Source organism: Scatophagus argus, chromosome 22 (genome assembly GCF_020382885.2).
Source record: "Scatophagus argus isolate fScaArg1 chromosome 22, fScaArg1.pri, whole genome shotgun sequence".
NCBI classification, from domain to species: domain Eukaryota; kingdom Metazoa; phylum Chordata; class Actinopteri; family Scatophagidae; genus Scatophagus; species Scatophagus argus.
The window spans coordinates 1,267,311-1,325,567 of record NC_058514.1 but is presented as its reverse complement, the minus strand read 5'-3'; the positions used below and the strand labels follow the sequence as shown (position 1 = coordinate 1,325,567).

The window sequence follows — 58,257 nt, the reverse complement described above, 5'->3', positions numbered from 1 at the left end:
GCCACAGGTGTGCCACAGGTGTGTCAGGCAAGTCCGGCCACGAGATGAGCCCGAGTGGCTCCGACGCGTCTCCTCGGCTCTGAGCTCGGCAGCAGATTTCCTCAGTCACATGCATCGTTTTGTTTGTCGTGCTGCGGTATTTCAACACCAACTTGAAACAAAGTGTGGAAAGTGCACCGTCAGCTGTTCAAACAAGCGGCTCCACCCTGCTGAAACGCCTGAATCCATCCCACACTCGCCGAGATGTCGGCCCGAGGGCCGTCCAGACGCCCTGCGAGGTGCTGCCTCAGAGCGTGTGGAGAGCTGAGGTCTGTTTTCACCATGTTTGGGGGTGGATGGTGGGTGGTGGCAGGCTGTAACTGTGTTAAATCCTCTCTCAGCCTGACCTGCAGATGGCTGATAGCTCCAGTCACATTAGCAGAGTTGTTTACTGCTGCTGGTCCTCTGCTTTACATCAGCATAATGAGCGTCCATGTTTCCACGCAGGGTTTCTGCCTGATGCGGTGAGGTGTTGTGCTCTCCATCATCATCATCTGTGGAAGACTTTCTGTTTCCCTTGTTAACCCGTCTACGGGAAGGTTGGAGTAGACATCATCAGTTTGACCCTGTATTCAGTGCCACCACAATTTCCTTTGACAAATGACAAAAAACTGATTTTATTTTATTATTTTAGTGGATGAAGCAAAGTCTGATAAGCTCCTGCCCTGCTGAGTTTGTAAATTTCCACTGGAGCTGCACTGACAAAGTCATCTTGTTAATCACTGAGGATTTAAAGTCTAGCAGCTGCAGAGGAGGCCAACAGACGCATGGCAGAACTGATGACCAACAGACGACGCTGAGCTCCTGAAGCTGGTGGACGTCTTTACCTCTACAGCTTTTAATATGAAGTGTGAGACCACAGTGTGAGACCAAAGTGACTGAGTGGTTCGCACACAATATTCTGTGTTTTAAATGTACAGTTTGACATCTGAACATTCAAATACTGTAAGTCAGCAGTTTGTTTCTACAGATCCTGTTGCTCACTGAAATATTCTGAATATTCTATATATTTTAGTGTCAGCTGTAGTCGACTCAGAGCTGGAACACGTGACTACACGGTGTACACGGTGTACACAGTGGGGACTGGTCATGAATATTTTTCCTCATAGTTCTGATTGATGAAATGAACACTGAGGTAAACAGTTTGTCCACCTTGTAATATCTTGTTTTGAGGTAAAAGCTGTCTGTGTGTGTGGCGGGTTGTTGACACAAGCAGCATCACTTTCTCTTATCCATTCTGAGTGGTGCAGCTGAGTCACGCTGCGCTCAACCGTCACAGTGGAGGGTGGAGGAACCACAGCTTCTCTGAATGTCAACAACGCCATCTTTGGAGTATGTTTATCGATTAGTCAGCTGATCCCAAGGGACACGGCGTCGTCCAATCGGCAAGCTCCAGGAGACTGGTTAAATAAACCGGAGAGACATCAGTGGGCACATCACTTCTTCCATAAAGCAGACGTTATGGTGTGGCAGAATAATCTGCTCATGAAAGAAGAGATGAAATGTGACTACAAGTCTGAGTTCAGTTACAGTCACAGCAAAGCGTGTGATGAGCAGCACTGAGGTCAGTTGGGTGCAGGTGCATCTCAGGCTCCACATCACATCCTCTAACAGTGTGGAAAGTGAGGGAGAGATCAGCTCTGAGCTGTCACTGAAACAGGGAAACCAAAGCAAACATCACAGAATACCTAAAACTGGATGCAGCATTCGGTCCAGCAGGAAGGGCCTTTGCGATGCCCGAGCAGCCACTGACTCAGCATTACAGTATATAGACAAAAGTATTAGGGCAGAGTTGAGAGGAGAGTCGCTCCTCTCTTTGCAGCTCTAACAGCTTCCACTCTTCTGTGAAGGCTTTCCACAACATGTTGGAGTGTTTCTGTGGGAATTTGTGCCCATTCATGCAGTAGAGCATTTGTGAGGTCACACACTGATGTTGGACCAAAAGGCCTGGCTCACAATCTCCGTTCCAGTTCATCCCAAAGGTGTTGGATGGGGTTGAGGTCAGGGCTCTGTGTGGGCCAGTCAAGTTCTTCCACACCAAACTCATCCAACCATGTCTTTATGGAGCTTTGCTTTGTGCACTGGGGCACAGTCATGCTGGAATAGAAAAGGGCCTTCAACAAACTGTTGCCACAAAGTTGGAAGCATAGCATTGTCCAAAATGTCTTGGTGTGCTGAAGCATTAAGATGTCCCTTCACTGGAAGTCAGGGGCCGAGCCCGAACCCTGAGAACCAGGTGCACACTGCTCCTGAATGCAATAATAAAGCCTTCAAATGCCTTCAAACAGCTGTGGGACCAGATGTTTATCTGGGCTACCTTTCTCCCACTGGCCTTCATCAGCTAACTTCAACAAACTCTTCATCTAAGTCACTGAGACCCTAACCCACCTGAGCTGCTCTAAGTTAAGCTCACTTCCTGTGTACTTCAGTCCTCTTTCCAGACTGGTCTGATCTTGTTTTTCACACTGTTGTACCTGTGATACGTGTGGTTAACCAAATAGTAAAAGCTGTTGTGACAACTGACTGTGGAGGCAGCAGGTTGTGGAGGAGGAAAACCCCTTTTGGTCTTCATGTCTGAAGTGGCAGGAGGCCAAAACACCAAACTGCTTTCAGCCTTCATGTAGATGCAGTTTTTACTTTCATTTCACTTTTCATTTGTGAAAGCTAATGTTTGCCCCAGGAAGAGACGGTTTGACTTGACACAAGCCTGCTGGTCACACACATTCATTTAAACAGAAGGAATGTGGGAAGTGAGATTTTGTGAAGACCAATCAGGATAAATCAGTGAAAAGAAAAGCTAAAGACAAGTCAGAACAGTCGGACAGAAATCCCAAAACCTCCTCGAGGGACACATGAGAATCTTTAGGTTGTGGGTGGTCTGACTTTATTCTGTCTTATCCCAGATTTACATTCAGCCTTCCCTCGTGAGATCTGCGTTTCAAGCGATTAAACGAGACACTTTTTATGTGTGCCACACCTCATAAAGGTGCGTTTGGATTTGACTGACGTTTCGGAGTAAACGTGGCAAACGGCTGAGCTTCAGGTTCCTCAGGTTCAGTGACATCACCAAAGCACACGTATGTGACAGAAGCACTCGCACGCGTGTGTGTGTGTGTGTGTGTGTGTGTGTGTGTGTGTGTGTGTGTGTGTGTGTGTGTGTGAGAGAGAGAGAGAGAGACAAACGGACACATGAACTCGAGTTTATCTTTCAGACGGCAATTCATCTTTACTCTGCTGTTACTGTGGTTTCAGTTCAGTTAGTTTGTCTTTCAAGTTTCAGAAGTCTGAACACACACACACACACACACACACACACACACATGCGATTATGTAATTATGTTGTTAGGAATTATGAGGAGCAACTTGATGTTGAAACGACTGAACCGAACTGTTTTGTCTGCTCGTGTGAACTGATGTTTAACGGATTCGTGTTTCCAAACTGCTTCGTGCACATGCAGAGTGCAGTCGAGAGTGCAGGGATCACCTGTTCACCAGCAGAACTTCCTGATTGAGATTTTCGCTTTGAAATCTACCAGTCTCTATATTCCGTTCTTTCCCAGCCCTGTTGGCTTACGGGAAACATCACCTCAGGAGCTGCTCCGGCTCCGTCCTGCGTGACCGTAATCCGCTCAGTGGATGGGAATGACTCATCCAAACTCTCTGATTACTTTCTCATTCTTAAACATTTGATCTGTCTGAGCCTGCCCAGCTGCTGTGTGTGTGTGTGTGTGTGTGTGTGTGTGTGTGTGTGTGTGTGTGTGTTCAGTATTACAAGGGGAATTTGGGGATTTTTTTACACACTAATACATTGCCTGATTCAAACTGTGTTGCATTACGGTCTTGATGACAAGACAAGACAACTTTATTTGTACAGCCCATTTCTACAAGCAGTTTGTCTCAAAGGGCCTCACATAACATCACAGCAACATCCTCTGCCCTTCGACCCTCACATCCACTGAGGAAAAACTCCCAGGAAAACCTTTAACAGGTAAAAATGGGAGACACCTCACGGTGAGCAGCAGAGGAGGAATCCCTCACCCAGGACGGGCAGACATGCTGTGGGTGGTGTGCAGGAAAGCAGTTAACATGAGGACAGATGGGGACGGATGAGTGATGATGAGACTCTTTGTCACATACAAAAAACAGGACGGGTTCTTAAGTTACTTCACATGTTATTAAAATGTGTTTTTATTTTTTTATTCAGTAAACTTTTTTACTTAAACTACTTGTTGGAGCTGGAGGGCTGTGTGCTGGTGGCTGCAGATCTCTTTGTTTACAGCAAACTGTGGCTGTTTGTTTACACTGTGCATCAAGCAGCACATCCGATGAATCTCCTGAGACGCCGAGCTGGTCCACAGCTGAAGGGACAAAAAGGAGGAAGAGCGATCGAGATAAAAGTGTAAATCAGTAACACTATTAAAGGAACATCTCGGCTGAGCGGTCGTTTGAAACGGGACGCTGACACACGTGAGGATGGGCGGAGTGTGTGTGCTTTGTGTCTGCGTTCCCAGCTGCTCGTGCAGGTGAGGCTCCATTTTAATGGTGGGTGTGTGCAGAGAAAGTCCAGTTTGATCTGCTCACACTCTCAGTTCCTCTCACAGTCGCCTTACCAGCCCTTTCAGAGACACAGTGAAGCCTGGCCTGCGAACGCACCTGTTTTATTTGTTTCACAGGAAGGAAACGTGGTTTTGAAAAAGGGATGTAAAGAAACTGATTTTCTTTGGGAGGACACATTCAGCTACGAAGCTGCTGGGATGTGATCTAAAAGGTTTCAGGGGGGCCATTTCATCTTAACTTTATATACAACCGTGTGGTGAAAGTGCCATAAATACATCAGAAACGTGGCTTTCACACGCTGAGCTCGGTGCGTGGACGGGCCTGAGGTCAGGGGTCTGTGCAGACCAGTCCTCTTCATGGGGCTGAAACAGGAAGGAGCTTTCTATGACTCATCCATCCGCCTCAGTTTATCCCACGAAGCAGCCATGATGATCTCTGCCCTCCTCAAATGTAAACAACCAGAGTGAAAAGTACAGCACTACTTACTTTCCAGCACTGGTGTGATTTCAGTCTGTACAGCACATTTTGGTTTCAGCTGAAATTGCATAGAGCCATTAATATTTAAAAAATAATCTGCACTCTCACGTCCATCAGAGCATAAACACTTTCACCTTTAAAGAGCGAGACTGTTTTGTTTTCCATTGCTGGAAATGAACAGTGTGTGTGCCAGGACAAGAGTGTGTTTTCATTTACATTCTTTTTTCATTGTTCAGACCCATAACTATCATTAAAAACAATCCTGTCCTTTTGTCTTGTGTTGCTGTGTGTTTCACAGCACATGAAGTTTAAAGTATTGAATGTAGCTCGACTTGCATATTTAAGGATCATCAGGCTTAAGCTCAGACAAAGACAGCAGGATACACGAGCTGCAATGTAAACTGGAGTGAAAGAGAAAGAAGCAGCTGAAGACAAACAATAAGCAAGCAAATTTAAAAGGGTGGGGAAGGGTGGGCAGATGAGCCGGATCTGAGCTGGATCTGAGCTGGACCTGAGCTGGATCTGAGCAGGATCTGAGCTGGATCTGAGCCTGAGCTGAGCCTGCAGCTCATTCATCACCTCAGACCTCGTGTGATCTTTCTTGAATGTTTTGTGTGGGCGGATTCTGTCAGTTTGACCTTTTTAAGAGCAACCGAAATCTCGGCTGCTTGTCTCCACACGTCGGACAGATTAAGTGTCGTTTTCAATACACTGAACAACCTGCTGAGGGACTGTCAGGTTCTGTGCTGACACCTTGGCCCTTAAAGCCAGGTACTGAGAACAAAACCCACACATAAAATAAGCTTCTGAGTTAGCGTTCTAACATGCTTGTCCAAATAAAAAGTACTTTGAGACACTCTCTCTCGTCGCTCGGCGTCCAGAGGACATCCTGTCAAAAAGCTGAGCGCGTGCGAAACGAAGGAGTCAAGGAAGGACACGAACATGCCGATCTGCGCTGCTTTTCCCGCCGAGAGACGAGAGGCGGCAGGCGGCGAGCAGCTCTCGCAGTTTCTGCCGTCTGAGAGACAAACTGCAGCCTCGTGTTCGATGTCCTGTTTGAGGGCAGGTTGGAGAAGCAGCTTGTGATTGGAGGGTCGTCGGTTCCCCACCAGACGGGCAGGAAAAATTTAGGTGTGGTGGAGTGATTAAAGAGAAAAATAATACTGCCCCCCACCCCCCCACTAGCCGACTGATGTGCCCTTGAGCAAGGCACTTAACCCCAAGTTTGCTCCCCTTAGTGGAACCAGGATAACTTTGCAGAACCAGAAGAACTTTGTGGAACCAGATCCTGGTGTTTCGAAACGGGCTGGCAGAGGAGGCCTCCCTGATCCTCCTGGGTCTCCTGCCAGCCTCGCCTGAACACGTGAAGAAAGTCTCAAGAGCTTGTTTATGTGCTAGTAAGCTGGGTCCACTAGCAGTACCAGACCACAGTACTCTGTGGGCACACACGGAATAAACAGCTTTAAGTGCGTGTGGGTGAGTGTTTACTTGTGGGCTTCCTTGACTCTTTTTAACATAACATCCATTTATTGATGTACTGCGTCTGATGTTCGGGTGACGTCTTATGTAAAGAATTCTCCTAACTTTATTACTGAAGTTTTAAGTAACCTGAAGCTGCGAGGAAACAGACAGAAACTGTGGAATTTGGCCTCATTTTAAACAAAAACAACACACTGACCTGTGGCAGGTTGGATCATTCATATCATTACTGCCACCCTGTGGCTGTGGTGGGAACTACAACTGAAGACCACATCAGCGCCACCAATAAAATAAACTTTATTTATGATGCATTCTTTAAAAACGAGAGCAAAACCTTCTATCACAAGCAGCAGCCATTCATCCTGATTCACACGAAAGCTCTGCACACAGCAGACCTGAGCTCAGTGAGGACATTCAGAGCTCTGAGTCTTCTGCTTGCTGCTCGAGTCACTGGAGCAGCTTTTCCAAAAGAGATATCAAAAAAGCATCATGACTGCTCAAAAGCAGAGATAAAAACTGTCTAACAGTGGATTTCTGGCTGTTTTTAGACCCTTCATCAGGCTGAGGGCCTCAAAGTGCGCATGAAGCAAGTGTTTAAAGTCAAGTGTTCTCATTGGAAAAATGAACCAAACAGTGAAGGCGACACAACAAATCAGTTATAAACACACAACATTTGAAACTACTATACATACAGTGTTCGACTCAAAAGCCCTATAATAATCACTATTAAAACACATGAAATGATAAGGTTTACATTCAACATTTATCTAATCTATCATTAATTGCCCTTAAATATGTATTTTCCCTATGGGAATTTTGCATTGAGGCTACAACAAAGCTAGCAAGATGAGCACTAGTACAAACCAAACGTTAGCTCACCGCTGAGTGTGAAGGTCTATAAGAAACAACTTGTGTTTAAAAACGCTCTGCAGAGTGCAGAGAGGAAGAGGAAGTGACTTCGCCCACTCTGGATATTCGCATGTTGTGTGTGGCACCTACACCTGTTCAGTCACACATGTAGGTCAGTGTTTCTATGGAGTATGAATGTGCCCTTTTGAAAGAATTTTGAGATCCTGGAAAGAGTGGATGATCTGGTTTTACTGGCCTTTTGCAATCACCACCAGTAGTCTGAACTGACTCTTGGGGTCTGGGGTCTGGGGTCCGGGGTCCGGGGTCCGGGGTCCAGGGTCCGGGGTCAGGTGAGGGAGGGTTTGGGCTCGTATTTCACCCTGTTGAAGTCATCGACTGTGGTTTCTACTGGAGGTGTCTTCCAGTAGTTCTCCAGACCCAAAGTCAGACACAGAGCAATGGCCACCATCTGCAGCGCACACACACACACACACACAAATGACTACATACAAACTGAAAAGTGTGGAAGATGAAGTTTAAATGCAGAACAGCAGGCCAGAGACATGACAGTTTGTCGGCTTCATCACTTCCCACAGACGTGAGTGTGTCACTGCTCCGTCCCTCCGTCACCGTGTCCTTCAACAGCAGTGAGTCATCTGCAGTCCTCCCGCTATTGTGGGTGTGTTTACTTCTGCTGTGCTCTGTGCACCATCCACCTTTCATGATCACAATAGCTCAGCTCAAAACTGAAAACACCAGCCGGTTTGCTAGATGGCAACAAGAATCCACAATGAGGCTGGTTGAAGAGCCAGAACCAGAACTCAGTGCAAAGGGAGCTTTTGTAAACTCGACAAGAAGTATTCAACTTCTGCTTCTGTTAACTGTCTTCCACTGATCAATGTCAATCAGATCAGAATTCCTTTATTAATCCCTGGAGGGAAATTCTTGAATTTGATGCAGATTTGTCTGTCTGTTTGTCTGTCTGTCTGTCACAATTTTTCAGACTTTCCCCCCTCGTTTTTCCTTTCTCTCCTGCAGTTTCTCTTGAGCCAAGAGTCTGCAGTTTGGCCTTTTTGCAGTTCTGTTGCTGTTAAGATGAGATCAGCTGCAACAGTCTGTCATTATCTTTGTTCATATAAAATAAGCTGTAAAGATGTAAAGCAAAGAGGAGGTCACAGAGCAGTTAAACTGAGTAGAACGAGATGCGTACCGTGATGGTGGCGAAGGCTGAAATGATTCCTATCCTCAGTTTGATGGGGAAGCTCAGGTAGCTCTTCAGGATGGGACCGCAGGGCTGCCACAAACAGGCCAAAGGTCAACAGGAATAACACTTTCTTACCTCCGATGTGCATTAGACAAACTTCAGTCTCTATGTTAACCTCCCACCAGTGAGGTCGGAGGTCACGGGCGTCCCCATAGGATGAGAGTTGGGTGAAAGCTGGTACAGCCTGAGGAACAGCCTGAAGGCTCAAAGCTACATCAGTTTTCCCAAACAGAAATGAAAGGAAACGAAGGCAAGAATCCTTGAAGACAAGCAACAGGGACGAAACAAATGAAAAGGGAAGTCAAGAGGAAGTGGCAGGAGGAAAAGAGATAAAAGAGGGGAAAAATAACCACACAAAGAATGGAGTTAGTGAGGAAAGGAGGAGACGACCATGCAGTCACCTTGGAGTGAACCCATAATATTCCGGTGATTTGCGGGCTCGGAGGGTGAAGGTCACTGCCCGCCATCACGCAGGAGCCATCTGAGCTCGAGTTACCCCACTGAGAGCTGCGAGACAAACAGGAGGACAAAACTGAGGCAGCATTTCTGGAACACAACGAGGCCAGAGACACAAACAACAACAACAACAACAGCCAAATCAACATTTTTGCTGCAGTCTGAGCATGTAAAGTTCAGAAGGGCTTTTTCTAGAATGTTCCAAACCTATCGAGACTCTCAAAGCTCTTTGTGTAAACAAAAACATTTCTAAAAATCCTTCTACAAGACTCAACAACTTTCAGAAATGCAGAACTCCAGAAGCCCAAAAGCTCCTGAAACGACTCAAGATTTCACAAATCTGAGAATCTTAAAAGAAAAACGTGTCCCACACTACAATTAGAGTTTGTAAATGGGTCAGGAAAATGGCAAAAATCACCCAGATGTGGAGATTCTACAATGATAAAAACTATCTATGAACAAGAACTCTTCTGCAACAAACTCGCACTTGTGTCTAGAAACTCAAAGGCTGTTTGAGTGACCTAAAACTTTGTCTTGAAGGTGAAACGTTTTTGGAGGCGTACTTGTGGTAGGAGGCTGGAGGGGAAGTGGGAGGCGTGCAGAAACAGGAGGCAGGAAGCTGATCGTCCCAGTCCTCAAAACTCCTCAGACCACAACAGGAGTCCTGAGAGACAGACATTGAAGACTTGTGGAGTCGTGTACTGAGCAGTCAAATCTTTTCATGGAACTTTCTTATAAGCTTGTGTGACTGAAAATGCAGAGGAAAGCTGAAGCGCTAACAGGCTATGCTAACAGCACCAGCACAAACTTAAATCTGCTTTTCTCTGCGTTGTGTGTGTGATGTGATGCAAGTCCTGCTGGGTCACATCACATTTCATCTCCTCGTCTCTCACCGAGGCCTGGAGTTTATTCAGCTCGTTCTGGATGTAGCGCTCTGCTCTGTGGAGGGGAGTTACGTTCAGAAACACCTCATCCACCGCACTGTCCATCTGCACGGCACAACAGTGATGGAGAAGAGATCACGTGCTTATAGTGACACAGAAACACCCACACAGACCGAGCTTCACCACAGCCACAGGAGGAGTTACCTGAGCTTGAACCTGAACCAGCGGTGAGGCAACAACCATCAGAGCCACAAACTCCACAAATATGAGAGCAGAAAACTGAAGAAGAGAATCACAGATTAGCTGTGCCCCGTGTGTGTGTGTGTGTGTGTGTGTGTGTGTGTGTGTGTGTGTGTGTGTGTGTGTGTGTGTGTGTGTGTGGACCATTAACTGTATATAAGGATGGACGACAGAGAAAGAGAGCTCCCCAGAAGAGAAGCCCAAACGTCTGTATTGCCCCCTGGTGGCTGGCTGCAGTACAGCTCGTAAGCTCCTCCCCCTCCATTTTAGCAGCTAAACTAAAAACTCAAAGTACACGTCAGATAAATTTTCCCCAATTGGTTTCAGTCATTTTAGGTTGTTCTTTTCATGCTGATGTGTGTGTCATGCTGTGTGTGTGTGTGTGTGTGTGTGTGTGTATGTGTCTCACCACCACCAGCAGAGGTTTGAGGTCCAGTGTCGCAGCACAGACACCCAGAACAGACAAAATCACAGTGACCGGACCGAACACCTGCAGCACCAGCAGACCATCGCTGCTGGACAGCTGGAGCAGAGACAACAGGGACAGACGTCCACTACATTCAGACTGCAGGCGTACTTTATAATTTAAGTTACTTTATTGATCCCCATCACTGCATTTAACTGCATTTAACTGCATTTAACCCATCACTGATTGAAACACACACACATGCAACATGCAGTGAAACACACAGGAGCAGTGGGCTGCATATTGGGGGTTAAGTGCCTTGCTCAAGGGCACATCAGCCGGCTAATGGAGGATGGGGAGATTATCAACTCCGCCAGCGACCTTCCAATCACAAGCCGCTTCTCCAACCTCGAGGCCACGGCTGCCCCCAGATCATCCAGCTTGTACGTTTCCTGCTGACATGAACCTTGGGAGTCGTGGTTAACGTCTCACTGAGATTTGATGCTGATGTTTCAGCCAGGAGGGTTTCAGATCCATGTCAGACTACAAATCACTGAACTGACTCAAAAAAGACAATTTAAAGAGAGGATAAACATTGACGCAGCAGAATCAGAGAGCCTGCGTTACCCACAATGCAACTGGAACACAGACAGACAAACTCAGCAAAACAGAATTAGTGTAAAGAAATAAAATAAATGATCAGATTCCAGTGAAAACACCTGCAAACAAAACATGAAATGACCTAAACTGTATAAATAATGAGTTTATTAAACATTTTAATCATTTGTCAGATATTTATAGGACAGATTGAGATTTTTCTTTAGATATATTTCCTATGTTTAGCTTTTTTAATTATTGTTTAATTTAGGTAGAGAAACTGAAATGCTCATTTGATAATTAGGCCAGTTATTGTTTCACTTTTGTTTAATTTCCTCTCCATGAACATAATCATGTCGCATCTGGAAGCAATCGGGTGCTGAAAACCTAAAGTTCAGCAGCTGCAGACAAACTTAAACGTGATGACTCGGTTACCTCAGCAACTAGCATGTTGCTGTCGATGGAGGAAAACCCGACGCCGATCATCACCACACCAGAAACCTGCAGAGAGACAAAGAAAACTTTGGTGACTGAGGGCTCGTTGGCTTTAAGGGAGGAGGAAGAGGAGGAAGATGAGGAGGAGGAGGAGGAGGAAGTTTTTAACAGCAGCAACATTCCTCTGAAACTGCTCTGTTTCCCCAGAGAGGCGATCATCAGCCTCCCGTCAGCTGGGAACTCGCAGACGTCATCACAGCTTCCAGACTCTGTTAGCAGGTTTAGTAAATACTCTGACACTGAAGTATTCCTTCTGAGTGATGTCACCCTGTGTGCTGTTACGGCGCTGCGCTAAAACGCAACAGCGAATAAATAAATCTGATGTGGTTCAGATTTTGGGGTTTTTTTGTGCTGTAGCACAAATAAAAGAAGAACAAAATGCTTCAAAAGGTTCAGGTTTGTTACACAAACAAGAAGTCATGCAAACGTGTTTGAGTTCTTATTGCTGTGATCAGCAGGATACTGCGAGTGTTTGTGCTAACGTCTCAGCGTTTAGACAAAGAGAAAGTAAGAAGCCTACATGATGATGAAGACGTGACACAAACAAGCAAGAAATAATATAAATGATCAGTTCATCAGACTGCGCTGCACCTCTCACACACAGTAGTGCTTTATTTAAACATTACAATTCAGACAATACAAAAGTCAAAACCATTTAAAACACAGCAGCAGTAAACATTTCAGGTGAAAACAGGCTGACTGACTGTAACTGAAGATAAAACAAAACACACTGTGACCTTTCTGAGCTGTTAGCTGAGGGACAAGCAGGTTCCGTCGTGTGCAAACCAGTTGAGGTCCAACTGAACAGTTTAACCACACAAACCACAGGAGACTGAAAGGTGAAAACATCCTGAGGATATCAGACAGAGTGAATACGACGCCTGTCGGGAAGCTTTCTAATCGTTCTCAAGCCTCACACGTGAATATAAAATAAAACAGTGAGCCATTGTCCATGAACAGTTACACGACTGCTGATGAAGATCATGTGATTCAAATGTGACTCAAATCTAAAGGTGTCACATCACGTTTCCCTCCAACATGTGAAGTTTCATGTTTCTGTATTACAAGTTTTATTTTTATAAATGTTATATTTTATTAACTACAAACTGTGTAAAACTGTGTTTTAAAGCACTGAAGCGAAACAAAAGCTAAAATTAAAATAAAACACACAAATTATTCACCATAACCAAACACAAACATCCTGTTAGCCGTTAGCAGTTTGCAATTAGCGGTTAGCTTACCAGAAGCAGCACGGTGACACAGATGGCGAGTCCTCGTAAGTAACTCCTGCAGCGAGCCATGACTGCTGTCTGAGGGAGTCGAGTTAAAATAGAAACAGAGTAAAGACCACAGCTGACCCAGAGTGTGTGTGTGTGTGTGACTGTGTGTGTGTGTGTGTGTGTGTGTGATAGATGTTGTTTAAATCTCACAAGTGTTTGGCTGCAGAACGAAGAACATGACCAAGTTTGGAAGATCAGCTGGAGAGTCGGGAAAGAAGGAGAGAAGAGGAGGAAACAAGGAAGCAGAAGAGAGAAGGAGAGGAGCAAGCAAGGGAGGAGAGGAGAGAAGGACGAAACAAGGGAGGAGAGGAGGGAATAAGGGAGGAGAGGAGAGAAGGAGGAAACAAGGAAGGAGTGGGGAGAAGGAGAGGAGGGAATAAGGGAGGAGAGGAGAGAAGGAGGAAACAAGGAAGGAGTGGGGAGAAGGAGAGGAGGGAATAAGGGAGGAGAGGAGAGAAGGTGGAAAACAAGGAAGGAGTGGGGAGAAGGAGAGGAGTGGACAAGAGAGGAGAGTAGAAAGCAAGGAAGGAGAGAAGGAGAAAGTGAGAGATGTTGTTATGAAGGGAAGGAAAAACAAAAGAGTGATGGAAACGAAAGCAAATGTATGATGAAGGATGGAAAACAAGGAGCAAGTGTGAGGGAGGAAGAGGATCATCCAGTGCAGTGAAGTGTTTGTTTATTTCTGCTTCAGCTGTGCAGAGCAAATCAAGCCGGTTTACACGGCAGCAGCAGACTCAACAAACCAGACGCCTTTCACTTTAAATACTTCCTGCTGCTTTTCCTGTTGTGCTCACAAACTGTCCGATCACGTGCCCGAAACAACCGGACCGACTCCTCCCAGCGAGGGGGAGCAGTGACTCCTCCAGGTCCACTCGGGTCAGTGTTTTGGTCTCCAGACCGTGGACGCAGACGTCACTCCGGTCAGGACCGTCCTCCCAAAGACAGCTGCAGCATCAACAGGTTTAGAAGACACAAAGTCCTCTGAGGCAGGACGTCCAGGCGGACCGTCGGGTCCACAAGCACAGCCACTCAGTTCCTCAACACAGTCTGCGCTGTTTCCTTTAAACCAAACTAGACCTGCAGAAACTCTGACTTGAGCCTGCTGCTAAGGCTGTCAGATCAAACAAACGCTGTCACATGTGAACAGCGGCTTCGCGGGGGGGCAGAAACACTTTGCCCGAAGGTCCGACTCACAGCGACGAGATGCTAACCAGCACAGCCCACCAGCTGTTGGTCTCAAGATGGCCACTTCTTAATGTGATTTAAATAGAAACTACGTACGGTCTGAGTGTATGAAACTACGTGTAACAAACTCAACGTGTCTGTGTGGTTTGCAGAAGCTTTTTATTCTGAAAACTGGGCTGAACCGAGAAGATCTGAAGGGAGTCCCTGGTTTCCTGCAGGAACGGCCTAAAACATGAAGAGACAGAGACTGTTGTCAGACTGTTGTCAGACTGTTGTCAGGCTGTTGTCAGGCTGTTGTCAGACTGTTGTCAGGCTGTTGTCAGACTGTTGTCAGACTGTTGTCAGGCTGTTGTCAGACTGTTGTCAGGCTGTTGTCAGGCTGTTGTCAGACTGTTGTCAGGCTGTTGTCAGGCTGTTCATCTACAAACAGTCCCAGTGCTGACTGGTACCTGCTGACTGGATGATATTAAAGTGGAACAGAAAGGAATTCAGTACAGTCATTAAGCAAAGTGTTCTGTGTTGACTTAGGACTAAAAATAACTGAAGGGGACTGACTGACTGTGTGTGTGTGTGGTGTGTGTGTGTGTGTGTGTGTGTGTGTGTGTGTGCGCGCGTGACAGTCACAAATTGTTTCTCAGCACAGACTTGGTATGATTCCATAAAGTATAAGTCCTTATCGGCAGCACAGTGATGATGGTGATGATGATGATGATGGTGATGATGATGATGAACAATGACAGGACACTTCAGCTCCTCACCACAGTAACATGTGATGAAGCCAAATGGGACATTTTCATCCATCAGCGTCTGTTGGATGCAGCATAAACCTTCTTTAGCTCCACCAGACATCTGGTGTGTCGAGTGTAGTTAACATTTCAGCCTCCAGGGGGCGTCATGTTGTTAGTGAGCATTCAGACAGCAGCTGACCATTTACAGTAAATGGTAATAGACAGACTAAGTGCTGGAGAAGCTAACATTAGCCTGTTAGACGACAGGCTAATGTTCACTGACGTGATTAAAACGTCGGACTTCAGGAGATCTGAGACCTCCAGCAGCCCTTCACACTGAAGCAAATGCACTGTGCTGATCTTATCTTCATGCAGTCCCTGCAGTCAGGTGACACAGTTGGCGGGAGTTGGTTCGGTCGAAAGCGTTGCTGATCATTTTGTCTGTCAGTTCCCTTCTGTCAGTCGGGTGAGGATATTTGGTCATGTTTCAGGATGAAGCCGTGTTGTGATCCACTCCTGTTTGCCCTGTTAGTTATTACACTGTTACACGTCCTGTCTCCTTTTCAAACTGAAAGCCCTCTGCTGTTTCCGTGGACAGAAACCCTTTGTGTCTTAACAAGGCTTTTATTGTGAAACAGGAAGCTAGTTTGCTGCGTCTCTCCGTCGCCCCACACAACAGCAGACTGAGTTGGAATAGTGTTTCACAAGTCGCCCTCTGAGCTGTCACAAAAATGAAAAGCTTTTGGCCTCTTCATTAACAACAACATTACAACTGCACCCCCTAGTGGTGCTACAGAGAACAGCAGCCACCTGTGTGTTAAATGAACAGGTGGGCCTACAGTTTGATAGGTGCTCTGAAACAGTTTAATCCATCCAACCTGTTTGTATTTCTTGAACGGATCCAAGTGGTTTGAGGTGGTTTTCAAAATACAAGTCGCTTCCGACTTTACAAGTTTGCTCCCGTCATTTAAAAGATAAGCAGGAGCTCACGCCTGTGACGCTAACACTTCTAGTTCAAAATGTGGAACAAACTTCATCCGAGCAGCAGGTTAGTCGTGTTTGTGATTTTGTTTATTTTATTAATTCTGTTGATTCAGTCCAGCTGGTCCGTCCTGTTCCTCCACGTTAAGAGAATCTTTGATGACATCACAGTCCAATTCACAGTCCAATCCACAGTCCACAGTCAACACTGTGGTGAATGAGGAAGTTCATTCTCAACTTTTGGGAGCAAACTGACAAATTGATCTGATCTAAAAGATTTCCCGCCTTCAGTGTTGGCTCAGCTTTCTGTTCGTGTGATGGCTGACTGGCGGCCGTTCAGTGTCCTCTCTGGTGTCGTCGGTGGACGCCGCGAGCTCAGATCCTGCTGCTAACTGACGGGATCCTGTGAGGCTTTGCTGAAGGGGGAAGTGAGAGCTTTCATTCTCGTAATAAAAGAACAGTTTGGATATATTTTGGAGCAGGAAGGAAGTGCTGGCGTTAACCTGCAATACTTCACTGTGATGCAGACAGGCGGACGGCTGCAGCCTGAGCTTCCCTTCATCATTCACTGTATTTAGACAGCTGGAACGGCGAGAAAACCAAACCTCGTGCAGGAACTTCAGCATCAGCATGTCGAGGTGCGAACAAACGACCTCCTCTGTCACATTTCATCAGATCAGCGATGCTCAAAGTGAGGTCAGGGGGACAATCGGAGGTCCTGCAGTGGAGGCGAGGGGGTCCACAGGAGACGACTGGAGAACTTCTTTCTCCTTTGTTGTAGACTTTATTAAGAATACTGACGAAGATGGAAGCTGCTTCTTGAAAGAAAATACAAAATCTCAGGCATCACACGTTGAAAACTACTTAAAAAAAATACTTCAGAGTATTTTTTAGTTATTCTTTATTTCTCCAATGGGGGTGGACAACAAAATAAAAGACAAGCACTTTAATGTAGAAGTTGTTATATTATGAGTATGACACTGGAAGTCCCAAACTAAACTGTGTGAGGAGACAGAGACACACAAGAATAAAAACTATCAAGCTTTCAACCACTGAAAGTACAAAAACAAACTCATATACACATCAGCAACAGGATTCAGAGTGCAAAGAAACAAGAAAAGTTTTGCTCCACTTCTGCACTTTAAAAATCAAAAGAGTCAGAAGCTAATGAGGCTAAAAACGACAAGGTGATACATCATATTAAATCTCTGCAGCGTCAAATTCAAAACGATTTCTTTTATGATGGCAAAATGGCTAAATGTAGATTTCTGGAAGGTTAATGGAGCAACAATACAAGCACACACCACAACTTCCTGAGGATTACTTTGTAATATTTTCCAGAGATTACAGCAGAACACGTTTGGAGATAAACTACGGAAGCCCATTCCTGCCTCAAACGACTTAACATACAAAACTCTCACACATATCTAAAAATGATGATTCAATACTTCATTTATCAATGATTTGACTTTAAGCATCTTTCACATAAGACAGATTAAAGGGACTGTTCACCCCAAAATTGTTCTGGTGTGACTTAACTTACAGCACTACAACTGGTAAGAGGAAAATGGGAAATTTTCATTTTGGGGTGAACTGTCCCTTTAAATACAGAAAAAAAATGAGCTAAGCTAAAATGATAAGTCTATATTTGAGTAGATATCTTTCATTAATTTGTTTTGTTTTACAGTATTGACTGTAAAGCACTCATATGAATCAGTTCTTACTTGAGAATTTATATTTTTGTAATACCTAACTTCATATTTAGTGATAGTTTATATTTATTCTTTGCAGCAATGGGCTTCCATACATAATGAGCCCCGGACACCAAAGTGACTTGAGCAGTTTTTGACTTTTATTTTGCCAAATGTTGTTCATGGAGGCCAAAGTGTGAGCAGAAACAGACTGGAGCTCGGTTTCGAAGTGGCTGTCGGATGTCTACAGAAAACATGTCATTGCTGTTAAAATGAAAGAAGCACTCTGACATTCTGGGAAGTTAGCTTGTTTTCTGGTGAAGATATTAATGTCACGAGCAGCTTAAATAAATTCAACCAAAATATCAGCGTGCTCCTTCACAGTAAAAGCACGGGTTACTTTAAGGAGCACCGAGGATACGTGGTGCATATTACACGGGTCATCTGAGCACTGCTGATTGGGTGTCAGGCAACTGGGGGGGCGTGGCCATGCACAGGCGTTCAGGCGGTGGTGGCGGTCTCCTTCCTGCCGATCTGACAGTAGAGCATCATGGAGAAGACCATGCCGAAAATCTGCAGAGAGGAAACATGTGAGACAAGCCGACAGAACAGAGAGCCAACACATTCAGGTTGGTGCGTGCAGTAAAATCATCACGTGTGCTCAAAACATACTTAGTCTTCAGTTTAAACATGTCTGTCCCGTCCCTGCCAAGTCATGTTTCAGTCTGAAGCCTCTCTATTTCACAGCCTTACGCTGCTAAAAACAGGACTTCCTGTGACCATTTCAAATTAAAATCCCATTTGATACAAAATGCAGAATAACGTTCATATTCAATATTTTTATGTTATTCTCCCTGTAGTGTGTGTAGTGTGTTCATTGCGTGTGTGTGTGTGTGTGCGTGTGTATGTATGTATGTGTGTGTGTGTGTGTGTGTGTGTCCTGACCAGCAGGATGGCGATGGCAAAGGCGATTCCCAGCACCACCTCCATGTTTTGCTCCAGCAGTTGGATGATTTTTTCAGAGCAGGGCTGCAGGACGAAAGTGTGACATCATCATCATCATCATCATCATCATCAACATCCAACATCAAAGCTGATATTCTCTCTCAGGTTCTGATCCCAGAAGTTTGACTTCACTGTCACATTTCAGCCTCTGCGGGCTGATGAACCGGACGCCGTGTGCTCACCGTGGAGTAGACGGCGGAGGACTTGCAGTCCGGCTCGGTGGCATTGCAGCGGCAGGAGTCGGGAATCTTCTGCCAGTCTGATGGTCCATTCAAAAGACCACAACACTTCAGCTGGGAGGAAGACACAAGAACAACAACATGAGATCCAGCCGGACAGCAATCACTCATCAGCTGCTCACTAATCACTTGCTGATTTCTAACTACAGTCTGTCCAGAGCTGGCAGAGAAATTAACAGGAAATTACCGAGCAGCCTTTTGATAATCGATTTCTGCTTTCAGTCTTCTTAATGCTAAGATTTTCTGTTGTTCAGCTCTGCAGTGAACTGAAGAACTTTGGGTTGCTGACTGTTGCCTTAGTAAGACAAAGACATGACGCTGCCTGTGAGCGAAACCTGGTGGCTGATGCATGAGCGCCCCTGGTGGCTAAACATGGTAACTACAGCCTGAAGTATTCACAGTGTTGATCTTTCAGTATCTAAACCTGCAGTGAGGAACCTTCGTCGCCCCCTTCAGGTAGTGAGCGTAATTACACAAAGTGTGCTTCTGTGTGTGTGCGTGCGTGTGTGTGTTAGACTCTCAGAGTGACACTTCTGCGTTACCTCCCGCTGCAGTTTCTCCAGGTCTTCCTTCACGTCCTCCTTTTGGTCTGACAGCGGGGTGAACTTACTCTGCAGACGCTCCTTCACCCAGTCCTTCACCTGCAGACACACAAACACATCAAATAAACCAAATGAACAACACAAGCCGCCATTCCAGGATTCCCGAGGAGGGCATCACTTCCTGTTTTACCTTGTTCTCGCCCACGGCACCCAGGATGCCCGCCGCCAGCAGGAGGATGAAGATGATGAGGAGGGTGATGAAGAACTGAAGGAGAGGGAAAAGCATTGGGTTGATTTTTCTGATCTTCTCTACACACACGAGTCTCTGAAAACTGAAAGCTCTGAGTTTTCAAAAATCAGCTGAAACCCAACGTTATCTTTTATGTTATTTGCCTGGCTGCCGCAGACTCAACTCAGGCAACCATTTTAGTCCACTTTTGGGTTTAAGTTTAACGATTTCAGTCAGAAAACGTCCAATCAAATGGTGTAGAGAGAGCAACGTGATTCCCACCAGCAGCAACATGCAGCGGTTCTCTCTGATGGCGCCGCAGCAGCCCAGGAAGCCGAGCACCATGATGATCACCCCGATGGCGATCATCAGGTCGATGCCAGGAAGAGACTCATTGGTGATCTGAAGACAGGAGGAGGAGGCAGACGGCAGGTCAGCACAACAGACAGGTCCGTTAATAACATGTGGATGGCTAGCACTGATGCTAATGCTAATTTAGTTGCTGCAAAGAGCATTTTGGTAAAGCTGAGGTGGTGACAACATCACCTCTGTGAGTAAAAGAACAAAAGGCAGTGAGTTTCAGCGTGTCAGTAAGTTAATGAACCGAGTCTCACCTGGTTACCATCTTTGCTGACTTTCAGGTAGATGGAGACACCCAGGATGATGCAACCGCTAATCTGAAAAGGGAGAAAGATGAAATTTAAGCACAGAAGGTGCAACAGGCATCAGTTTGCTGATGAGAATCTGGCGCCACCTGGGGGAGAACAGCAGCAGCACATCTGTAACAGCAGACGTGCAACTGGGTGTGATTATTATTTTATTATTTAAGCGTACTTCCCTGAAAACCTTTATTTGAGTAATATTAGTGGAATGATATTATTTGTATTTCATGTAATTATTTATGGGTTGATATTTTATATTTTACTTGTATAATGTTTTGATTATTACTGTTCTGTTTTGAGGGTCAGGTAAGAGGAAATATAAGTTCCTTCTTTGTGTTTGTAGGGGGAAGTTTTTTCCAGGTGAGGCAGGAAGAAAAGGAGGGTAGCGAAGTGCGGCTATTGAATGAGTTGAGAGACGCTGTCTGCCGTGTTGGAGTTTATTAAAGAAGCAAACCAAAAGAGGCCGTGTAGCCTGTCACTCCCACAGCCACAGGAGTGTGCTGCCTTTACCTCCACCTTACGTTTACCACCACAAGAAAAGTCAAGGCCACAGAACTTTAATCCAGGAACTCTGATGTGTTCCCTCCTGCCTGCTGAGCTTGTCGTGCTCTGCTGGGCGGCTTCAGGACTGATGAGCGACATGTATTATTCAGCATTCGCACAATTAGCCGACACAAACACACGACTGTGAGTAATATGTGTCATTAATATTTCATGGTCAGAGCGGTCAGCACGCAGCACAGCGAAGACGGAGACCAGTCAGAGGACTGGAGGACGGTGGAGGCAGGATGTGGCTGAAGTGGACGCTCAGGAAGACAACAGAGAGACGCTAATGCAACCAGAGCAAACAGGAAGTTTGTATTTATTCATATCAGCACAGGAGCTGTGATGGTCTCCACATGAACAGAGATGTTGGGTTCTGTTATGTGAAAGAATTTATTATTGTCATTAACAGAGGAAGAAGAAGAGCGAGTCAGACCTCTGCCTCTACACACACACACACGCACGCACACACACACGCACACGCACGCACACACACACACACACACGCACAGGGTACATTTTACTGCTCTGAGTCACACCTGCAGGTGCTGTGGAACCAGTGTGACCAGAGGCTGAAGCCCAGGTGGCTTCTGATTGGTCAAAAGCATCATCACAGTGTCAAGGTCAACGCTGGAGGCTGTTCCTGTGCATGATGATGATCTGAGCGTGGATCCACAGGCTGGAGGCAGCAGCTCAGCTGAGCCTGCAGCTCTTCAGCGGGTTTCAGCTCGTTTTTCACGTGTTTTCAGGGAAAAGGCTACAAAAAGCCGCTGCACAGCACCTGCTGAAAGCCGTTTCACCATCAAAACACCCTCACACATTTGTCCGTTTGTCGTGTACACCTTCAGCGTGAAGTCGAGACAGTTTGGAGCGCAAACAGAGACGAGCAGCGTGCGGGTGGCGGCTCCGCCTGAGGACAAAACCCCCATCGCTCTGCTCACACTGGCTTTGTTGTGGAAACGTAGAGAAAAAGCAAATCTGGTTTTTCCTCCTTTTTCATCGTTTGCCACCTTGTAACAAAGTTGTGGAAAAGAGACGAGGACAGGGCGGGAAAACCAACCCAGTGCTCACGTGGGTCGTAAAGTGGAGCAGGGAGATCCTGCTTTTCCGCTCGCACAAAGCGGCTTTTCCTCCGAGTTTTCCTGAGAAACAAGCCGAGCGTGACAGTCAGAGAGTGAAGCGCTGCTGTGCGTGTGGGCCGCGAGTGGCTTGCGTGAGATTCGAAGGGAAGATTAAGTTACTGCGTGGAGGTGGAGGATGGAAACCACACAAACACTCGGTGACTCAGTGCGTAGTCGAAGGTCTTCGTTATCACCTGAACATCTGATGTCTGAGCACAGGTAACGACACGAGCAAACCCACCGGGCTCACGCGCGCCGAGCGCCTTCACGCAAACACGAGCAGAACGTCACGGCGCCATCGGCGGAGGCGAATCGTCCGGTTAAGGCTCGTTAGCCCTGAGGCCAGGGCCCTCATGCTGACCGGACTGTGCCTCGGATCACACAGGGAGTCCACAGTTTATTTAAACTGAGAAGTTTTCCCCCACAGATTTAAGATAAAAACTGTATTTGTTGGGGGAAAATTCTCCGTAAACACAGAAAAAGATGGTCGTTAAGTGGAGCTCTGGGTGGAGCAGCGACGAGGTTATTTTTTAATTTTGATCAGTGAAACGTTTGCCAAGTCAAAGCCAAGAGATTCAGACGCGTTTCATATCCTGAACATCAGCCCACACTGGAAACCTGCTGAGCAGCATAGCAGGTGTGAAAAACAAACACGCCCTCTGAGCTCGCGCCCTCTGAGCTCGCGCCGGGCTCAACCCGGGCCAGAGGAAACGGTTACAAAAACTATCCAGGATCACAAGTGTGACTGGAATTAGGTTTGATCAGGATCAAAGTGGCTTTTGTTGGATTAGTTGTGGTTACAGCTGACAGAGCTGAAATTGATCAGACAAGCAGTTCATCAGGATTACGTCTAATCAGGACTGAGATCTGATTTAATTCAGGTTATTCATATCAGAATAGGAGTACAGAGGACGTTTCCCGCTGCGTATCCTCAGCCCTGAGCTGAGAGCTGAATCTGACATAAGCCTCAGACCGCCAGCCTCAAAGTCCCGGGGCCCCCGGGGCCACTTGATCCACACTCGGCTAGCACACAAGAGACAAAAGTTACAGTTAATCAGGACTGCAGTTCTCCTCATCAATCATAAATCAGGTGATATGATTAATAAAAACTCGGTGACTGTGTCACTCTGAGCCTTTGTGTCCCTGCTGGCTTCCTGTAGTTAACATGTTGTAAACTGCACACAGTGTCTCCTTCATGGGTATCAACTTGTGAATCATTTTGACAATAATAATCGATGAACTGATCAGAGCTCAGTCTGTCAGCGTGGGCGTGGTGCATCCCTCAGCAGTGACTCACAGGCAGTGAGAAACACCTTAGTGATGACTCACTGTCTGATCTACAGGTTTCACCACAGATCTGTCACACCAGTGAGCACACAGGATGATGTCATCACACAATAACCACACACAAAAGTACAAGAGTGACATGACTAACAGCAGGCAGGCGTGTGCAGCCGCCAGCCCACTCGGCCTGTCGAAGACGACCAACTGAGGTCTCTGTGGTTCAGCAGGCATTAAAGTCAGACGGACGCCACGCCCACAGGGCTGCTGTGCGCCTGATGAGTGTCGGCCCTCCACATCACTGTGAACCTGACCAGGCCTGGTCCTGGTTATCGAACAACACAAAGACTACAGCGAACCGTTATGTCAAACGGGATGGTTCGGTCCAGAGCCACATTCATCAGCGATGGAGGGGAAACAAAGTGTTCAACTCGTTTGCTCCTTGAGTTGCTGGATTTACTGGTCTGACGTGGTGTTGCACAACCTTTATTGTTGAGCCCTGCGAACAGTAAAGTGGTGACATTTAAAAACACCCGTGCAGAACGTCTGTGCTGCAGCTTTAAGTATCAGTCAATACTGCGGTGAGCCAATGCAAGCTGGTATATTGATCAGGCTCCAATCCGAACGGCTCAGATTTGTGTGGATTAGCAGTATTCAAATTTATGTTCAAATTCTGATTTAAGTAAATGTACAGAAGTTTTGTAGACTGACTATAAATTCCTGCTTAGTCCTTTCAGTGGAGTCTTACTGTGACAGCACAAACCTGTTGTGCGAAGCATCTTTAATAACATCATTTCAGTTTGTACTTTCATGAAGCGGTTTGCTGTGTTGAATCTGTTTGGTGTGTGTAATTTGAATATTCAAAATGACTCATAGGAGGTCAAACACATGAGGTGCAGTAACAAATGATCAGATGCTGTTTTAACACAGAGAAACCAAAACACATTTTAACAGAGTTCAGATCCAGCAGTCAGTGTTCAGTTCCTGTCCACCTGTTTGTTGCAGTGCCGAATGTTTCTTTCTGTTTGGATCCTCTCTTTCCGCTGCAGAAATGGTCCCTGAACGCAGCATCTATTATTCATGGAGTACACGAGCACTCTGCACTGTGCTAAAAGGCGTTAATGCACGGAGACAGAGCTGCACATAATTGGTTATTTCTCTTCCATCACAGGCCATCAAAGCACTGCTGTTTGACGAGATGTCGGCAGGCTTTTCGGCTCAGCCTTCTCGGCTCAGCCTTCAGCCACAGGAACCACCGCGAACTCACCACAGCGCAAACAGGTCACAAGCTACAGTACAGGAAACAGCTCGCCCTCGCCATCTGCATCATTAGGTAAACACGTCCTGTCCGCCGTGTCCTCTGAGCGCGCACAATCACGTTAACATTGATTTAACATCATTTCTGGGAACATGAGAGAAGGACTGAAATAACCTCGGCAGGCAGCAGGAGACGCCGAGCCAAAAGTGGACTCTAGATTTGTTTAGATTATTTCTGACATCTGGCAGAAAAACAGGAAGGAAGTGATGCAGGACGTGGACAGCGTTTGGAGACTGTGGCCGGAACATAACCGAGTACATTTACTCAAGTACTGAACCTCAGCACAAACTTGTGACAGCAGCACTTAACGATTCTGTTGCTGTGAGTCTTCAGTTAGCCTAGCTTAGCATACAGGCTCACAGTGGAGGAAAAGCACCAGCCCAGCTTCTGTTCACAAAACAAACATGTGGTTACACCACCACGTCTCCTCCGCCTCCTCCTCTTCATCATGACAGCGATAATGTGTGCATATCAACAGCAAACCTTCTACAACATGCGCCATCATGTTAACGTTGAGCAAGAACTTCTAACAGATTAGCCATCATGGAGCCTTTGTTTTGAGGTGGAAACTCCCGGCAGACACCCTGAGGAGTGACGCGCCGATCTAACCTCCACCCACGGCGGAGGAGTGACGCGAGGCCCGAGATCAGACCTGATGATGCTGAGCGGCGGGGACACGCCCTGAAACTGAAGGAGCGTTTGTTTGTGGAGGGAGAGGCAGAGAGGAGATAAAGAGCCGATAAAACCTGTTCTACACCACCCGCTGATGGAGCACAAACACCTGAGAAACACCTGAGAAACACAGCACACTGAGGATGGACTGAAGGCCAAAATCACACCTTCAAACACAGCAAACACAGTGAACAGCAGCAACAAAGAGCAGATGTTTTTTAAATGAAAGCTTATGACAGCACGCAGAATAAAACACATGAACTCAACACATGAAGCAAAATCCAAAAGAAATCCAAAGAGTCTGACTGACAAACAAAACAATAAACTCCTGCAGAAGCCAGAAGAACGAGATGATGAGTGAGTGAAGTGGACAGAAGTTTGAAATGATGTAAGAAAATATCGTAAATTGCTGTTTTGTTTTCCGCACTCACCCAGAAAAGCAGGTTGAAGAAGAAGAGAAGGTATTTGACGCATTTGTTCACAGCCATGGTTTTTATTTCAGCCGCTTGTCACTCGACTCGCTGCCGTCTGTGAACTGAAGCTTCCCGCAGGACGAAGGCAGAAACAAACTCTCCCTCAGGCTAGTAAACACACCAGCCCCCTCCACCTGTTTCCTCCCACTGAGGCCGCATCCCATTTGGCTCTCCTCCCCTCCTCCTTTCTTTCATTGTCTTTTCCTTTTCCTAGCCTGCACCCTTCTTTGGTTCCCTACCTCCTCAGTTTGCCTCCTTTATCGTCCAAATGAGCACCGAGAGGCTCGTGTGGTCCTGATTGGTTGAAAAGTCGTCTTGACAAACGAAGGAGTCTGAAATCTGACCGCTTGTTAAACAGTATTAAACACTGATAAAACACCTGAACAGAGAACGACAGGATGGTGTTTCTTCAGGAAGGTCAGCTCTAACACTGCAGATTCCAATCGATCAATTGTTAATCGTTAACTTTGATCTCATCACTCAGTATGAATGTACTCCTGCTTCTGTTATCTTTTTATTTTGTCACATGAAAACACATAGTGAAGCTCAGGACAGTAAGACAGCAGCATCAACACGGCTCAGTAACATATGACTCTTTATCACCATCTAGTGGTCGGAGGATGAAACTACAACACACTCAGCAAACACTTGACCACAGTCCCCTCCATTTGACTTTTTTCAGGTTTTCCTTCTCACCGCCAGAGATAAGACAAGACGTTATTCAGTGTTTCTACCCGACATCACGTTCAGCTCTCCGATCAAATCCACCCCGACTTCCTCACATGAAAACATGAAATGTACGAAGTGGCAAACGACAGACTGCAGAAAGGGTGCAGCGCCACCTACCAGATTGTTGGTCCCATTTCACCCTAATTCACTCTTCCACACAATCTGAGGCCTCAGTCAGAACCTTAGTCATCTTATCAGGCAATGTGAGGCCTCCACAGATCCTTGACTTCCCAAACAACTCGCAGACTCCAATGAGACAACCAATGAGAGCAGCTGGGTGAACTTACTGGCCCTGATTGGGCCGCAGAAATGACCTTCTGTGTGTGTTATTGTGTCAGTTATCATAATGGGGTCTGGATCCATGTGTGTGTGTGTGTGTGTGTGTGTGTGTGTGACTGGGAGGGTATGAGGGCATACAACACAGCCACGGGGAGCAAAGTGCATGTTTGAGTCTGCGTGACTAAAGGAGAAGGTTTGGACAGAGACCTCATTCAGCCGGGAACAGGTTCACACTGTTCGGTCTTCATCGTCCTCCGTCAGCTCTTCACACACCTGGTTGTGTGTGTGTTTGGAGGATTTCTCCTGGATGCTGCCGGTCGTGTCAAGCTGCCTCCTCGTCAGCCAAAGTCCCACGAGTTGCAAAGTGGTCCGAACCAAACCGAGCTGGGTGAGGGGGGCTGCATGCTTTGGTGTTGTAGTCATGAGCCTGTGTGGTCCTGGCCGAATCCCAGGTCTTCCACTGTGTCCAGGACTCGCTGTGGACCTTCAGTGAGCTCAGTCCACAACCTCTCAGTGTCAAACAGGAAGTTGCTGTGGTGGCTTCACTGCTGTGGATGGTGTCGTCGCTCCTATAATCAACGTTTTTACAAACGCAAATTCCAAGTTAACGCCACTAGTTTGTTTAATTTAATTTATTCTTCTTTTTTTGGACGCACGCAAGTTGGGGAATTTTGACCCTCGACCCGACTCGTAGTTTGCGAATTCAGGAAACGATGCAGTAACATGTGCAAGTGAGAATAAACCGCTTGGATATAAAAGGATGAAGAAGAGGATCTTTTGAATGAAAGTTCAGCTTTAAAGTCCTGCCTGATGAGCCCCGCGACGAGAACTAAATCATTTGTGTTTACTGTCGACGGACGTTACGTTGGACGCTACGTTGTGTTCGCGTTAATGTTACGTTCAGGTCAGTTTGCCCACCTGGTTGTTGCTTATTGAGCTCAAGTTTGACATTTAAGGCCGTCAGTATATGTTTTTTAGCATGCGATACCTTTAAAGTATTGTGGAGGGCATTCTGGACAATATGAATTATTAATATTAATTCAGAGTTAACTATGGAAATTATTAGTTAATAGCGAATAATTGCAATTAAAAAAAAAATTGCAATTGCTTGACAGACCTAATTTTTACACGGGGCCTTTAGATGTGTGGGTTAGTCAGTTTGTGTTCCAACTAAAGTTTTTTGGGTAAAAATAACAAAATAACAAACAAATTTATGATATAATCTTTAATATAGCCTTCTGTGTTATTTAACGTTACAGTGAAAGCCGTTCCTCGTCTGTGAGCCCCACTGCTCAGACTGTCGGTTCCTCCACAGCCTGACGGACTGACCGGGATGCCTCGAGCCCCCATCAGGACAGGGTTTTCAGGTTTCCTTACACCGTGAGTCTCCTGCAGGACAGGTTCGCCTTCCTGTCGCTTGCTGTAATCGTTCATCCATCTTCATGCTGCTCCTTTCCGCTCCTTTTCTCTGGAAAATCCAGCCCTCCTTCTCTGATGTTGTGAGGACACAAGAGGAACGACCGCAGCGAGCCAAACCTGTTCACCGCAGCCTGGCGTGACGTCATCACGTTTTCCGGTTCCGGAGTCTGTCACCTGAGCAGGTAACACACATCTGATGAATGAGCTGCTCCTTAAAATCAACTCCTAAACAAATCACGTTTATGAGTGGATGATTCCAGATGTGCTTTCACCACTGAGACAAACATAAACAAGCACTAAAACAAACAAACAAACAAAAAACACAATACAAATAAGTTTGTGTGTTACAACTGCCTCAGTTGAGGTAAACCATGAAGTGCTTTACAGGTGAAATCAGTGAAATCTTCATTCACATTCAGTTTCACATTTCTTATTTTCAGCAGGGAGCCATAATGGTGAAACTTACAGAGGAGCTCTGGAAGACGCTGCAGAATCTAAGAGAAGACGAGTTCGGGAGCTTCAAGTGGTTCTTGAAGCAGGATGAAGTCCTGGAAGGTTTTTCAGGCATCCCGGTGGCTCGGCTGGAGAAGGCAAACAGACTGGACACGGTGGACCTGATGGTACAGAAGTATCCGGGACCTGGAGCTCTGAAGGTCACCCTGGAGGTTTTACACAAGATCAGCAGGAATGATCTGGTGCAGGGTTTGGAAGGTGAGTCCACCTGAAACACCTGAAAGAGCTTTCACGTGCATCTCTGAGTGCGTACAGCGTAGGGATCGACGGAGGGGGTTTATTTGAGGGCCGATGACGAATCGTAAAGTCAAGTGGGACAAATTTTGTAGTCTGCAGCTGTTATTACGATGAGTACTTGATCAGACTTGGGATCAGCAGTTACCCAAAACTTAACCCCTCAGAGGCCACCAGAAAAAGCAAACATAAGGGAGAACTCTTGTATGTTCAGCCTGGTCCTGACTGTACATCCCCCCTTCCTGAGTTTAAGTGACAGACGGGAACACCAATGTAATGTTTTAGGCCCTGCAGTCTGAGCCAATCAGTGGTCAGAACAGGAACAGGAGAGGTTTTCTCTAAGCCTGACCAGATGTTTCTGTGCTCGTTTCAGCCTTCAGGAAGCATCACTACAGAAACCATGAAGAGGCAAATAAAGCTGAGCTGGGGGATAAACTGAAGCTGATGATCCAGGAGAGGCAGATGAAGATCGAGGAACTCAAACGTGCTGCACACCTCAGCAGCAAATCAGCAGACAGACACATCGCAGACAGCGAGCGAGTCTTCACCGCTTTACTGCAGTCTGTCCAGGCGAGTCTGCATAATCTCATCGAAGCTATCAGTGAAAAGAGGGAAACGACTCAGAAACGGGCTGACGGGCTCATCCAAGAGCTGGAGCAGGAAATCTCTGAGCTGACGGAGAGAAGCGTTAAGCTCTCACGCACTGAAGACGACCTCGACTTCCTCAAAAGCTGCGCTTCCCCGAGTGCTGTTCCAACCACCAGGAACTGGGCAGAAGTCTTCATTCCTCCGCCGCCTTATGGCTCAAGTGTGGGGACGGCTGTGAATCAGCTGGTGGAGAAATTCAGCAAAGAGAAGGAGAAGTTGATCTCAAAGGCCAAGCTGAACAGGGTCCAGGAGTCTGCAAGAGACGTGACTTTAGATCCCGACACAGCAAATCCGTTCCTGGTTTTGTCTGACGACCGGAAACAAGTTTACTGTGGTGACGTGAAACGAAACCAGCCAGACAACCCAGAAAGATTTAACGTTGCTCGCAACGTCTTGGGAAAGCAGAGCTTTTCCTCAGGGAGATTTTACTACGAGGTTCGAGTCAAAGGGATGACTTCCTGGGATTTAGGTGTCGTCAAAGAGTCGATAGACAGAAAGGGATCGATCACACCAAAGCCCGAGAACGGTTTCTGGACTATATGTTTAAGAAATGGAAACGAGTACAAAGCTCCTGGTGTCAATCTCCGTGTGAAACATCAGCTGCAGAAGGTGGGCGTGTTTGTGGATTATGAAAAGGGTTCGGTCTCCTTTTATGACGTAGACTCTGCAGAAATTATTCACTGCTTTACTGAGTGTGGCTTCACCGAGAGGCTTCTCCCATTCTTCAGTCCCAGTGGTCATCAACATGGTGAAAACTCCACCCCTCTGATCATCTCTCCTGTCAGTTACACTGATTAGACACCCGGTGGGCATCTGTCTGAAAATGTTGTGGGCATCGGGTGCAGTACCACGTTGTGCCACTAGATGACAGACTTGTGCTTTCCGCCGCCCTGCTCTGCTTCCTGCTGGTGAATTCAGCAGCGTTAGTGCCTGTCGCCGTGCATGAACGCAGAAAGTTAAAACTGATGTTTACATTTGTTCAGTCTGTTCTGACTTTGTGTACGACTGCATGTCCGTTAACCTGAACAAGTTTTGTTCTCAGTTTGCAGATTTTTCTTTTAAGAGCAGACTTCCTGTTTTCCATTAATTGCCACAAGGCCTCGTTAAACCACCAGCCGGTCTTCACAGGACTGCACAAAGTGACTCCTTCACTCTGAGTGTGAAACTCTTCCCTCAGGCTGTGGATTTGAAGACGCCGTAATAACCGACTTCAGCTGTGATGATTCATGTTAGTTTTCAGGCTCTTGTGTGTTTCTTTACTTGTTCGGGTCAGTTTGCCCACCTTTACTTCTTCCTCCCAAGTCCCTGACGAGTCGCCTTTCCCACCTGGGATGACAAAGTGACTGGAATGAACAGTGTGGACGTAAATGTGTTGTCTTTGTCTGATGGTGACATCAGGTTCACACATCAGTAAATAAAAACAAGTGCAACGTTTACAGAAATTTTAAAGAGCAGTTTATTAGCTGCATGAAATTCTGCCACACGATTGTGACTGAACGTAAACTATGTCAAATAGACACTGAAATTCTAAATAAACTTCATGCTCAGTGAATTTTCTTTTCCACTGCTATTCTACAAACGTAACAGAAACAGCAACTGTACACTTCCTGTGTTGTGAGTAAAAATACAATTAAACAATTTCCGAACCTTTTCTTGTGAAATGAACATTTTTGTACTTTTTTCCACTGAAAACAAGCGCTCAGACCAACACGGGCCTGCGATCACGACCTCCGTGTCGGCTCTGGGGGAGGCTGCACGAGGCCCGAGGAGACCGTCAGCCTCGGTACTCGGTGCTGAAGTGCTTGTTGACTTTGCACAGGGGGATGCAGACGGTGAGGCTGATGAGGAAGAACTGCTCCTGCTCCTTCAGCCACACCAGCTTCATCTCCACCTTACCCTCCGCGCTGTGGTGCTCCATCAGAAAGTGCTTGCCGCTGTAGTCGTAGGACAGGGTCTTCCTCGCCATCGTGATGCACACGGGTGAGCTGACGCACCAGAAGGGTTTCTGGAACTCGTCCAGCAGAGTCAGCGTTATGATGCAGCAGTTCTACGCAGCCATCAGAGAAACGACAGAACACAACCAACCGTGAAGCCACAGTGTGACATTCAAAGGTTCTGGTAGGTGGATGTTGTTACTGTTGGACAAAGCCACGCTAACAACCGCTCTGCGTCCAGTGCTATCCGATGCTAAGCTAACTGGCTGCAGCTTCATTTACCACATTGACATCAACCTAATTGTTGAACTATTCCTTTAGGCTGCTGTCAAAATCCACTTCTGATGGTCTGATAGCCACAGTTAGCTCGTTTATGGCTGAGCGGACGACTTGAGGGAACATGTCCCTTAATCTTTATCATACGGAAAGAAAGTTGTTTTAGGTCGATTTTATTTGACCTGAACTCTGGGTTATCTTGCTGAGGTGAGGAGTGCCGGATGTACCTCCACTGAGCCCTCCAGGGACTCGCTCTTCCAGGGCAGCTTGATGTTTCCAGACAGAGATCTGTGCTGGGACAAGTTGGTCCTGTTGATGACCCTCAGCAGCATCAGTCCACGCCGGATCTCCACTGATGGCAGCAACACAACAGGCGTTAGGAATTTACTCTGCGACCAGACGAGCTGATTCTGTCCGGACAACCGCGGGCTTTATTGTTAAATAAGACTTTAAGACGTTACCTCGTCTGTGAACATTTCTGCATGAGCTTAGACCAGACTGACATGAGCAACAATGAAGACAACAGCTCCCATGATCCCACAGCACTTCGCTACGTCTTTTGTTTGGACGGACTGATCACCTGTGCGACAGGAGAGCTGGCGGAAGTGTCCCGACATGATCTCAGTGCTGGTGTTGTGCAGGACGAAGTGCAGAGTGTAGCCGTGCAGACCGAACTCAGGGTCCGAATGATCCACGGGCGGGAGGTCCACGGGCTCGGAGTACGGGCTGCAGGAAGGGACAAACAGGCTGAGAAACCCGAACACAAAGAGGTGAAACTAAAACAGTCAAAGCTGCTGCGTTAATGGGGCTTGTTCACCAGTTTCACTGATCAAATGAATGCGTTTAATCAAGCAACTGCAAAGACTGAACTGATGCTGCTTCAAAGTTTGTTTGGGAGGAGAAAAAACAAACATTTTAGTAACTAAGAACTAATCTCAACCAATCATCAGTGAAATAAAAGATTTAAAGTTGAGCTGAAATGTAAAATGTCTTGTGTCTGTCTAATAACCTCTGCGTTGATGCTGGATTCACTGTCCTCCGACTGGCCTCCATCAGCCTGTTGTCACATGCTGTGTTCTCCAGCCATGTTTGACAGACCCTTTTTACATTTAAACTGCTGTGTCCACTGGGACGTCCCAGTCGGACTGCATGAAAATCTGACTGAGCTCACGTGTCGTTCCTGTGCAGGAGATAAACTGGGGCCAATAAGAGGTGAACCTACCAGACAGGAGATCCCAGCAGACTCTTCTCCACCAGCCTGTGGAAGTGCAGGCTGAACATGATGAAGGCAACTCTGCCCTGACCCTGCACACACACACACACACACACACACACACACACACACACACACACACACACACACACACGTTATCTCACAGAGGACCTGAAGAAGTGAGTCTAGTAGACATCCAGAGTGCTCACTCACCCTCCAGATGCCGATGAGGAAACCGGGCGGCAGAAGCAACAGTTTGATCATTCTGTCTCTGCCGATGAACCGGGCAGGCTGAGCCGGCTGAGTCTTCACGTCCACCTTCAAGATCAGAGAGCGCCAGCCGGGCCTGACGGGAGGAGGAGGACGGCGGGGGGTGAAGGTGGGGTCGTGGGGGACGAGGCGTTTGTAAAGGAGACGTGTGTCTTACTTCCTGACCGCGGGGCTGCTGGCCGTCTCCTTGCGGACGCCGTGCAGCTGGACGCTGCTGATGCGGTGGAACTCGTGGTATCCGTTCCAGCGGACGATCACAGAGGACTTGAAGAAGTACGCTCGGCTCTGCTCCAGCGTGTCTTCCTGTCCCGAGTGATCACACACCGTCAGCTCCCAGCTCACGCTCAGGTTCCTGGAAGGGAAAACCAAACACAAGGCGGGAAAACCACGTGCCACTGATATTTGTTGTCCGGAGATTCAACTTTTGGCTCAGAGACACGATAATCTGTTCCTTTATCGTGTGTATTTATCGGTTTAGAAAAATGAGAAAAAAACATAGTGTGTGTGTGTGTTGAGGGGGGCTGCTTTGAGCTGACTGATCAGTTCACCGCTGAACCGGACTTCCTGTCGTACCTGAGGATCCACTCAGTCTGCCTGGGCAGCCCGGTGTACGGACTGACGTCTCTCAGCTCTGTCCTCCATTTGCTCATCTCTTGTCCAGCCACGGTCCTGAAGTACAGCTTCTTCCAGTGACCCGCCGACCGATCCTCCACCGGCTCCACCTTCAGCACCTCGTCATCCGACTTCGGCCTCCACCTCTGACTCCCAAACTCTGACGTGTAAATCTTGTGCCAGACGACACTACAGTGGAACACAGTAGAGCTTACGATCTGACCGAGCAAAAGAGACGGGAGCGTCAGATCATTTAAAAATCCCCTCACGTGCGGGACGGCTGGGACTTCTTATTAAAACCTTCTCCTGCTAAATGAGGAACTGCGAACGCTCGGTCAGACTTACTCGTCTTCGGCGACCTGGTGGAAGAGCTTGCTGACATAGCTGATGCTGAGCAGCGAGGAGGCGTCCAGGTACGACAGGATCTTCATCAGGATCTCAGAGGGCAGCCTGAACATAAAAGTACTGATTTAGCCAATCAGACGCCCCCTGCAGGTGAGAGCAGAAGCTCCAACAGCTTTCATTTTAGTTCCTCTATTCACCACGAGGTGTTGGTTCAAAGCCTGAACACGGTGTGTTTACTTCCCACCCACAGAGGAAACCCGGTCTGCAGACACTGCTAGCCTCAACTTACCTTTCAATTAAGTTCTCCTTGTCTGGAGAAGTCTGGATTTTGGGAAAAGCTGCTCTCTTCCTCTCTGTTCTCGGTTGTGGGCCGCTGACATACAAGTTACAAAGATGAAAGTAAAATTAAGTGCTAAATAAAGTTTTGGTGCGGCAGAACTGTAGCATGTGGTCTAAAGTTCCCGCGGGTTGACACGGTGCGACACGCCCCGTCACCTGTGGTCAGTCCCGCTACCGGAGCTCCGAGCTGCGTCTGGCGGCCTCCTCCTCCTATTTCCGCCCGTCTGCTTTTTACCCGGACCCGACCGTCCTCTGCCCGGGCCCGGCGTGTCTCTAACTCCACCCGGCTGTCTTCCACCCGGGCCTGACTGGGCGGGTTTCCTCTCCAAGCCCTCACAGACACTTCGAAAAAACTCCCCCCGTCCCGCCGCCATCACGGAGTTTTTTGGAGGTAGCGCCAGAGCGTGCGACTTCCGGTCAACGTTATTTTTCACAATAAAAACCTCATTGGGTGGTTAACAGCGCAGCCAAGACGCCTTGAAAGTCTGCGCCTTTAATTTACCCATAAAGCTAACGTTAGTTATCAGACAGTCCGTTACCGGGTTACAGCGTAGCTAACTGTTGAATAGAAAACACTTTGCCAAGGCCATCGCATGACCCCTGACGGGGGGCCTTCACTGTCAGTCAGAAAAAACAAAATATCGCGTTTGCTCCCATCAGTGCGTAAGTTTCAGGTCCTTGAAGGTCGCACTGACAGCTTCATGAGGCGTTTTATTCCCATAACTCAGTCTGGTCTTCAGTCATGGCAGCTGTTCACCACTTTTTCTTGATTGTTTTAATGACAAGTGATGACAACAGAGGCGCTGGCATTAATCTGTGTGCTTGTTTGAAGTTGTTTTGTATGTATTTGTTATTCACTGGCTGAGCTGCTCCTCCAGGACTTTAAAGCGCTCCACCCAGTCGTAGAAGTTGGTGTGCAGTTATCTGCATGGACAGATTATGTGGCAGCAGAGGCCCACAGTCTTCTGAGCCGTGCTGCCTCGTGTTGTGGTCACCCCAAAGTGTTGCTGATGATTCAAACTTCACCTGTAGTTTACCTGACATTTCTCTCCACAGATATTATACAACACTGGAAAACAGCAAAGAAGGCGACTCAGCCGTCAAGCTGAGTCCAGTCAGACCCTGATCCCAGACTGTGCCTGGCTGGCCGGTGGTCATGATCCATCCAGGGGTTTTCTGGGTAAAATCCAGAGCCTGAAGTCTGGGACATCATCTGACGTAAAAAGTCCAGAGGAAAGTCCAGACTACTCAGTAAACATTATTGTTTTCTCTGAAGTAAATTCGCAGTGACGTTCATTTCTGCTGAGTCAGTCACTTTGCCCACACACACACACACTGCTACTGCTACTGTGTGTGTGTGTGTGCTCTCAGGTTTCACAGCTTTTAGGTAAATTGACTTACGTAAGCCTACACACACACACACACACACACACACACACACACACACACACTCAGGCTGACTGAACAAACTTTATTATGAACACCCAGGAGTAACACAAGCACGTCTCTGATGTAAACACGTCGTTGGTCTCCCAGCAGCCAAATAAACACTCACACACTGTGCAGGTGATGATGATGATGAGGCAGAGATGAAGAGCTGCAGCCCGCTGTGCTGCACACAGAGCCGTCCTCACCTGGTCAAGGTGGGGCTTCACTGCTGCTCAGCCTGACTGTGTGAAGCACCTGTTGCTATGGTTTCCCACAGTTTGATTAATTCTGTCCGACAAAAACAAATAAAAATGTTTGGCTCGAGAGCATCTGGGATGTTTTAGACTGCGAGTTCAGTTTTCTCTTTGTCAGGCCGCTTTTTCCCGGCGTCAAGAGGAAAAGAAAGTGAATATTTGTGTTTATTTGCTTGTTCTGCTGTCCCCCAGTGTCCCAAAATATCTGTACACAAGCCGTCTTTAGTTTTATCTGCCCAGTTTCACATTGACAGTTAGGACTGTCACATGTCACGGCAGGATAAAAGAAAGTAAAATGATTGATTAAACGAATGGAATAAAAGCATATATATCAAACGCATACACAAAATACTCACCACATACTTCTCATATAATGACAGAAGCAGAGAAAGAGTATCCTGACACAGAGTACACAGACATATAAAGTGCAACAGATAGTATTGTAACGTGTCCTCTAATTAAACAAGGCACAGCGATATTTTTCATTCGTGGTGAAAATTTGGCTAATAAACTGCGCGAGAAACCAAATTGAATAAAAAAGATTTTTAATTTTGTCCTCAAGATCAAACAGAGTGGGCGGTGTGAGGGGGGGAGGACAAAGAGGAGTCACCCGGAGTCAAGCTGCAGTCTGAAGGAGTCACAGGGATTAGAGAGCGGGCGGAGGAAGAGGAGGAGTGAGGCAGCGGGGAAGAGGAGGAGTCGCGGGTGGAGGAAGAGGAGGCGTCCTGTCCGTCTGTGTCCAGAGGAGAGGAGCGGCCGCCATGTTAACCAAGAAGCCCGGAGCCTCGGTCCTCCTGACGGGTGAGCACAGCCTCTGTGGCCGGTCGCAGGGCTCCTGAGCCCGGCCAGTGTAGCCGAGGGGGGTCACCGCTGACTCCCCGCCTCTGACTGCCCGTGTTTACCGCAGTGTAGAGGAGCCAGAGAGGGGAGAAAACACCGAGGGAAGGGCTGGGAGCTCGGCTAGCTAACTGACAGGAACAGACTGTCTGTCTCTCTCTGTCTGATCATTAAATTATCTGTACTCTTACAAGACGGAGCCAGAGGAGACGCCGCGGTGTGAATGCAGAAACCGAGCAGATAAAAGGCCGCCGAAGTGCAGGCTGCTCCGGACGTGTTCCTCCGCTGTCTGTCGGGTGTTTATTTTTAGCTAACGTTAGCCGAGCGGCGGGTGAGAGGTGACAGCGGCGGCGGCAGCAGCAGCACAGACGGGTTTCCCTGCTCTGTTTACCGCCTCCTGCTCTGTCCTGGAGCCGCTCCGAAAGCCGCTCTGCTCGCTCACGTTTCACACGTTTATCCGTGTCTTTTGGTGTTCTGTGTGTGTGTCATGTTAGATATGCTATTTGCTGGTGTTTAATGTGTGTGTGTTTTCGGTTGCTGGGTAATTTTTGTCCTCCACCCCGGCAGACAGAAATAAAGGCTCGGTTCAGCCAGAGGGCAGTTGGTTCCTCTTTGGGGGTTTCACGTCTGTGTGCTGGACCTTTTGGTGGCCGTCACTTCTGAACTACACAACAATGCGACGCCCTGGCTGAGTTACTGCTAACGCTGCTGTGGGCTGGTAAAGCTCTTGTTTTGTTACGTTAGCATTCATGCTGTAGCTTTGTGTTAGCCTGAAACTTTTGGAGTCAGTGTTGGACAGTTTTATAAACCGCTGTTGTCTTTATTCACCACTGGAAGGCTTTGTTCCCTGACGTTTTGTTGAGTGTTTATGAGACGATTCATCACGGTTTAAATGTACATAAAGATATGTGTGAGTGCATTCAGAAGTGACAGCATCTCAGAGTTAGTCCGCCAGGGGGCGCTGATGCGTGCACCAGGTTTTCGCTTCTTTAACAACCAAATTTATGCATGCTAAACTCTTTATGTAAATTTTGTTTTACAAAATGCATCTTGTGGAGGTTCATATTACTTTATGTCGCATGTGTTAGTTTGTTTAGTATGTTTAGTCTATTTTTCCTACTAACAGTTAAGCCTTGTTTGGTTGTTTGTTTGCTTACTTTTGACTGACCTACACTGCTGTAAATGGGCTACTGGGTGCTTGAATTTCCCTCGGGATCAATAAAGTATCTGATAGACTATCTGATATCTATCTTGAAGATTGACCACAATGACATAAAATATGATGACAGACAGTTGAGGCTCCATTTGAAAAGCTCAGTTAGAAGTTGTGTACGTTTAAAAAATGATCCTGGTTAGCATGTATGGCTATTTGGTTTAGTACAGTAAGCTGTTAGGCTCAGGGCCCAGCGAACGATTGGTGCCGCTGTTGAAAGTTTGTTTCCAACAGTTCGTTTGAAGCCCACTGATGACTGAGCTGATACTGGCCCTTGGACTGAAAATGTTTAAAACGGGAATATAGGAGCACATGTCTTGTGCCACCCCAGATAGTTCATAAGGAGCAAGTGTTAGAAGTCACAACATGCTTAATGTGGTTGTGTTTACAGTGGGAACACGCGAAAAAGTGTTGTTTGAAGTAGATCACATAGAACTGAGATCCTTAAAATGTGCAGTGACTCGTCCACTGGGACTTGCGAGGACGAGGGATGTCAGCAGGTTGTGTCATCCTGTGTCAGCAGGTTGAAATGGAAAAAAGGGGCACGCTTGTGTCGTCCCCTGGTCACCTGTGTTTTCCAGGTGGCTGTCTCAGCTTTGCACAGCAGTGTGTTTTACTTTGTGCATGTGTGCGGTCACGTTGCTGCAGGTTTTCCCACTCGTCCCGTCGAGCAGGATGCCGAGCGTGCTCGCCGGCCTTCTGGCATCCCCAGCTCGGTGTCAAGTTCGCATTCGGCACGCTGCTTTTCCACTCTGTTAGCATGCATGTGTCAAGCTCACAGCGAGGAATACAGTTTGTGTGCTCCGCTGTGACTCCCTGCTACATTATGAGTGTGTGGCGTCGTCCTGCTGAGCTGATGAAGGGCTCACAGGCCAGAGAGAAGCTCCACCAGTTTGAATCAGAGCCTGAGAAAAACTTAATATTTTCCACCTGATGTCATTACTGCATTAACAGTACAGTGTTGGAATAGTTTATTAGTATTGTATATATTATCCTCGTTAAGACTAAAGGAGCAAACCTCTCACTTTGATTTAAAATTTGATTTTACGAGACGTAAATAGGCAGCCTGCAGAACCTTTATGTTACAACACAATAGTTACAACCTAAGCTGACATACGAGCAGCCGTACTGATATGCTTGTCAAGCTGTAGTTTGAGGTGTTTTGTCTGGTTTTGTTGGGTTTGGTTCTGTGTCACTTTCAGGAGTGGACAACAGGGATCGACCAAAAAGGCTGAAAGCGATTGTTAGTAATCCAGGAGACTGATAACTCATAACCGGCACTGCTGTGCATTTGCTGTAACGTGGAGAAGCTGGAAGCAGAGGATATTTGTCACAGTTTCCTGATAAATTACTTAAATGATTAATCGGTTATCAAAAGGGCTGTTTTCTAATCAGTGTCATCAATGGATGGTTTGTGCAGGTCTGCAGGAATGTGAGAAAACACAATGGATTCTGAAGTGCGTGTGTATTGATAACACTATCAGAGTATATTGATTGTTTGTGCAGCCTCGATCGTTAGCAGGGCTCCAGTGAAGATGCCGAACAACATTAGAGGCTTATTGTTTTACAGCTTCGTGTTTGTGCTGCGTCTGCAGGTTATATTCACGTCTGTTGTCGGTCACGTTGGCTGTGTGACGGTCAGTGATGTTGCACATCAGACGCTGTATTGTTTGCATGTTGTGCGTCGTGTGGTGGTTTTACAGCAGGTTGGCAGTCTGCAGTGTGGCTGCCGAATGCGAGCCGTCCTCATTAGCAGGATTACAGTGAGCGTTCAGATTAGAGGCAGAAAGCAGCAGCGGTGACCATCTGTCCGCTTTAACCTGCTGCACGGACACAGGAAGCTGCTCGGAGCTGGACGGTGGCCTGTAAGGGTCTGCCGCTCAAAGGCTGCTCCTATTCATTCACTCCGTCTCTTTGATATCCGTTTATTCCATAACTGGACAGCTGGAGAGTCTGTCACATCACATCCAGTTCCAGACGATGTTTGTTCATCAGTGATGTTAATGCCTGATCCACCGGAGCTTGAATGATGATGTGGTTAATTAATTACTTATATTATGTTTTAATATTAACTGCTGTTAATTTGAAGATGTCACGTTGGGCTCTGGGATATCAACACAGTGTCGGACTAAATAAAGAATATAAATAACCGTCAGCGAGTGTTCAAAGGTGTTATGAGTCCTTTTGAGTAGAGTTGACACAGTCAGGAAATAATCAGCAACTGCTGTGATAATCAGATATTTTCCAAGCAAAAATAGTGAAGAAATGCTTTACGTCCCCTGGTTTATGAATGGGAGGATCTGCACCTTCTGTTTGCTATATATAATAATTTATCATGTATAACAGTAAATTGAGTAACTCAGCTTTAGACTTGGAAATCAAAAGTGCATTTGAATGGTGGATTCAGAGGATGGTGGCGGCCCCGCAGCTCTCATGATGTTCACATCAGACCGTGGAGTCTGGATTGTGACACCAGTCTGACATTCACTGGCTGAATTACACTGGGATGATAAAACCTGATACTGACACTGGATTGGATCAGTCCCAGCCCCGGTTAACCCAGTAATTATCAGGAACTACATTTTGATGCTGTTGTCATGTGTTTATCAGTGGGTGAAGCTGCAGAGACAAGCAGGAAGATGCAGGAGATGCATTGCGGATTATCAGACTATATTAAAACCTTCATCCTCATTAGACTGAGTCAGCCTGCAGGTCCTGCAGCCTCCAGACCTGACTGGATCACTGTGGCCTGGGTCAGCCCGGTCCAACGCTGTTTGAGTCAGTTTGTAGATGATGTCCTACTTTTCCTTCCCAAAACCTCTAGTTTCATCCCAGCTCAGTCTACGTGAACACTCGCTGGTCACTTTATTAGGTACGCCTGTAAAATCTAACCAGCTCTGACCTACCTGTACGAAGACGTGTTTCTGATGATTTGCATTAACAAGCTCAAATGGGGGAGAAGCATTACAAACACACTTCAGTGTGACACCTGAGACCTCAGTAATAAACATATGGTTGAATTAATTAGCTGTGATTGGTGGATTTAGGGAAAGAGGCGGAGCTTGGGATCAGTTAATGTGCTTTAAATAAAGCTGTTATATATGGAGGGTAATAAAGGCCACGTCTGCGTCTGTGTTCAGTCTAAACATATCTAATCTAACCCCAACTTGCTTTCTCTCAAAGAAGGCTCAGCAGTCTTCTCCTCTTAAATAACCCGCAATGGTCTGACGGGTTCTGACTGACAAGCGTGTTCCTGATATGTGTGTGTGTTATGTACCGCACTCTGTTTGAGGTCATCATGTGACAAGTCGACAGAGACGTTGAAATGTTGTTCCCTCGCTTTGCAGTCTGCTTCCAGTGTAACATTAAGAGTTTGTCACGGCTAAATCATGTTTTTATCGTCATCACTGTGATGAAAAACATGACAAAAGACACACAAGCCTTACATTCACACCATTTGGCCAGTGAGATGAAGGCCCAGCGAGCCGTCAGCTCGACTTAGCTAGCAAGGTGTCAGAGGAAGAAAAGCTACTATGAGCCCTTTAGTATTTGTTTACCACTGCAGTACTGAACAATGTTGTTAAACCTGGCAACCCTAGTGGAGCCCCAGAGCTAACTGCTGCTAAGACCAAAATGTCTCCTGCTTATATTTCTGCACATGCGAATCCAACAGACTGGGAGCTGTTGCAGCTCGATTAGCAGTTTTCCTAAGCTAAGCTAAACACTGGACGTATCTTTTCTGCACTGGACACGTAGAAATGAAACTCATATCCACCTTCTCCTCTGAATCAGAAAGACGATGAAAGTTAACCTCTGTCTGTGGCTTCTTTTCAGGCAAAGTGGGCGAGCCGGTCTACTCTCCTGGTCACAGTGGCTCTCAGACGACGTCGCCCGTCGCCCTGCCGCGGCTTCGCAACAACAACCCTCTGACGGTACGAACACACACTCCTTTCACTGAATCGTCACCAGCTGCGTTTAGCTGGTCCGTGTATGACGTCCAGCTCATCATATTTTACAGGTGTGAGTGCAGCCAGCGTGAGCTTTAATCATTAAAAGAACAAAAGGGCTTCCAGTAAGTGCAGGCTGAGTCAGATCTGTAGACCTGTTTAGTCAGACAACAAAAGTTTTGTTGTGTTGTGCTGAAGCTCAGGCAACATTATGGGCAAAGCTGACAAAGTTAGTGCATTACTGCAAAATGTCAAATGCTGTCATACTTTCAAGAGGCAAGCAGCAACAAAGCTTAAAGGAAGCAAAGCTGCTTTCTAATTAAAGTCATTTTTGCAGCGTGATTCACCTTCACATGTCTGAACTCAGGAGAAAACATGAACAGTGTAAACATCAGTAGCACATTTAGCATAGGCCTATTTTGGGTTTGAGTATCAGCTGATAAACATCAGTAAACTGATCATAATTTGCAAGTTACAGTCAGACTCGTATTCTGTGTTTTATGTTAGAACTTTTGGCTTTTCTCCCTGCACACTCGACCTTTGACGTGCGGTCAGAGGAAGCACCTTGTCAACAAGCTGTTCTGAGCTGAATCCACCTGTTGTTGTGTTAGCAGTTTGGCTTCTTAATGTTGATGTCCACCATCTCCAGACTTGTGTTTCAACCAGACGCGTCCTCATTCGTTCCTCTGTGTTTCTAAAATGTGGAGCCGTCAGAGTCTCAGAGTCACGCTGGCCTTAGAAGATCTTAATTTGACTCATAAGCTGCAGTTAGCATGCTGATTGTACTGTTAGCGTACTGTTAGCTTGCTGTTAGCTCTGTGAGCCTGAGCGGCAGTTCTCTGGAACACTCAGCTGTAGTCATCTGGCTAATAATAGGCCTCGGCTCCAGGATGCTTTAAACAGCTGATTGGTTTATGGGCTGGTGTGAAGGACACACGCGTGCGCGCACACACACACAAACACAAACTGATGTTTATTCACTCCATTACCTTCAGAGTATTGTCCCTGACTATTAGCATGAGCAGGGTTTTCTGTTAGATATTCTCAGAGGCCTTTATGGAGGAGCCCCTGAGTCCCTGAGCTGTGACCACATGTTTAAAGAGTGAGGCAACGTTTTAATGGCCAGATTTTACAACCTTTGATAACCAATGATAGTAGTTTCAACAGCAGTTGTTATACTTGCTGAACATCCGTGCACGTAACATAACGCAACATAGCTGAAGTCAATATGAGAAAAATGTCGATTTGCAGTGTTGCTGTCACACATTTCAGCGTGTCGGCTTGCTTCAGTCTCTGAGTCAGTTACAGTTACCATTTCTCTAACAGCGAAGTCGGTATCTTTGGTCTTTTCCAGTTTCATTTTGGGTGATGCGCCAAGTAAAAACAGTACAGGATCCATTGGGATAGCAATTTTAATAATTTTTCCAATGTTCTTTTTAATGTTTTACCAAAGTCCCTGCAATAGTGAACAGTCCCAGAAGATATGCAATTGATCTCCAATCATCCCACATTTCCTCAGCCACTGAGCTGTTGGTGAGCCTTTGGAAACCGCTCAAGAGGTGATAAGAAACTGATTTGGTTTTGATTTTGTTGGTGGTTAATCACTCACCAGCTGAGTTACTGCGTGACTGTTCAAACAGCTGCCTCAGTCCTCAGCGACTCTGGTTTAAAAGTCGAATCTGTAGAACGCTGCAGTCACGTGGTTTCATGCCGTGTTTTTTAGTACTTCATAATGGATTGTGGTCATAAAGATGCAGTTCATAATGATCTTAGAATCAAGTTGCTGAAGCCTGCAGAAACTGATTTTATAGCTAGTGAGAAAATAATTAGTAGTTTAATGAAAATAACTACTATCTGCGGTCTTAGTCATTTTTTGCACAAAACACAAAGTGGGTGTGTGTGTGTGTTCATTCAGATGTTGTCAGGTGAGAGAGGAGTCCACAGATCCAAACGCTTTGCTCTCATATGTCAGCGTAACCCCTGACAACAGACAACACAAGTTTGTTATTGTTTCGATTTCCTTTCCAAACTCGCTTCCTGGTTTTTACACCACAGATCCCCTCACAGACCGGATTACAACACACACACGCTCTGTCAAACAGAGTATCTTTGAAGCTCTGTTATCTGAAAGGACCCAGGTGTACTGGTCTCCACGGCAACAGGGAGTGAGTCACTGTGCGAGAGGCAAAGAAACAAATGACAGAGAGAGAGAGAGAGGGCCAGCTGTGTCTCTGTTTGTCCATCAGCCACAATTAGGTAATTAGACTGTATGAGGTCTTCATTAATCATCTTCCAGGCTTCGTTCACTGGACAAAGTCTCTTGGGGGGTTTGATTTTCACATTTCTTACTGCAGAGAAGCACAAAAAGGTGACATTCAGCAGATCTGATGTCTGTGTTTCCTCTCAGGGAGGCTCGAAAGCCGCCATGTCGGACGCCGTCCAGCTGTCGTCGCAGTCGCAGGTCCATGTCACCCAGCTGTTCGAGGAGAACACCAACAAGCGTCCGGTCCTCACCTCCCAGCCTAATGGCCTTGCTCCGCTTGGCTCCACCCGGCAGGGGGTGCCGCCACCAGACCGCCAGACCTCGACTTCAGAACCCGCCCACCACTGCCGACAGGGCAGCGCCGCCTCCAACAAGTCAACAGACAGCAAGCCAAAGCCCACCCCCATGTCCCCAGAGCAGGCCATGAAGCAGCTCATGTCCAAAATGTCGGCGTTCGAACACCACGAGGTGTTCAGCTACCCTGAAGGTGAGAGAGCTCCCATTGGTTGATACTGAGGACAACACACCAATAATCTGTAGTTGATGTTGTAAGTTCCATCAGATTTAACCAATAAAAATGGAAACATAAATGATGAAACAGATGGCGTTGAGCCAAATAAGAATGTGAATCATCATGTACTTGTTCCCTGTCAGTGTATTTTGTTGGTCCGAATGCCAAGAAGAGGTCGGGGGTCATGGGTGGAGCCAACAACGGCGGCTATGACGACGATCAGGGATCCTACATCCATGTTCCACACGACCACATCTCCTACCGCTACGAAGTCCTGAAGGTCATCGGCAAGGGCAGCTTTGGACAGGTATGACTAGTAGTAGTTGCTCGATCCTACCATATCTGTAACATATACTACTAAAAGTACGGCTTCGCCCAATAGTACTAATTACTTTTACTGACCTTTGACTACAACTTTATCTTTCATTTTCACAGCTGAGATGTTGACAGTAAATGTTCTAAGATTGTTTTTAGAAGTGGGTGATGTGATGCCCTGAGTGACCTCACACAAGCAGGGAAACTACAGGGACAACCGTCACGGTGTAAACGATACTGAGAACGTTCAGCAACTGCAGTTAATCTCTCATCCATCCTGTCTCGAACAGATAAACTATCTCGACCAGCAGCTCATCATTATTTTCAATTTATCGGTTGAAGATTTGCTAAATGCTAAATGATTTGATGTACAAATTACATAAAATAAAGTGCAAATCCTCAAAAAAAACAGCTACCTTTTTTGTTGAAATCTATCAAAGTTGTCGTTAATTAAGGTGGAAAAGTGGCCCTCTTGTCTCTTTTTACTCTATCAGCTGATCTAACAATCTAGATAAATGAGAGCGTCCTTTTCCTCCTCTCGCTGCAGGTGGTGAAGGCCTTCGACCACAAGGCTCAGACTCACGTGGCTCTGAAGATGGTCCGCAACGAGAAGCGCTTCCACCGACAGGCGGCGGAGGAAATCCGCATCCTGGAGCACCTGAGGAAGCAGGACAAGGACTCGAGCATGAACGTCATCCACATGCTGGAGAACTTCACCTTCCGGAACCACATCTGCATGACCTTCGAGCTGCTCAGCATGAACCTGTACGAGCTCATCAAGAAGAACAAGTTCCAGGGCTTCAGCCTCCCGCTGGTCAGGAAGTTCGCCCACTCCATCCTGCAGTGTCTGGACTCACTACACAAGAACCGCATCATCCACTGCGACCTCAAGCCAGAGAACATTTTACTCAAACAGCAGGGACGCAGCGGCATCAAGGTAAGACGGAAAAGTTCACAGTTCAGTTTGTTTTCAAGCTGGAGCCACCAAAATCTCTAAATGTCTTTGTTTGTGTCTGTTTCTCTCCAGGTCATAGACTTTGGTTCAAGCTGTTACGAGCACCAGAGAGTTTACACCTACATCCAGTCCAGGTTCTACCGAGCGCCCGAGGTCATTCTAGGTAAAATGAACTGACTGTTGTTTGATAGGCACCGATTTTCACTTTATTTCAGCTATGAAATTCAAATATGCTGTGACTTAACACACATAGTTGATTTAACCTTAAAAATGGCATGTCTCCCTACTTTAAGAGCAGCCTGGCAGTCCAACAATGACAAAAACTATAAAAAAATTAACATCCACGTTCATTACAAAGATCCTCCTTCTCATTAGAGTAGTTACGTTACGGTACTTAAAACAGCCAAATCTCATGTTTTTGCAATGCAACCCTTAGCAGCAGCCATGTGCCAAAACCTGGATGAATGCAGTCACAGGAAACTGAAGGTGCCTAAATGCTGTATATTAGATTATCCACCTGCAGCATCTGGTCTCAAGTTAAAGTTATCAAATAATCAGTGGGAATATAAAGTATTGATTCACAGATAACCTTGACGATTGAATCCACTTTATGACGGGTCCATCCTTGCCCTCTCCTACAGGCTCCAGGTATGGGATGCCTATCGACATGTGGTCTCTGGGCTGCATCCTGGCTGAGCTGCTGACTGGTTACCCGCTTTTGCCAGGTGAAGATGAGGCTGACCAGCTCGCCTGCATCATTGAACTACTGGGCATGCCCAGCCAGAAGCTCCTCGACGCCTCCAAGAGAGCCAAAAACTTTGTGTCGTCCAAAGGATACCCGCGGTACTGCACTGTTACCACGCTGCCCGACGGCACCACTGTGCTGAATGGTGGCCGCTCACGACGAGGGAAGGTACGTGGTCCTCCAGGCAGCAAGGACTGGAGCGCCGCACTGAAAGGCTGCGATGACCCGCTGTTCCTGGATTTCCTCAAGCAGTGTTTGGAGTGGGATCCAGCTCTCAGGATGACACCAAGCCAGGCACTCCGCCACCCGTGGCTGAGGAGACGACTTCCCAAGCCGCCAGCAGGAACCACCACCGGGGAAAAGACCTCCTCCTCCAAACGAGGTACCACCACCACGGACGGTGCCATCACTTCCATCTCCAAGCTCGCGACCACCTCCTCGACCACCACGTCCTCCTCCTCCAAAACAAGGACTAACTTGGCAGCGATCACTGATGCCAATGGAAACATCCAGCCTAGGACGGTTCTGCCTAAGCTGGTCAGCTGAGAGGAAATGCACCCCACTCGCTGTGGTGGGATTTGGAAGCTGTGCTCACGGGCGTCCGTGATCAACCAGCTGGAACTGAATAAAACTGGTTTGTCCAGTTTTGAGGGCGTTTGGTTTTTTTCACGCTGGTTTTCACAGCGTTGTTGGAGTGCGTTCAGAACTAATATGGTCACGGAAACTCAGCGCTGAGGTGTTAATAGCCAGGCTGGGATGGAAGCTGAGCTGGAGGAAACTTGGTTGATAAATTGGGGTGCGTTCAAACTCCTCAAATTCTCAGTCCTGTCTGAAAAAAAAGAATAGTTGTTTTATGTTGTGAGCAGCAAGACAGGAAGTGACCACATGTTTGAAATGATTGTGGGGCTGCTCAGACAATCAGAACACACCACTCTGTAGCTCCAAACACACAAACACAGAAACATGGTGCTGATGCAGGGAACAAGGCTTTTTTTAAGATTTTAGCACAGAACCTATATAGCTGAGCTGATAGTGGATTTATTGATTAGACACCAAAACAACTTCGTTTGAACTTAGTCTTAGCAGGTTATATCAACAGACATTTCAATGGTGAACAATCATGTATGAGTTTCATGTGGTTTGCAGGCAAATAAATCAGATATATCCTTATAATTCTAAGGTAGAAACTAGAAAAAAAGCGGCGATTAGCTTGCTCATATTTTCTCTTTATATCAAGCATTAATCATAATATATGACTAAAATGACAACAGTTCATCAAAACAAAATCCTAGCAACCCAAACTGAATCATCTACCTGTTATGTGGCTAACTTCTGTAGCTAACTGCTGTTTTACAGTGTATAGCTAGCCTGTATTACTATGCTAGCTTTGTGCCTGATGGCTGGCTAACTGTTAACTGGCTAATTACCACTGGTTAGTTGTTAGCTGTTAGACTGCTATTTGTTTGTGTTTAGCTGTAACTTTGCCACCTTTTTCCCTTTTAACTGGCTAACAGTTAGCCTAGCAAACATTTATATCAGTCTACTAGCTGAAGCTGCCTCATTATTTGCCTTTTTTGGCAGTCTGGTGGCTAGCCTTAGCCTTTTTTAGCCATAGCCTGTTAGCTCTCAACTGCCCGGCCTTATGAAGCACAGACCTAGAGTTTAGAGTTAAGATTTAGAGTTTTTGATTTTCTGAAGCTTAGCATTAACAGAAGAGAGTTAAAGGGTAAAGAATGAGAAAAGAAGTATGTTTGTGTTGCACCATTTCGTTCTGTTTGTTAAGAGAATAAGTGCTAGCAAAGTGGGGCTGTGAAGATAGAGAAGAAGGTAAAGTAAAGGCAGTTTTATGGACAACTTACAAATCATTTAAAAGACAAAGGGCTTTTATAACGGAAATGTTGGAAACCAAATTGAAACGGAAAATTAAGCTGCGGCTGCTATCATGGGACAAACTGTTGCCTGGATAAAGTAACAACTTGCTCATTGTCTGAATCATTACAGACTACATCTGATTTTTCAGAATAGAAATATTTAAGAATTAGTCAATCAGTAAATATCAGTTATTGTCAAGTTAAATTCATTTATACTGTGCTGATGAAATTCCGGACTTAAAAGACTTCTTGCCGCACAGAAACCACATGACACTAAAATATCTTCCATAATGTCACAGCATACAGCAGTGTTAGTTAAGATGGCTGAAAAATCACTCAACATAGCACAGACCTGACTGTCTTTTCCCTCTGGCTGGAAGGGTTGAATCAATTAAAACAGTATGGAGTCTGTGTGCCCGAACAATGAAGACACTTTATGGCAGTTCTTAAACTTCCATGTAACTCGAGCTCAGCAGCAGCAGTAGCCTGAAAGTACTTTATATGAAGGCCCAGTGCAATGAAATGGGAGCGTTCAGTCATATCTTGGGAATACAGACACTGACTTGTTACCAAGTAGTTAACAATTGCATGTAGCTGTTGACCATGAAAGATTTACATTTGTGCTCCAGCTGAACACATTGTCAAGTCTAAGAGTGAAGATTCAGATGAGAAAACCTTAACAAACCTTAACAAACGTTATTGAATTCACTTCAGCCCACTCTGAAGCTAACATGATGTTAGCGTGTGATTGAACGTGACGCTGTGACATGGCAGCAAGTTTTAATTCAGGGTTTAGATGCTAAACATATCCACAAAAACAACAATAATCAGTCATAATATTATTAAAAAGAGCTCCAGTCACATCAGCATGTGTTGCAGTCAGTTGTGATAACAGGTGTGCTGCATAAATGATTTCCTTGTTGTCGCTCAGTAACAGCTTTCCATCCAAATTTAATAGAAATTTTAACCAAACAAAAGAAAACACGATGGGAATATGACGTTTCTTCACTCTACATCGTGATTTATTAGTTAAGTCTGAACTTTGGAATCTGAGCTTTGCTGCATTCTGTTTTTCGTTTGTAATATTACAGCTTTTCCTTTTTAATTTCTTGCGTTCACACTCAGGTTCTTTTTATGTGTAAATTGAAAATGCACATAAAAACAAGTGGATGGAGACTTACTTGTGGTTTGCTTTGGTTGTTTACCACAGTTGGACGCTATGCGGATTAGATGAATTCAGAGGGGAAAGGCTGAACTGGATTTGCCAGTTTACCAGTATGTCCTTTATCACCCACTCCTGCTGCTGCCTGTTATCTCAGCATCATGTGAAGGATTCACACTTCCTGGTCTGACTGGGCCCTGATGCTATCAGAGAGCAACACAACAGCGAGTATGAGATGAAATAAACAGACCTAGAACATAAAAATAGCTAGTTACAAAAATGTGTGGACAAGCATTAACTGATTAGTCTGAACTGACTAGCAATATATTGATCAAAGGTCAGTATTGGTAGATCTATCAATTTGATCGTGTGGGGAGGGGAGGGGTGTTTGAAGATGCTTCTTATGCTTCTTATTTATTTAATACAATTTAATTACTATTTATTAATCTAATCTACATATTTACTATGATGTGCAGTTCATACCATATACTTGAATGTGTGTGTGTGTGTGTGCGTGCGTGCGTGCACGTGCATTGTATGCGTGTGTTGTGTGGCTGTGTGTATGTGCATTGCTGACGTCGCGAGAGGTTTTCTTAAAGCTTGTTCCCTCACACAAACACACAGATATATTTATAAACAGACAACTGTTTCCGAACGCACTCTGCAGTTTGTTGAGTCACACTTGAGCGAGGAGGAGGAGGAGGAGGAGGATGAAGAGGAGGTCATGTGCTCTGTCGGCCTGGCAACCACGATGTTATGTAGCACACCGGGAAGTGGACAACAATTATGTGATGCTCAGAAGGAACTGATAATGTAAAACACACAGACACTACCTGCTCCGGCCATCTCAGGGGAAGCCCCGCCCCCTCCTGGACAGAAAACAGGAAGTAAATGAAGGAGGAGCAAGGGGTGGGGGAGTCCTCTTTGATGTTTTTTGTTTGTTTGTTTTCTAAAAATTTGGTTGGTTGATTGTATTTTTTAATTTTTTAATTTTTTTAGTGAGACGAGTGCTGAGTCGTAACTTTGTGCCTTCGGTATCTCATCGCCATGCCACACCCACCCAACACACACACATGCACACACACGCACACACACACTCTTTCAGTGGTGATGCCATGGCAACAATCTCTAATATATAACAAAATCTCAGTTTTCAGAAAATCCTACAGGATTGCAGCTCACAGTGATGTCATACAGACTCAGGTGAGTTTTAGCAGCCAAAGCCTGCATGCTGATTGGCTCCTGGTTTGTTTCAGCCAAGCCCAAAGACACCATGTCGACCTGGTGACCTCTTTCCACATCCCTCATCATCTTAGATAATTACCTAAAAGTTTAAAACTGAATTTGAGCATGTTCACAAAAGAGCATTCGGGGAACCGAACAAAGAAATTGTTCAAATGTTCTGTGCCAACATTTGTTTCTGTTGACAAAATGTGAAGAAACAAATGGCCATGGTATGAACTGGATAATCCAGCTCAGATCTGGATCCTGTCAGTATGCAAAAGTACATCATAAAAATGAGAGGCTAGTACAGGCGTGTGCGGTTCTCTACTGCACCTTTATTAGTTGGAGGCTGGATACTTGATGCTCAATTGAAGCTGCTAAATGGCGTGTTCTATGGAAGCCCATTTGTGAGAAAAAGAAAATTGAAAATAAAATGTTGAAATTTGATTCAATATTTTAAATCAGGTTTTAAGTTAATTTTAAGTCCCATTTTTGTGTTGTGTAGTTTTCATTATCATTTTGACTTTAAATGTCAATCACTAACTTATCACGTATACTCTTACCGTTTGAAACTTCAATTGTGTTCACTTAAAGGAGGTCAAGACTTTATACTTAAAAAGTGAAAATATTGACTTTTGTTTGTCTGTTTATTTTGTTTGTTTGTTTTATTTGTAGAAATGGGCTTCCGTAATGTTTACAGAGCCAGGAGAGCAGGCCAATGCACCAACCACAGATTGTAGCTTTAAAGTGATTAACACTGACATTTTCGAGTGTGTGTGTGTGTGTGTGTGTTGGGGTGTGGGAGTGTTGTGTAACATGGCTGCACAATGTACAGACACATATCAGCCAACTGTCGCCACTTGTCGTCTCAGGACAGCCGGGCGACACCTGCTGACGACAGGGCTAAGCTAACACTAGCCGATCAACCGCTAGCGTCCAGCCGCTAGCTGCTGCACTGATATTTTCTCTACAGTGAAGCTAACACTAGCCTACTGCTAACTGACTGCTAGTAGCACCTAGCAAAATTTGTACCTGCTAGCTGCAGTTGTGCTGAGCTCCTGATGGAGGTGCTCATGCAAGCTGTTAGCATTAGAATAAGTGTGGTTTTAAAGAGTTCATTTTTCACGTTGGTACCTCAGACTGCTCAGTTGTCATCATTATTATGAATATTACTGTTGTCATTGTTGTTACTAACACCCAGGGCATTTGGTTGAATCTACCAAAGTGCATTCCTTTACAAAGCTAGCTGAGCGCCAGCCGCTCAAACAGACAGGTGGATAGAAGGTAGGACAGAAGGCTAAAAGCAAGTGAACAGAAAGGTAACCAGAAGAAAAGCAGCAGCTGCCTTTCAGACAATAATGAATAGTGAAGAAGAACATGATAATGATTTGTTTTTGTTTTTTGTTTTTTAAACCAGGAACATGAAGTCTGGTTTAATTGACCTCTGGGTAGCATTCAGAAAAGAAAAAAAAAAAAACACTTTTTTTTTTTCCTGCTTGTGTGAAAGCAGCTGTAGCCTAACTAGCCTGCTAGCTCGTTACCATGCTAGCCAGTTAGCCATTTAGCTTCTGTCAGGAGGACTCTGCAGCCAGCTAGGCGCTGTTAGCGTGAAGCTGTGCTGTATTTCTGTGACATTTGCCAGCTGGGTTTTATTGTGGATTTTATCTGTAAATAACGTGGAAAATTATGAATTTTGGGGGGTTGAATGCGCTGCTGTGCCACGCCGCGGCCAGTTTTACACAATGTACTGTATCTACTGTACAGAACACAGAAGTCGACACTTTTTCTAGTGAGCCTTTGTTAAATTTTATTGTGGTGGAAATATTATAATTATTATTAATAAAACTGTTTTATTGTTCATGTTTATGTGTTGTTCTTTCAGTGAGTCGGCTTAATTTCATTTCAATATTCAAGTTGTTTTCTGTTTTCATTCTCAGTTTAGTGGAATTAACTGAAAATCTTTTGTTAGCCCACATTAACTAATTAAGGGAAATGAAGGAAAACTTTGTGCCTTCAAATTACTTTCTGTATAATAATGATCTGGATATCTGATTAGTACAGTGAGAAAACAAGTTGATTGTTTTTGTAAGTGATAACTATGCTAAAATGTTGCTTTGATTGTTCACAGTTCAGTTTGACAGCTATTGCACTGGACTTCGCACTGAGCCTGCTGGAAACAATTTTAATTTCTTTCTGTTATTCCTAACCACAGGAGGAGACGGAGGACACCGACTCAGACCCTCAGAGGGTGGACGGCGTCTTTTCGTCTTCCATCCCAGAATCCATCCACACACACAGAGGGGGTTCCTGGATTAGACCGCGGTTACCATGGCTATGCAGCCTCACAGGTGCTAATGAATGCATTGATCGCAAGACGGATGTGACATCACAGCTCTATATGACAAGGAGCATGTTGTCATGACAACCGTGTTAATAGCACTCTTTCAGATTAACACACAGCAGATTCACAGCAGAGTCTGACGCACACACACACACACAGGATGTAAAAGTGTCACTCAGTGAAAATGATCTTAAATTAACTACACTTGACTCTCTGAATGGGAATGTTGGTCAGTTTTGGTCCAGATGTCTCAACATTTGCTCATTAGAGTCACACAGCGGTTTAAACCGGTTTAAAGTCTTTGATTTAATTTGTCCAACACCTTTCTGTCTTTTTCTAAATCATTTTAATATTCACAACATTTTTGAGTGCTCGCCACCTTGGATGAGGAGGTTTTCGCTTCAGACGAGGAACCTTGTGTTTGTGTTGTCACAAAGCTGTGCCTGAGCTCTGGTGAGGTTTAGGCACAAAATATTTTATCTCATTTAAGATATCTGTTCAGAATCGTCTTTATTGCCATGTAAGTGAAGAGGCTTCACATTACTAGGAATTTGTCTTGGTGAATGATGTATACATAGAACGTAAGAACGAGTAACATATAATAGTAGAATAAAATAAAATGAAATAGAATACGGTAAAACAAAATAAAATAAGATAAGTAAAATGAATATGGTTGTGGAAGTAGTACAAAAGTGAGGTAGTGCAGGGTGGAAGTATAGTGCAAGTAGGTGAGGTAAACAGTGCAAATGGTCGGCAGGTGGATCATGACATGAGCACAGACTGTACTGAGGTAACTAAAGTGCAGAGCAGCATGTGAGTCAGTTGGTGTTCAGCTGTCCAACAGCAGAGGGGAAGAAGCTGTTCCTGTGGCGTGAGGCTTTGGTCCGAATGGACCGTAACCTCCTGCCTGAAGGGAGTTTCTCAAAGGAGTTTCTGTTACAGTTACAACAACGACTGCTACAAAAAGCTGTGACAGCTGCTTTGGTTTGTTTGTAAAATGTCTGAGAAATACTAGACGCTAGAAGATTTAAAAGAAAAGAAACAGTCAACAGGCTGCTGTTGAGATGTTTTAAGGTGAATCGAACACACTATCGGACTGAACAAATGAGCTGATTGATTGTTTGAGCTCAAAGTTTAACAAGTTTAACCAGACTGTTGATCAGATATTCTGATAACAGCATGACAGAAGACACACACACACACACACACACACACAGTTCTTTCCCTCCTGTCATTGACAACATAATTAATTCGCCATGGTAACGAGGAGCAGCCATGTGATTGGAGCAGCTGTGTTCCATATTAGGCAGTGAGGAGATTAGCTGGAAGGACACGGCTGCTTATTATAGAGGCTAGCATGAAGCTAAGCAGCTAGCTGCTCAGAGCAGCTCTGCAGAAGCAGCTGCTGCCTGGCTCAAGAGCAGGCGGGCCTGAGAATGCTGCCCCTGATGCAGCAGAGAAAACATGACCTTAAACTTTAAAGGCAGACACCGATTTTGCACAAGGAGCCAAATTTCCTCATCATGTTGAATACTAATCAACCTGTAAAACCGGTAGTGTGATGTCCTCTTTGGCTCTGGAGGAATTTCAGTCATAAAGTGGGCATCACATACTGTTTATATCAGTCAGCTCACTGAAGAAATATGATTTTTGCAGAGGGGAAGTTTAGTTTTATGTCCAAGCTGTTCTGGAGCCGCACTATGGTCTTAATGAGCGGATGGGCACAGTTTGCCCAGCTGTCATGGAAAAGTAAGCGTTTAAATCTACATTCATTTTCTCAAGCTGTTTTAAGCATGCGTATGAATTTAATACACGTCGAGCATTCTGCGAGTAAAGTATTTGGTATCTTTGAAATGTTCCCCAGACAACACAGTCCACAGCAGAGTTTCAGTCAGCGCTGACGAACGGTTCTCTGGTTTGGAGAGGACGAGAAGAGGAAGCGATGGGCTCAGGATGCATTTGTACCCAGCTCCACCCACTCCGCCAGGTCAGCCAATCAGAGTGCGAGAGAGCCAGGCACCCAGACGGAGAGGTACAGGTGAGCCAGCAGGTGTGGTGTAAGGCAGGTGCTGCACACACTGTAGCTGCATCATGTAAGAACCCCAACTTCTCTCTAGACATGCAAAGTCAGCAAAAGTGCTCATTTTAATTGAGTTTTCCAGACGAAACAGAAGCAAATATAAAAACATGTTTTGGCATGTTTTTCAAATGAATTAAAAGTCATGGTTTTGTGAATTTAAAACAGATCCATTCTGCTGTATCCCTCCTGCTCTCTTCGAGGCTAAGACATTTATATGAACAGTCTGGATGGGCCAGGCAGCCCTGAAACCTGCATGACACAGTGTGGATGTTGTTGCTGAGTTGGGTGGAGAGCTGGTGATGGAGGTTAATCTGGACTCTGGATCCTCTCCTGCTTGGTTCGTTTCCAGTTTTGATGAGGCCGGAGGTTTCAGCCTGTGACGCCTTCTGCTGCATCTCTGATGTCAAACAAATGAGACTCCAGACCTGAGTGTGTGCGTGTCTGTGCGTGTGTGTGTCTATTTAAAACTGGACGGAGCTCAGTGCTCAGCAGGAGATCACCACACACACACACACGCTGGTAACCTGATAGAGTGTGACTTGCTGCAAGGGATTATGGGTCCAAATTAATATCCACTTACTGTACAAATGTCAAACCACCTTCACCCACAACACAGGCTGCATGTACATATCATATACTTCATAGTGGATTTATTGTCATATCATAAAGTCACCCACCAGGCTGGGACCTCCTGTCGTTAGTAAATCTGTGCACAACATCCTGTAGGACTGATTACATGCTAAAATGTGGCTGCGCCTGTGCTCCGTTTCCTGTCTGAAAGTCCACTTGTGCTGGAAGGCTTTGTGTTTCTGATCTAAATGAATGCGTTTCTTCTAATTGCAGCGACAGGAACCAGAAGCCTGCAGAAAACTGCTGCTCGGCTGAGTTCAGTGAGCTCCTCCAGGCGGCACCGTCGCATCCTGACAGAGGTGGTACATTCACGTTAAATCCTGCGTATTGTGACACTGAATAACTCTCACATTTCACACAAATGGTCTTCATGTGTTGGAGGGGGTGACCGTGAGGAGCCCAAACATCCCTGCCTCCGCTGCTACTTGATCCAGACCCAACAACCTGTGGGGGGCTTCTGGGCTCTTGCTCAGGCTGTTTACCAGATTTGTAAAGCTGACCGTTCAGCTCAATCCAAACTCACCCGCTGATCCTGAATGCCTGCTAAACAGAACCGTTTTATCTTATCTCCATCTATTATTTGAAAGATGAAACGTCCTGGAACGTTTTTGAGTCATGTCTTATATCTGTGAGCACTTAGTGAAATAAGTCAGAGAGGACCTAAAATTATTTTGAACATTTGAATAATTATTGAGTTAAATTGAGCACACTTCAGCATTACCATTTTAATTTGTATGTCTGAATTCATCTTTGTGGTTCTAAACATTGTTGGAGGAAACTGCTGGCGTAGCTGCCGGGTTTCCATCGTGTTCACTGAAAACCTAGAAAGTCCAGACTGTGGCAGAAGAGCTCCTGCTGCGGCGAAGGTCAGCAGTGGATGACGGATCGCTGCACCCGCCGCCAGCTCTCCCAGCATGCACTGGGCTGTCACCTGAGCAGGTGGGGGGTGGTGGGGTGGATGCCCTGACCTACAGACCCAGATAATGGATAGAAAGGAAAGAGAGGAACAGTCGGCTGATGAGAGCAGAGATGAATTAGCAGCAGGTGTCACACTCGGCACCGGTGGCCATGTTGGTTCCACAGTCCTGCTGAGTGTCTTGTTTACGTTGCCATGGTGACAACTCAACCAAACTGTGTCTGTGTGTCTTTTTTTATTATCATTATTATTATTATTTTTCATTCTCACCTGGTCTCACTTACACACTAAATGTGCACTAAACAAATTCTGAAAACCTTCTCAGACCTTCCTGAACCCAGAAGAATTTTAGATCCTTTCAGAACGACAGCTCAGCAGGACTGAGCGTGGAGAACCTGTTCTGAACCATTTCAAAAAACAGCCCAGAACTATTTAAACCCTTTTTTAAAACTCAGCTTCCTATCCTGAAGTCAGCCCATGATGACCCTTCAAAAAGCCACGTCAGACCCCAAAGCTGAGCTCGAACCCAAACCTCATGACCCAGAATCACCAGTGGGTCCTGTGTTAGAGCAGATGACCCGATCTGAACTGGTTTAATTGGTCTCAGTCCTGCGACCCCCCCCAGCAGTGGACCACCACATCCAAACCCGTTCAGTGTGTGTGGCAGTTGCATGATGAGCTTGTTGGCAGGTCACCCTAAAATAAAAGATGTAAATATAAAAGAATAAAATGTATTTTGATGCAAGTGAAGTTTTAAATGCAGGACTTCTTCCTGTCACAAAGTAGTTTTACTACATTTGTTAAAGCATATCAGCTAGAACACGTCGTACGCTGACTGATTGGATCAGCGTGAACCAGTTTGCACGATTAGAGCCAACATTTGAAAGCCTAAATATAAACGCAGTCATGGAAACTGTCTCTCTACCTGTCTCCCTCTCTCTCTGTATAATTGAATATAGAGTCTGAGCAGGCCGAGGGTCTCTGAGTTCAGGACAAATGGAAAACCGTGTGTGTGTGTGTGTGTGTGTTCAGATGGTGTCAGATTTGTCAGGCCGGAGGTC

At 45.9% G+C, this 58,257-nt stretch overlaps 5 protein-coding genes across 8 annotated transcripts; 2 read left to right on the top strand and 3 right to left on the bottom strand.

The window, feature by feature from the left end:
* Positions 1-6,832: 6,832 nt before the first annotated feature.
* On the bottom strand, positions 6,833-13,322 carry LOC124054017 (23 kDa integral membrane protein-like). Its single transcript, XM_046379658.1, has 10 exons — positions 13,174-13,322; positions 12,985-13,053; positions 11,684-11,749; positions 10,655-10,768; positions 10,210-10,284; positions 10,015-10,110; positions 9,685-9,785; positions 9,067-9,172; positions 8,612-8,695; positions 6,833-7,870 (listed from the first exon to the last, which is right to left on the bottom strand). Exons 2-10 carry the CDS (start codon positions 13,042-13,044, stop codon positions 7,748-7,750), a joined length of 825 nt encoding a protein of 274 aa, XP_046235614.1. The 5' UTR covers positions 13,045-13,053; positions 13,174-13,322; the 3' UTR covers positions 6,833-7,747.
* Positions 13,323-16,801: 3,479 nt separating this feature from the next.
* On the bottom strand, positions 16,802-25,809 carry LOC124053576 (tetraspanin-8-like). Its single transcript, XM_046378850.1, has 8 exons — positions 25,652-25,809; positions 20,238-20,300; positions 19,906-20,025; positions 19,585-19,659; positions 19,395-19,493; positions 18,796-18,906; positions 18,554-18,637; positions 16,802-18,181 (listed from the first exon to the last, which is right to left on the bottom strand). The coding sequence occupies exons 1-8, from the start codon at positions 25,706-25,708 to the stop codon at positions 18,110-18,112; spliced, it is 681 nt and encodes a 226-aa protein (XP_046234806.1). The 5' UTR covers positions 25,709-25,809; the 3' UTR covers positions 16,802-18,109.
* Positions 25,810-28,539: 2,730 nt separating this feature from the next.
* On the top strand, positions 28,540-31,176 carry LOC124053575 (E3 ubiquitin-protein ligase TRIM21-like). Its single transcript, XM_046378849.1, has 2 exons — positions 28,540-28,831; positions 29,241-31,176. The coding sequence occupies exons 1-2, from the start codon at positions 28,573-28,575 to the stop codon at positions 30,311-30,313; spliced, it is 1,332 nt and encodes a 443-aa protein (XP_046234805.1). The 5' UTR covers positions 28,540-28,572; the 3' UTR covers positions 30,314-31,176.
* LOC124053574 (F-box only protein 15-like) lies at positions 30,954-35,120 on the bottom strand. 2 transcript variants are annotated; one of them, XM_046378847.1, is made up of 10 exons: positions 34,661-35,120; positions 34,455-34,538; positions 34,166-34,270; positions 33,782-34,009; positions 33,366-33,560; positions 33,152-33,284; positions 32,948-33,030; positions 32,306-32,472; positions 31,953-32,077; positions 30,954-31,562 (listed from the first exon to the last, which is right to left on the bottom strand). In XM_046378847.1, exons 1-10 carry the CDS (start codon positions 34,876-34,878, stop codon positions 31,290-31,292), a joined length of 1,611 nt encoding a protein of 536 aa, XP_046234803.1. In that variant the 5' UTR covers positions 34,879-35,120; the 3' UTR covers positions 30,954-31,289. The 2 variants fall into 2 exon arrangements, with proteins under 2 accessions (XP_046234803.1, XP_046234804.1); XM_046378848.1 differs by having other exon boundaries at positions 32,306-32,451; positions 34,661-35,117.
* Positions 35,121-36,857: 1,737 nt separating this feature from the next.
* dyrk2 (dual-specificity tyrosine-(Y)-phosphorylation regulated kinase 2) lies at positions 36,858-53,087 on the top strand. 3 transcript variants are annotated; one of them, XR_006842211.1, is made up of 8 exons: positions 36,875-36,987; positions 42,071-42,168; positions 44,591-44,933; positions 45,101-45,264; positions 45,820-46,209; positions 46,300-46,390; positions 46,869-48,799; positions 50,054-53,087. XR_006842211.1 is itself a non-coding variant. In XM_046379130.1 (7 exons), the coding sequence occupies exons 1-7, from the start codon at positions 36,948-36,950 to the stop codon at positions 47,516-47,518; spliced, it is 1,776 nt and encodes a 591-aa protein (XP_046235086.1). In that variant the 5' UTR covers positions 36,858-36,947; the 3' UTR covers positions 47,519-53,087. The 3 variants fall into 3 exon arrangements, 2 of the variants coding, with proteins under 2 accessions (XP_046235086.1, XP_046235087.1); XM_046379130.1 differs by having other exon boundaries at positions 36,858-36,987; positions 46,869-53,087; XM_046379131.1 differs by lacking the exons at positions 36,875-36,987; positions 42,071-42,168 and adding an exon at positions 43,350-44,439 and having other exon boundaries at positions 46,869-53,087.
* The last annotated feature ends 5,170 nt before the right edge of the window (positions 53,088-58,257 follow it).

Coding starts and splice junctions, on each gene's coding strand:
- LOC124053576 (XM_046378850.1), bottom strand. CDS start 25,708: ATGGCTGTGAACAAATGCGTCAAATACCTTCTCTTCTTCTTCAACCTG. Junction 20,301..25,651: donor TCTTCAACCTGCTTTTCTGG/GTGAGTGCGGAA, acceptor CTCCCTTTTCAG/ATTAGCGGTTGCATCATCCT. Junction 18,907..19,394: donor TGGAGAAACTGCAGCGGGAG/GTAACGCAGAAG, acceptor TCTTCCTCCCAG/CTGAAGTGTTGTGGTCTTTT.
- LOC124053575 (XM_046378849.1), top strand. CDS start 28,573: ATGGTGAAACTTACAGAGGAGCTCTGGAAGACGCTGCAGAATCTAAGA. Junction 28,832..29,240: donor TCTGGTGCAGGGTTTGGAAG/GTGAGTCCACCT, acceptor TGCTCGTTTCAG/CCTTCAGGAAGCATCACTAC.
- LOC124053574 (XM_046378847.1), bottom strand. CDS start 34,878: ATGGCGGCGGGACGGGGGGAGTTTTTTCGAAGTGTCTGTGAGGGCTTG. Junction 33,285..33,365: donor AGCAGCCCCGCGGTCAGGAA/GTAAGACACACG, acceptor TCCTCCCGTCAG/GCCCGGCTGGCGCTCTCTGA. Junction 32,473..32,947: donor CTGCTGGGATCTCCTGTCTG/GTAGGTTCACCT, acceptor CGGGTTTCTCAG/CCTGTTTGTCCCTTCCTGCA.
- dyrk2 (XM_046379130.1), top strand. CDS start 36,948: ATGTTAACCAAGAAGCCCGGAGCCTCGGTCCTCCTGACGG. Junction 36,988..42,070: donor AGCCTCGGTCCTCCTGACGG/GTGAGCACAGCC, acceptor GCTTCTTTTCAG/GCAAAGTGGGCGAGCCGGTC. Junction 46,210..46,299: donor AGGGACGCAGCGGCATCAAG/GTAAGACGGAAA, acceptor GTTTCTCTCCAG/GTCATAGACTTTGGTTCAAG.
- LOC124054017 (XM_046379658.1), bottom strand. CDS start 13,044: ATGGCTCGCTGCAGGAGTTACTTACGAGGACTCGCCATCTGTGTCACC. Junction 10,769..11,683: donor GCAACATGCTAGTTGCTGAG/GTAACCGAGTCA, acceptor TCTCTGCTCCAG/CTGTCCAGCAGCGATGGTCT. Junction 9,786..10,014: donor TGAATAAACTCCAGGCCTCG/GTGAGAGACGAG, acceptor TCTGTCTCTCAG/GACTCCTGTTGTGGTCTGAG.